Here is a 60948-nt window from a genome sequence, read left to right as displayed (position 1 = left end):
GAAAGAATGGATCATTGAAAGTGCAATAAATTGATAAATAATACATTTTTAAAAATTTAAAAAAGCAACTTGAAAACATCTAGAGTAAACATCTTTTGCTGTGTGTATATAAGTCAATTTTGCTGGTGCATCCTCCCTATCATAGGACTTTGAAACACACACTGACTCAGATTACTGGCACTGACACTGAATTCACAAGCAACAAAAATAGTACTTTAAAAAAAATAGGAATAGTGGTGAAGTTGTTACATGTTGTCCACACTATGACATCTTTTGGTATTTTTTTCTTCATTTCCCAAGATGGACATATTGTTCTTGATTTGTTGTGCAACCAACGGTATAAGGTTTTTACAGTTTTTGTTCAGTTATAAGCAAAAAGCAGAAGAGCATACCCTAAACTGACCAAACACTGGTCTTATATCCTCGAGAGTTTTCAGCCTGCAGGAAACACAATTCATTGTACCTAAATTTGAATACCTAAACTAATAATCCGGTCTGTCAAATTTAGGCCCCAAGCTCATGAAAATATGTTGCTATGCTTGTCATTATACAGGGATCTAACAAAAATATTCTGTAACTCATGCTGCCCCTCAGGGTGCCCCTGTCCCTGCCAATGTCTGACAGACATAGCATACTGCATACCAGAACCCGGTCATAGTGTTTCATTTGCCATACCAACATTTCCTCTATACACAAGTTCTCCCAGCATCAAAGTGAAAGTTGAGGATCGGCCATTACTTTGTTCTTGAGAGACAAAAAAAACTCTCAAATATTTCTGTGTTGTCAATATGGAGTACCAATGGAAAAAACTTTGATTTTGATGATGAGACAACAAGAAATAATTGTAAATTAAAAAGCTCAATGGTCGAATACAAAGCCAACACAAGCCAGAACCTGTAGTGAACAGTTTGTTGTGGTATGCAATAACAATAAATAATAGAGTTTCATTGGAGAAGAGTGAAAGGGTATCAAACCAATAAGTGGTCAAGAGAGTAACTCCACTGCCTCAAAGACCTCTGATGAGAAGTTGAGGCTCACAAAAACTTTGTTCTCCATTGCCTCAGCACTGTCCTCCAGGCAGTCACTATCATGTTTGATGAGGCTGCTTTCAGATGTCGGACTGATGACGATTATGCGTGGGACACCCTGAGGTGACATCATTTCAGTGGTTGGGATTCTTCCAAAGTTAATGGAATCCACAGAGTTGCTCTTGTGGCTGCGCAGCCTATCTCTGATGCTGCCTTTCTCCTGTCCAGCATCTGAGAGCTCATTGGTCAGACTCTGGCTCCGCTGCCTGGTAAGAACTAATAGGGGGACAGTGGCGATGGTGAGAGAGCTGGAAACCAGTTCATGGTCACAGTTGCTGGATGAATCTCTCATGGTAGATGGATGCTAGCATTTAAAAAAAAGACATACAAACACAAATACACGTGCATAAAACAAAAGATTTGGCAAAATGTGAATTCATGAATCATGATACATAAATGCATGCAAACACCTAAGCGCACATGGTACAAAAACAAAGCAATTATCCAAAACACATATGAGCTGTTTTCACACTTTTTTATGGTGTGTTTTCTCACCTTTTGTGCTGCATGGGTCTTTGTGGATTTCCTCTCTAAATGTTTCTTAGAGGACCTGCTTCTACGAGACTGATTGTATGACGACAGGCTTCTGAAGGAATCACCTGACTTCCTACCCAAATGTTCCATCTCTACATCCCTCAATACCTGCAGGAGAGAACAATTAATCTGAGGATCTGAATTATTAAAGATTAGGTCAGCCAAGATGAGGATGCAACTGTTTAACTTTCCCATAATTCCCCTCAGAGAGTAAGATTTAAATGCTCAGGAAACTAAAGCCAGAATGTTGATCTTTTTCACAGCTGTATAAGAGGGTGTTAGTCAAGTTTGGAAAGATTAACTTCTACTGCATGTTTCAAATGTTGTCTGTTATACCTGAAGAAAAATTTGATAAGGTCATGATAGCTGAAAAACAATAGATGATTGTGCGCTATGTCTGGTTTTTTGGATATCATTTGGATTGTCTTGGATTTAGCTTTAAATATTAATCGTAATAAGACACTGTGCCTTCTATAATTCAAAGTGTCCACTCTTTGTTTAGTAAATCATCTTTTTCTGAAAAACATATTTGGTTAATGTCTCTCTCTTTGCAATTTTAGAAAAAACTAAACAACTTTTCTGGACGAGCACTGGCTTTTACTTAAGGATTTTTAAGCATGGGTCAAATGCTAACTTGTATGTAATGAAATCACATCCGCTTAATCTATTTGACCCAATGAAAAATGTGTTTAAGAAGAAGTTTTTTCTTTTTAAAAAAAATCTAAGCAAAGTACTTAATTGATGGAAAGGACTAAGAGCAAGCGTGTGTATTGGAAGCCCTCTAAAAAGCACATAGACCAAGAGAGGTTTAAAACAACAAAGTTAATTCCTATAGATAGATGGTATAGCCAGCACTAGACATCTTAAACATGATGGGGGGGGGGGGTTAAGGTGAAAAAATCTCAATTACCATGTTAGTGGCGTTGCACGAAGTGGTAATAAAGTGAGTCCTTGATGCAATGGACTGTCGACTGTTGATGGAGTCTCTGAAAGAGGACTCACTGATGGAGGAGGAGATGCACTCCTTTCGAGGAGTGGGAGACAGAAACCACAAGCAGGGAACCTTATCTGCCAGAGTCTTCCTAATGAGTACAGTACAATAGAAAAAAGTTGGCAGGCTCAGAACCATGTATTTACAATAAAATGCTCACGATTCAAGAGAGAATTAAGAAAGACAATTGTAGAGACTCATCATTTACCTGTATTTGTTGTGTATGATAGCATAGATGAAAGGATTGTAGATGGTGGAGGCTTTTGCAATAATTGCAGGGACAGCCTTGGAGTATGGCGACAGGATGTTGGCATGCCTGGGTGTGACAGAACAGCAAAGTCAAATGGATAAACCTTTTTCCATCATAGTTTGAAAGAAGCATGTTCAGTCATGTAGTGCTGTTTGCTGCGTGCCAACCACAACTGAAAGTCCCTTTATCTCTTGATACTTTCTAACATGAAGGGCTATGTTGGGTCAGGGATTAACAAAAATGTGCCAGCTGCCACAGAGAGGTGGTTTGGATGTGCTTGTGTGTATGTTGAGGTGGATGGGGTGTGCATATGAGCAACTTCACTGTCTGCTTTATGTCATTCATCCAGGTATAATTGGCCTGTAGCTGACACAGAATAATACAGTGACACATTTCACACCGTTTTGGGGAATTTTTTTACCTAAAGCACACAATGTGTATTCTTAGTCAGAGTGGCAATAACATGGAAGTTTTACTACCTTGCCACACAGCTGCATGTGGGTATCCTTTGTGTTTCCAACTGAACTGGATTTGATTCTTGATACGCAATTAATGATTTGATGAATAGGTACATATGTTAAGTAAGGAGGGAGAGTAATATGATTTATGATCATTTAAACTGAGGATGAAGTCCCTTTAAACCTGCAAAAACTGTAAGCCTTCAATATAAAGTTTCAACATATTTGGTATGGAGCACACTACATTGTGCATAAGGAATATTCCTGGCAGTGCTGAAAACTCTTGCAGTGGGTGCACTAGCATCAAGTACAGCATGTGAGTCTGTGCTAATGTGTGACATTCAGACTTCCCATGTGGTGAAATCAAGTGAAGTCATAAAGTTTTTAGGATGATTGTTGAGGTTTTTCAGTCTGACAGAGATGGTTATTTCATCTGGTGGTTATTTTGTTTTTGTTTTTGTTTTCTATAATATTACTTCATCAATAACTATCAACAAGTCTAGAAATGTACACCCAGAAACTATTACAACATTAATATGTTCATTTATAAAGTACATTAAGACTTACCCAGCCCAGGAAATCAGTGTGACACAGGCGTATGGTGACCAGGAGAGGACATAAACCACAATGACGACAAAGGCGATCTTTGCCAACTTCCACTCACTCCTGATGGATTTCTGCTGGATCAGGGTGGATTTCCTCACCTGAGTTCCCAGCTTTTCTACCTCCCTAAACATGAAGTAGGATGGAGTGAGAATTTAGTTAAAAGAGGAACTAGACCCCAAAAAAAGATGAAGCTGGACAGTTTATTACAATATATATTTTAACTGCTGTTTAATTTAGACACACAGGCCAAAAATACCATGTACTTGTATTCTCGTATAAGTCTCACCTGGTAGTATTTCTTATAGCCAAAAACATGAAGACATAGCAATAAGAGATGATTCCCAGTGGGATAAAGAAAACAAAACAGCACAGCATCATCGTGTAGCTCCTGTTGGCCAGTGTGTATGTGACATAATCCCACGTACACGATGTCATCAAGCCCTCTGGGATATAAGAGCCTAGAAGTTACAGGAAGTATGAAATCGGGTGAATTATTAATATAACAGTATAGTTATTTGATTTAAAGTCTTCTTAATGTGATGTGTGAGTGGCTTAAGATAACCTGTGAACTGTATTACTGGAGGTGGATGAATGAAGATTAGTTGTGTTAAACATCGCATCAGTTTTTCTACGCTTATTCTCACACAACAGGTGAAGTGCACATGTCAATAAGCTTGAGTTCCCTGTCAAAATGTCTGACTGAAATGTAAATAACTTCCTGGTTGAAGGAAACTCACTCCAGCCAACAAGAGGAGCCAGACTCCATGCCAAAGAGTAAAGCCAGACCATGACGATGGCCAGCGTGGTTCTTCGTTTGGAGCTCCAGTGTATGGCCTGCAGCGGTTTAGTGATAACCACATAGCGATCGATAGAGATAGCCAGTAGATTTATCATGGAGGCGATGCCAAACAAGGCGCCACAGAATGCATACATCTTACAGCCTAGAGGAGAGGAAGACAAACAAATACCAAATATTGTATCAGTCACTTTTGACTGATGCTGTATATAAATGGCTCAAATAAATCAACACCAGATTTACACTTTTTCTCCTGTGTTTTATAATAATTTAATGTATTGAGTGGTGTGTTTTATAATGGAAAAGAAAGAAAAGAGTTACCCATCTCTCCAAATACCCAGTCCTTGTAGATGCAGTTGATGAAGAAGATGGGGGACTGCGTGAAGGCCATTAGGAAGTCACTGACTGCCAGGTTCATGATGAAGTAGTTAGGCAGGTTACGAAGCTTCTTGTTACTGCACACACAAACACACACACACACACACACACACACACACACACACACACACACACACACGCAATCACATATAGGGAAGTTTTATAATAGGTTTGATTTGTATTTTACATATAAAGTGTAGTTGTACAGATAAGGTGGCTGAGCATTATAGATAATATAGAATAGAGCTTGCATGTTCTCCCTGTGTCTATGTGGGTTCTCTCCAGGTACTCCAGCTTCTTCCCACAGACCAAAAACATGCAAATTAGCTTAATCGGTCACTCCAAATTTCCTTTTGGTGTGAATGTGAGTGTGAATGGTTGTCTGTCTCTTTATATGTTTGCTCTAAGATTGACTGGTGACCTGTCGCAGACGTAACTCGCCTCTCGTCTAATGTATGATGATATTGGCTCCAACAAATCTGTGACCCTGTCTAGAGAATAAGTGGTAAAGAAAATGGACGGACGGACAGACGGACGGATGGATGGATGTTGTGATTATAGTAATTTTCAATTTAAGCTTCTGTATTACGAAGTATGAGTAATGAAAAAATAAATACACTAGAGAGTATCACGTTTATGAGCATGTTTTATGTCATGTATCCTTTTAAACAAACAACTGTCACTTTTGATTTGGACTTATGCTTACATTAATTATACATTTTCAAAATGTGTGCTTATAAATGGGTCATGGCAGTTGTGTTATTTTGTTTTTTTTAAATACATCACCGTTAATAGGAGATGACATAATGTCATGTTGCAAATTGTAGCTTGCATGTTGCAAATTTGAGGAAATGGACCCCAGATGAAAATTATGATGTTAAAGAGCGATTTGGGCTAAAGGCCTTTTGTTTGCTCTTCTGTTGCTTATGTTCTGCCACTGTGCTTTTCATCATCTAAAATGCCAACTGTGTGTGCTTCAAGTGTTTTCCAAGTATCAAAAAAAAAAAAAAAAAAAGTGTTCTTACAGCACTTCCTCAGGACTGATGTTAGGTCATTGCTCATCACACATGGAATATACCATATGCTATCTTATTTTTAAGTTTTCTAATTCAGTCACTGCAAGGCATTTTTCATTATCCTTTTTAGAAGGAAGGGTAATAAGTCATGAGACACAAGTTTAGTCATACTAGTACACACATTATTTCGTTTCAGCATTAATCAGACATAAGCTGAACTGGTCAACTCTGTGTGAACCTGTACTCATACCAGCTTGATTAAGCATTATATTGACCTGCTGTCTGCCCCCATGGCTCTTTATTGATTAAACTCAATGTCTGTGTCTCCTGAATTAAAATGAATTTCTCCCTGAGCCTGACCGCACACAACAGAATAAAAATTATTATATCTGTGAGCAAGTGTGTACTGAACATTTGTGTGTGTGCATGTGTGTCAGCTATAGTATCACTGCTGGCTGGGCTGGCTTATCCACATATGGCATTGGGAGAGTGCCCAGGGGCCAATTTGTTGTGCTTGGGGGCACAAACATGAAAAAAAACAAAACATAAATAGACAGCATTTTTGTCATTTTAGTGGTCAGAAACTGCAGATACAACATTACGCTTTTGTTATTATTCTTACTGATATGAACATGAAAAACATGAATAAAAATGGTGCAAGGGTTTGCAGTGGGGCAAGTTGTTTGAGGTACCACTAAGACAATCAAATATGCCACAGATTAATGCATTTGAGAATTTATGAGAAGGGAATGGGGAGGGCTGCAGTTTTTCACGCATTGCCAAATTTGGCCTGAAAGTGGCCAAGCAGAGAGGGAGCAGAAGCTGTTTATTTCAGTATAATAACACTGGTACACTTTACTGCTGACAAAAAAATATGTTCAAATACAATTTTATTAATCCACCCTGTTGTATGTTTATGCACAGGAATCTACCTTTTGTCCTATATCGCTCTGTTACGAAATGTTTCCCAGTTTTTTTCCTCTGCTTTCCTTTTTCCTGTGTTGTTATGTTGTTATTGTTAATATAACTTTTACTGTTAATATTTTCCTTTTATATGTATGTGTATGTATTTGTTTCCCCTTGTGTAATGAAAAAATTGGGAATTATTTATTTTCACTATTTTGGTTGTGGGGCTGATACGTTTTACATCTAAAAGCAAACATTTTATCAAGGTGGGGGGGTCCGTACGCCAACGTTTTCAGGTACTTGCTATGAAAAAATGTAAAGATCCACACTGTGTAATTAGGGCACCACACTGTGTAAATCCAGGCCAGTATTTACATGTATGCAGGTGTCTGTGTTTACGTGTGCATATTATAGCAGTCCCTTAATTCCTAGAAAATCATCATATCAAGTGACATCCCACTTGAAGAACAATTATCTCAATCCCATTTCTCTGTGTGTGTCTCCCTCTCTGTCAGAGAGAGTGAATGGATTTTCCGGGAACCCATAACATCATGTGCATTTCTGATTCAGTAAACACAAAATATCAGCACAGTACAATGGAGAACCCATCTAATCCATCTACTGTGATGGGCAGATGGAGGGTAAAAGCTCCCGACAATCCCCAGAACACACACACACACACACATACACACACACACACACACTTTTCCATCACTGTCCCAATTTCTTCTCTGAGTCAGTTAACATCAGTAACACAATAAAATGTCAATAGTAGTCCAAATTATGCAGCACATAACACACATACTCCTTCCTTGACTTCTCGCAGAAAGTTTACGATTGAAAAAGACCCACATTTTTCAGTTTGACATGCATTATAAGAAAAAGTCCATCATATTTGATATTACCTGTTGCATATTATAGAAAACTGTGTGAATTTCTTGATTGATTTGAGTTGCATGCTATGTATAATGTCTTTATGTAGCTATTTTAACAGTTTCAGTTGTTTACACTGTTCATCATTTTTCATTATATTCTATTTATGATTAAAAAAACTGTACAATGCTGAGCAAGCTACAATATGAGAGTTTTATGGCTCCTTGCAAGACAGAGCTAAACGTTACCATTACTGTACATTATGTTCTCAAGGGCCTAAACCAATAACATGATAACAAAAACAGGCCAAAATCCATTTATGTTAAATCACTTTTAATGTGATATTATATCTTTCATGGTTTTGCACCTGCTGTATTTGCATCATGAAAAGAACGGAAAGCTGGAATTTAAAGTGAAACCTCTTAATTTTTTCATTTACTGTAGTTCACATAGAAATTTTACTCTTTTGAACACAACATTCCACTTTGTTGACCTGCAAATACAGCCAGGACACTAAGATGCAAAGATTATTTTAGTGGTAATCACCAGCTTTTTGGAAACCACTTGATCCTCTGGAGAGTAAAAGATGTGATAAACACTGACCCTCAGTTAGTAATAAATGTATGATTGTTTAAACCTCTTAACCTGCATGTAGATTGTATTTTGGCAGAGGCATTATGTCCCCACATCACCCACAGGCAACTTTAGTCTTGCTGTCTGATTTTTCCATCTGTCTAGCTCTCTCTGATAGATCATAACGTCTCTGCGTGAGTACAACACCTTCTCAGAGCTTTGATTAAAGTAGAGATGCACATAAAACATGGTGAGGGCTAATACAGTTGGATGAAACTTGGCTTTTAAATGAACATGAACACAGGAAGACACACACTCACCTATAGAAGGCAAACATAACCAGGGCATTGCCGGTGATGCCCAGTGTCCCGATGACAAAGACGAATATCGCCACAATATAGTGAGCATGGTCAGGCACATCCACCTTGTGAAAGAAGCTGCTCTGGGTGTGAGCTTTCTCTGGCTCCATACTCTCAGTGGACCACATGGTTCAAGCACCTCATCAAGACTGTCAACCTGGCAGGATGCAGTAGGCTCACCAGTGTGTAATCCACTTCTTTTTGCTTTTGTCGGGCCTCCATAGTAGTATCATTTGCAGAAAGTCAAAGCAGGGAAACTGTACAAAATCTTCCACGAATTGTACTACATTAAGGTCTAGACTAATCAAGGTTTACTCAACTGTTTTCAAGAGTCCTTCCCATCATAATCCATCCATCCAGTGCTTTGTTTTAATCAGAAATGACAAGGTGATCTCCAATTTGCAGTAGAGTTGAGATGTGAAATGTCAAATCCAATCAAACCCGTATGAAAAGGGTGATCCTTACAAAATGTTATCAAGTTGTTAATGTTACAATTTTCAGAAAAAATAAAAAATAAGATCTTTTATTTCTTTGTCCAGCAAAGACATCTGAAAAATGCCATTAGAAAACGCTAGATGAAGTCCACAGCTGTGCACATCTCCAAATGTAGTTTAGAAGCAACATCCATGCTGTTGTTCTCTTCTGGTCTGCAGTTCAGAACTTGTCTTCCACCCGCAATCTCAAAATGTTTCCTCTCTGATACATGAGTTATTCAATATGTAAATTGCCACCATAGAGGCACTTTGCTGTTTATTCATTGCACATTGTCACTGTCTGTCTACTCAGTGTTAGCCTGCAGCTTCTTCTCCCATCACACCAGCTGTGCACCAAGCTCTGAATCAGTGGCTTGCCTCTGATTATCTTGCCAACTAGCAAGTCCTAACCTCTCATATCTCTCTCTCTCCCTCTCTCGCTCTCTCTCTCTCTCTCTCTCTCTCTCTCTCTCTCTCTCTCTCTCTCTCTCTCGCTCTCTCTCTCTCTCTCTCGCTCTCTCGCTCTCGCTCTCTCGCTCTCTCTGTCTCTCTCTCTCGCTCTCTCTCTCGCTCTCTCTCACTGTCCCATGTTGCTATGGGTTGCACACTCCACTCTGCCCCCTTGTCATACTCTCTCTCTCTCTCTCTCTCTCTCTCTCTCTCTCTCTCTCTCTCTCTCTCTCTCTCTCTCTCTCTGTCTCTGTCTCTGTCTCTCTCTCTCTTCCTCACTCTTCCTCTTTTCTGTTCTAGTACACTGCCTCTCTCCTCACCCTCTCTCACCCCTACCCATCCTTCATGTAATATGGCCCAGCTCTGAGCTCTAACCCTTTAACTACCAGATTCTTATGTAACAGACATGATGTTCACTAGCACTACCAGTATCAACAGCCATTTTAGCTCAGAGGTGCATTAGACTTTGCATACAGGACATTCACACAGCGTACATGTCCTTTCATGTGTATTGATTCCTCCAAGTCAACAACTCTTTAAAGCAGTCATTAACAAGCTGGCCAGTCTTTGAAACCTCTTGCATGTATGCAAGCACTCATGCATGCTGCACAAAGACATGCATGTTTTTTTTTTGTTCTGCTATGACATCTTCATGGTCACAGCATGCACAAACTATTTAAGATCCCTCATAGAGCTAGGAAATGAATTGGTCTTCCCTCTCCCACCTCTAGCCACACCACAGCTCTGAGACTTAATGACTCAGGACAACATTTCATACCCTACCCTTCAGCTGTTGATACACGTTGACGTGCAGAAGGGACAGCTTTAAGAAAATGTTCATACTCTGTGCTATATATCTAAATGACACACCCCAGCCTCAGAATGATGTTGAAATCCCAAGAAAAAAAAAGAAATTTAAAGGAAAAAATGCTGTAATGGAATAATCACATAGGGGAGCTCAGTGAATTCAAATTTTATAGAAATGTTGAAATACTGTAAGATAAAAGCATCACTCTAAATCAGGTAATTATCTAATATTTGGACCAATTGTAAAGACTAAATAAAACAGATACATATGCAGTGGACCAAAAGATTGACCCTTGAACCATGATGGGACCCTGAAGCAGAAATGTGGAGGCAAGCTTTGCCAGCAGCAGCATGCGCAACAGTGTTGGTTTAGCAAGAACAGTACAGGTGGGAGTTATATTTAAATGGACTGCCTTGCTGTAAGAATGGCTGTGATTGGTGTGTGACTGATAAGGTATGCTGATTCAATCAATGGCTGTCAGCTGATTACAGCTGGGGCGTAGGACTTCCCTGTCCTGCATGAACTAACGTGTTGCTTCATTAAATATGTAAAATTGCTTGTTTTAAGGATGCACAATGTGTGTCTGAGATGTGTGCAAATAGTCTGCAATAAGGAGGCTTTACTTAAAAGTGCCGATAAGCGGTCTGAATGATATTCTTATGACTGCCAGCGGGATATACTGTAGGTTGGAGGAGTCCAGCATGCCGCATCTGCTGGTCATTGCTTTTTATGGTGCTGGACATGTTGATAAAAGGAGATGAAGGGAATAGAGGGAGGTGAAGAATGCAGAGCTTAGACAGAGATGTCAACTAAGCCCCCACAGCAAGGGATAGCCTTAATCTGCACACTGTGCATGCATGTGGATCAGTGTTTGATCTGCCCGGAATACGAACTTATATGATATTATGTGTGTGTGTGTGTGTGTGTGTGTGCCTTGTGAATATGTATATGCACACAATATCACACAGTGCATACATGGCAGATGTATCCAAGGATTATAGGGTTCTGTTGGCCTTGATGGCCTAATCATGGTTGTAGTGTTTATATTTACATGTCAGTGCAGCAGGGAAATATTTAACTGGACATGTATTACTACACAAAGAGCCAGTGTGATGTAATTTATGATTTTCCATGTCTGACCTTTGCAATTTGCATTTATAGGACACATTACTTATCACAAACATTTCTGATAAACAGAGAATAAATATGTTGATTATGACCATTGTTGATCCAAATAGTGATAGCATTACCTAAAATATAATGTAGATTGTGAACAGAAAATATCTTAAAATAAATCCACTTTAGTTAAAATGCTACACTAATAGCCATTTTTAATATGGAAACCAGGTCAAATTACATGTTGAATCACTTTACACTGACTGTGACTTTAAGGTTGCTTGTCGTGTTAATACAGCCTGTGCAACAAGCTCGAGTTAGAGGGGGATTACAGAAAGACGAAAGAAGCATTCATCTTATGCACTATGGCAGCTCTCTCAGATGTGAGCAGGCAATGGTAGAGAAATGTTGTAAATTCAAATTAAAAAAGAAAATACTAATAGAACAACTTCAATTAATTAATGTTAAATTAATGCATCTGTTATTGTAGGACCAAATAGCCATCAGTTTCAACTTCTTAATTTGAGCTCTTGCTGTACTATGCAATTAATTAAATCATAAGCAGACATATACTGTATGCAGTATGTTGAATGTATAGCACATTAAACACATAAAATATGGGTTACTTTACATACACAAATTATAACAATAAATTCTTTATCATAAAAATATACCACACTATATATAGAGAACATATTTAGAATCTATTTATAGACGATAAATATAAAATAAATTAGGCCTCCTATTATATATTTCAGAAAACTATTTAAAAGACAGAAAAAGAGCTATTGTTTTTTATTTTTTTATTGTTTTTTTAATACATAAAATGTAAAGAATCCTACAAAAAAATATCTTACCTGCTTGCAAATCAAAAGCTTCATCTTTATTTTATAGTGTGGTGTGTATTAATTCATGGAGATGATTATTTTCTGAAGTGTTTCCTTCAGCCAGATTATCCAAAGTAGTTTGTCAGGTTATAAGCATAAGCATGTCTCTGCTATCTATCTTTAGCTTCCCTCTGTTTCATGCACATCATCTGGTGAAATAACCTTGTCTTAATGGAAAAACATATCAGTGGTGTGGGATTCATGGAGTACAACCTGGACAATGGAGGTTAGTATTCCACAAGTCAATGGCTCAATTACAATTGAACCAGCTGGTATTGGTACTTAAGTCCTGGGTGTGATTCCCTGTTTAAACATACAGCACAGAGCTAGGCCCACAGTGGAAAGAGACTAATTAGTATTGAGTGGTGTTGCCCTGTGATCAGGACTGCGTCCTGGGGGCCATGAATCAGTTGGAGATCAATACTTTACCACACAGGGACATAGAGTGATGGGTGCTACACAGAACACAATAAGCATTCATTACTGGCTCTTTTTTATCCTGCTTAAAACATGCATTCCTAATTGTCTGTGAGCTTAAAATATTGGAATGTATGTGCCAGATTTTTCTAGGCGTGTGGTAATTCACACGAGAAAAGTGTGTTAAAAAAAAGTTTATCCTGCAATCTTAAGAAATACTGATTTAAAGATAACTGCACCAGGACAAAACAGAATGTACCAGACTGACTGAAAACTAATCCTTGGTAACAAGCAGATCAAAAGTAAGTTACTATACTTACTATAATGTAAATGCTTCAACTATTGAACATAAAAAAAACTTTTTTCTATTTACTACAGAGTTTGAAATGGTAAAATCTGTTGTGGATGTGTACTTGTGTTTTCAATAAATGTATTTTTTTATCATATCATAATTTGCATATTGTCATCCTGAGCTGGTTGCATATAAAAACACTAAATGTATATGAAGATCTAAACCTGCATTGTAATGACAGAAATCTGGTTTCAGGCTCCGATGTTGCAAGGTAAAGCAACATGTGGAGCAGAGAAATATGAGGCAAGCAGGAAATTATAGATGTGGCAAAGAGCTTTAAATCTCACATGTAATGCATGTCTTAAGCCTCTTTAACATTTTTCCTTGCAGGCCTTCTGTTAACCAACATACAGGGAATCTAGGTTGTAGATCAAACGATGTGGAAAAAGCAGGTCATAACGTGCACTTCGATAAGTGGAATGAGTTTCAATCAATAACCACCACAGTAGGTCTCTCTCTCTCTCTCTCTCTCCCTCTCTCTCTCTCTCTCTCTCTCTCTCTCTCTCTCTCTCTCTCTCTCTCTCTCTCTCTCTCAATCATCATTATCACTCTGCCTCATTCTTTTATCATTGCCTCCCTTTTTATCCACCCCACTCCACCCCCGCCTCTCTCTGTCTATCCCTCCCTTCCTCTTTCTCGCTCTCTCTCTCTCTCTCTCTCTCTCTCTCTCTCTCTCTCTCTCTCTCTCTCTCTCTCTCTCTCTCTCTCTCTCTCTCTCTCTCTCTCTCTCTCTCTCCTCTCTCTCTCTCTCTCTCTCTCTCTCTCTCTCTCTCTCTCTTTCTCTTTCTGAAATAAAAGGAAAACAGTTAATTTGATGTGTTTTTTATTCTGAGAAGTGATGGATTAACATGATCATCAGAGACAGAGATACAATAAAGAATCAGTGTTTGGTGAAAAACAATTCAGTGACAGAACAAGCGTCATAATTAATTGACAATCAAAAACTTCCATGGATTATGCGTGTAAACTATATAAAATGTGAGAATAAGACAATATCATTGTGCTGCCATAAAGTATTTAATATCACTACACCACTGTGACTCATGGAGATCACATTGTGTTCTATTTACCCAGGAGCTCAAACATTTCTGGGCTCTATGTTTAGACCAAATCATTAAAATTCATGATGAATACGACACAAGATCATTTGTTTACAAAATGTATAATTCAAAAAGACTTTTTTAATAGACAGTCACAGCCAAAAAGACTGCAGAAAACATTTTCTTTTCACATTGCGAGCACTTGTAACATCAGAAAACAAGTCACAAGAACAAGCAGAGGTTTTTCAACAGACAATCCAGTGCTTGCACCAGTAGCCAGACCGAGACCTTTTTTCCCTGCAGGAACAGAAGATTAGGACAAATAATCACAAACATTTCTCTCTCTAAACTTATTTTATATTCACCCTTTAGAAATGTTTACTTACCTCTGGTCAAAGTGCTGGATCTCACATGGACCCAGAAGACTGTGCGTTGCTGGGCTACTGTGGCCCTGGAAAACCACAGAGTTATAGTGCTATAGTGATGCTTTATGTTTAGATACCTGTGCTTCAATGAAATAGCATAATATTTAGTATCTAAGGGAATTCAACTTCTCCCCTCTTCAGGGTCAAATTAGATGAAAAACATTTTTTCTACAATACTGTATCCTATCTAAAGTTGCACTGAATAAACTAAGTAAAAGTAAAAAAAACAGGAAATGCACATGTTGAATCATGGGAATGTTGTCTTGAGCGTTCATAAAAAAACTTGATATTACAGTAATTGCCATGAAAATAGACTGAAGATAAGTTAATATTGGTTTTAAGTGGGTGTATGTTTTTGTGATGGTAAAAATGCTGATTTGTTTTACATACATGAAGTAGACAGAGCCTGGGCTAGAGTTGGGTGGTATCCAGCTGTATACAGTGCTGTTGTCCTTTAGGTTGGTGTTAGCATGAGTAATAGCCCCTTGTGGATTCCCTGCACACTGTGAACATGAAATATACACTTTTAGTATCAAAATGTTTATGATTTTACTTGTACTTAATGCTCACTATTGCTTGCTTTGATGACTTTAGCAGTCAAAAATATCTCAGTACATACTCAGTAATGACTACAGTTATTTGATCTGTTAAACATTCTGCCTATTTGCAGCTGTTTGAGAGTTTATGTCTTCAACATGCACATCACATCCTCTCCTGGCATGTTAACTGTTGATCATGGCTTTGAGACGTACCTCAAGGAACCGTGTGTCTGGAGGAGGGAGTTTCCAGCTTCCAAGAGCATTGGCACTGATGTCTGTCCTAGCTTCCAGCAGCACACCTCTGTATGCTGGTCCAATGATAGTCACTATACAGGAAAACACAAGGAAAAAGCAGTTGTATACTAAAGAGTTTTAATTTTGACTTGCTAAGAATTGGACCCAAGTGTAATTATCTAAAATATGATGCCTGCTTTACAAAAATAAGAACAATTTAAGCCTACATACAATACTTTTTTCCCATTTAATCTTCTCTTATCCTCTTCACTCACTACACAGGAATTATTTCATCATATTTCATTTGTTTCATATTGTTTCATCACTGATGAAAAAAATTGATACCAGTGTAAATAAACAGAAGTTATCAACCGAGCACACACACACACACACACACACACACACACACACACACACACACACACACACACACACACACACACACGCTTGTCAACTTCATCTTCAAGAATTGACTTGAAGATGACAGTCAAAGCTTTCAATTTTGAGTGAGTTTTGTGCTCGTACAAAAATGGAAATCTCGTATTACCAGCCCTCCAACCAGTATGAAGCTCAGTTCAGATGAAAGACAAAAAGGTTATTATCCACAAAGATGCATATAGGTGGAATTCAATTGTAAAAATAACTTCATAAATATTGTAAAACATATTTTTTGAACAAATAAGATGTCCTTGTTTATTAATCCATCCTTTTAGATTTACTACTATGTTAGGGACATGTTTCTGTATACTGGTTTATTAAGACATTTTTAAGCTTAGTGTTTTGTTTATGTTTTATTTAAATCTTACCTGTAATGGGCTCTCCTGGCTGAAATGTCCCCATGTTGGTGAGTAGAGTGTAGGGTGCTGGTGAAGGCTGTGGCAGCACCCCAGCATGTTGAGGCATCATATCCTCACAGGCACCGGTGGGAGCTCCAGAGGGATAGCCACTAACTAAACAGAGCATTTGAAGCATAATGAAAGCAAGAAACAACGGCTCCATCAGGAACGAATGAAAACAAAGCTAATGCACAGCAGAAATATAAAATAGTGTTATCTAACCTGAATACAATACACAGACCTGAGCCAAGAGAAGGACTTTTAAAAAGTGTTGCTGAGTCACAAAACCAGAACATTTAAATTTTACTCCAACAATCCCTTTGTCAACCATGAAAGGTGCTTTTTACATGACTTCTCTTGTGATTTCTTGGAAAGTATATGTAAGTGATATTCACGCATTTCAGCACAGAACAAATGTCAATTTTCTCCAGCAAAACAAAATGGAATAGTTCTTTTTCTTGCGTCAACGTAATTATGGCCAAAGGAAGTTAGAAAACACTCCATGAAAATCACATGATAACAACTTTAGTATTGTCCTTACACAAGCCATTAAACAGCACTACAGTACATGTAAAGCATACTTTTATGACATCAGAAATTCCCTTTGTATTTCTTTACATGCCAGTCCAAAAAATATTACTAATGGATATTTCTGTAAATGATTATTCATGACTTTAGTTTGGCCATATACTTTATCATGGTAAAACATATAAACTTGATTGTATAACACTTCTCTTCTTGATGCTGGATGCTGTGGAATCAGGAAATACATGTTAATCTATTTAGCCTTAATTAACCAGGTTTGTCTCACTAAATTCAAAGAACTGGCCAAGACATCTGGCCAAGAAGAGCAGCAACACAGTTTCAACAATAAATGAACATTAAAGCACATAGGTTTGAGTAATATTAAAATGATCAGGTAAAACATTTGCACACAGACACATTGACTGCATACTTCTCACCATAGTTTTAAAATCAATCAGGGATACTGTGTTTTGAAGTTTAAGATCAGTTTGTGAATTGATCCATGCAATAGGTGTAGAAAATATAAAAGCTTGCGTTCCTATTTCAGTTTGGACATTGGGAACAACAAATAAATTGCAAAATGTCCTGAGAACAAGAAAAAAAAATAAGATAAGTGGAAATATTGTCAAGATTGGCCTTTTAAATAAAAACATACCAATGACTGAGGCAATGTGCACATAAAGCAGGCCAGTTCACTTGTAAGTGTGCAGATGGGTGACAAATTAAAGGAAAAACTGACATAAAGTTTCAATGGATGTTGGTCTACCATGTGCTACCAGAACAGCTTCAGCCTACCCTGTTATTGATTTTACAATCTCTGAACTCTACTAAAGGGATGAACACCATTCTTCCAAAAGATATTCCCTCTGCTGGTGTTTTGATGTTTGGTGGAGGACAGCACTGTCTAACACTTTGGTCCAAAATCTCCCTTAGGTGTTCAGTTGGGTTGAGATCTGGTGACCGTGAAGGCCATAGCATATGATTCACATAATTTTCATACTCATCAAACCATTCAGTGACCCGTTGTGCCTTGTGAATGGGGGCATTGTCATCCTGAAAGAGACCACTCCCATCAGGATAGAAATGTTTCATCATAGGAAAAGTAAACCCCAAACCATGCCAGCAAAATGCCCACCACAGCATAACAGAGTCAGCAATTCCCCTCACTACATGGGTCAAGCATTCAGAAGATGTACTGACTTTTCCTTTAATTTGTCACCTATCTATAACACACAATGGTGAGTAAGAGATCCACTTTGTGTAATGAATCTCAGAACCCCATGATACACCCTATCTAGCATGTGAAGACAGTGAGCAGAGGCACTCTGCATGCTGCAGTTAATCCTTCAAAACCTGAGCACAGAACCAAACCTTACATCAACTTAGAATGTGTTCAACCTTCCTGAGCCACACAGAAGTGAAATTAATCCAGCAGCTACTTACAGTAAGAAGATATAGTATATGTAAGACTTTTTTTGGCACTACTCTATCTTTAGTAGGAATTAAGGAATTATTTTTCCTCCAGGAAACGATCATATGCATATGCTTCTGTGCTTGCCAAACACAGAAAGATATACCCCTGTCATGATAAAATGTGTATAGAGCATCCATCAATTGGTCTCCCAGACTCTCAAAACCTGTGAGCACTTTTGTAATCATCAAATATCTCCCTAAAATCCTCAAATCCTTTTTTTAGCTACATCGCTTGTATGAAAGGTGCTCTATAAATAAAATGTATTCATATTAATATAAAAATTAATATAATTTCTTCCCAAAAAAAGTTTTTTGTTTTGTTTTACAATAACGTGCCATAAAATAACTAACTTCAAGCAAATATTTTGAATAGTATGTGATTGGGTTATTATAGCAGATATTGTTATTAAAACATAATTCATGGTTGTGCCATGTCAAATGTTTTCAAGTACCCATAGCAGTTTCAGTCAGACTCAACCTGAAAATCTATAGCAAAAGCATCTGAGTGAATAAAAAAGAAGACCCAGTGTAGCAGCAACAGCAAGTGGCACATAGAAGTTGCTCCAGGAGTAAAACACTTCACAGTATGCAGTAAATGTGAGCATAAGGCCTATAAATAAACCTCCACATCAATGCCTTCAAGCCTCAATTACATTTTATTTATATGACACATTTCTGTGGGCTTTGCTTTGTTGATTCACAAAACTGGATGACGATGTTGTGTATTCACACAGACATGGTATTAGTGATATGAGGAGAAACTTTTGTGTCTAGCATTTCTGAGGAGAAGAAGATTATTGACCTTTTTAACAGGTGCTTCATGTTGTTTTCACCATGATCTTTTGGGAGAAATACAAGTGACATGAACAGGCCCTAAGCAATTTCTGTCATCAGTAAGTTGAACTTGTTTGACCCACAGGACCCAGATTTGAAAATAGGTTTCTTTTTAATTCACATCTGCTTTATCTTTGTTTATTGATTAGAAATCACGAGAGCATGATGGGCTAGTTACAACAACATGAGTCATTGTGCGGTGCCAGACCTTGTTAATTAATTCATGTTCCCAGTATGAATAATGGCAGTTAAAATATAATATCACTGTCTTAAACATGTCCTGAGTCTCTGATGAAGTACTTATTAGAAAGGGTATTCAGGCCACTGTGCTGTAATCTTTGTGTGCTTTGTGGATTAGTCTCTTATTTGGGAGTCACAGTTGATTGTGTCTTCATGTGTCCTTAAAACAGGTTTAATCTCTTGTTTAAAAAAAAAAGAGAAGAAAAAAAAAGGATTTGTCAGCTAATAAAATGAGGAAAAATAAATGACAGAAAATTGGGGTGGATCTTTCTTTTATTCTTCTATTTTAAATGCCAGTGATGAAGCATTTCACCTTTTGATTAATATCACATAAAAAAATGCTCACAGACAAAAGAGAAAATCCAACATTTCACACAGCCTCTCTGGTGTCTGTTAGATTTAATGTATTATTCATTATTTAAAAGTACGACTGGCTTGAACTTGATGCTAAGAGGCAGAGGCAGACTGTGCTTTTAACCTAAACACAGCCAGGCACCTCGCTCCTGCAGGTAATCCACTTACCTGAGAATACCTTATCCTATGACATGTTCTCTGTAGCACTCGCCTTTTCAATTTACATTCCTCTGTGATGATGGACTGTACTCTTTCATCATTTAACAAGAGATTTTAAAAAAGTCTTTGAAGAGGCATTGCATCCTTTACGTCAGACTGTGGCAGTATAGAGTCTAATATTCTTCTTACCATATTGAACAATAATGTACGGTTCCATTTGATTACTGAATCATTGATGGGGCACATACTAACTAATTCATCTCTCATGCACTATTATAGTACATTGGTTTTGAAGCACAGAGTTGTCTTCCCCATATCTTGCAGTTGAAATCTCTACTGAAAAGAAGAGGATAAATTAAAGGCAATATTATATTTAAAAAATATAAACTTATACACATATCCTTCACCTGTTCCATTTGTATCTTTGATTATACGAATAGTTAGGCAAAATCAGTGGATGCTATCAAACTAACATAAGTCCCTATTTGGCAGAACTAAATAGTGTCATCTTCTAAAAAGAGTATATTTTTTTCCCAACAGAACATCACCTTGTTTGGTAGCACAGCTCCTAAAAGCTGATGTGAGCATAGACTGAAAAAAAAAATAAGTTAAGCTCTTCCCAAAACGAGCACAAATGTTACATGACCTTTCCCTCATTCTCCTTGATTTAAAACTTGAGGAAAGTCAGAAAGGCAACTTGGGACACATGAGAAAGTCTTTGATTGCAAAATGTTGGGAAAAATGTTGGTTTGTTTTCTGTCTCTGTACAGATCTTCCTGTGTTTATCCTTGTATCACACATTTATGTTTCATAACTGTATTGAATAAACTGAATTGAAATGCATTAAAAAGGGTACTTAAAATATTGACACTAATAAGAAGCTTTAGCCACCCAAATGAGTCAAATCAAGTAGGTATCTTTCAACGTTTCAGTGTTTTCAGTGCAAAAGTCCCTCTTTTTGTCACTGTACTTGTCTGAGGAAACACAAAGAGGGAATTTGATGCTAAAAAGACTGAAAATGTAGCAGATATCCACTTCATATTACTAACTCAGATTGCTGAAGCTCACATCACTCCCACTGAAGGTACATTTGAAGGGGATCTTTTAATGGCCAGTATGATCAGGAGAAATTATTACAGCAAGGAAAAACTCTTTTAAATTATGAACCTACACTTTGATGGTATATTATAGAAACACAGAAAGGTCAGTGGATTTCATTCATTGTCACATATGGCCATGCTTTTGTTTTAAAGCTGCCTGCAGCACAGTAATTTAGGTTAATAGACCCTTTTCAGTAGAAACAGGAGCTGCCTCAGGGTGAGGTTATTGTGTTCCCAGTGTACAGTATGTAATATGATTTGTTACCGTATTCAAGTCAATATTAATGTTCTGAATGAGACAATGGATTAGAGTTAGATAACTGTTCTGATGACTCCATTAATAATAAAAAAGAACATACAATATGAGTCAATCAAATCAAATTATGGGTAATTATGAGTAAATTTGAAGTAGCAGATTAAAGGCAGATTTTTCAGGTTACCTTTAACCTCAACGTGTGATAAGATGTGGATGACCTCAATATGACTAAGAAGATGAATGAAATAGCAAGAGTTGATCAGTTGACACTGCTCTCAGTTCATTTGAAGCTCCAGAGTTTGATGTTTCAGGAGTAATTCTGTGCATGAATGTGATGCTGGTAGTATTGAGCACACAGCAGGAGGGAAATGAGAACAAAACTGTGTGTATATGTTCACATGCTCTTGCGTGCGTTTAGGTGATACGTGACAGCAGGAACAGAACAATCGAAGGAAATTCAATACAATATTCCACTGAGTGACACTGAGTCACCAATTTAAGGTGACATCTGAGCTCCAGTAACATCAAATGAGATACCAAGACATGGTCAGGTTGCTCAAGCTGCATGAAAGGGAAACCATATATAGTTATACATTAGCTAGCTATTATGAGCTTGTGTTTCAAGAATTTTAATCAGTGACATGATTACATTAATATGATTGAGCTGTGTGCTGTATATAACCAAGAAAATGCCCTTTTTAAGAAATGAAAAATACAATTGAACAGTCATCAAAAAATACACATTACAAAATCTGAATTCAACAGAGTCAAGTTAGATTGCCAATATGCATTTAGACAGGCAAAAAGTATTGCAGTAATCATTTTTAGATGTACAGTAACTGAAAATAGAAGAAGTTGTACTGAATGCTGATAGTAATCAAGAGGAGTTGAAAAAAAGAACATAAATCAACAGATTTTCCCAAGTGCAACACATTTTTCTGCTTTTACTAATACATAAGGTGTGTGAAATACAGATGAAATACATTTTGTGTCTGCCAACTCTTATTGTTCTGAAATACTTGGTGGCTGGTTGTATTGAATTGTATTGCAGCTGACAAAAATACATCAAACTGCCCTATTTTCAAAGCACAATAGAAAAATACCGTAGCCACAAGGATGTCACAAAAAGGGAGTGTTCTGAAATGCAATGTCAACTTGTAGCCATGGCCATGATTGAAAAGCCCATCAGAAAGGGCAATAATGACAGGATTTACAAAGAAACACGACAGAAGTAAAATTACAGGAATCCAATGTGACTCCAGAACATTGTGTTCCAGTGTGCTCATGTATTACCAAAATAACAAAATGGGTACTGCTGTCAATGCCTTTCAAACCCAATGGCCTTTCTAGCCCTAAGGACAAAGTTTAAGCAGCTAGAACTACTTAATGAGTTTATGGGAAGATCGTCTTCACGGTTGAAAGAAACACATAATAATAATAATCATTGCTTAATTGCATTCCTCTCTCATTTTTTATGATGGCTTGACCTTACTTCTATCATAAAACTTTTTTTGTTGTTTTTCCTTCCAGACCTTGCAAAAAATGTTAGTGTTAGGACAGCTGTATAAGATAAAATATGACTTGCTGTTTGGTAACCTTTATCTCACTTTCTATGTATAAAACAATCCTTAGTCAGCACAGTACGTTGAGAACGTCCTGCCTCTCGTGTGTGACTATACAGTGTGAGACATGAACAGCTTGTTTTATAGCTAATCTGGTAAAAGTTCAATGTTTCTTTGGGGGACGGACAGACGCTGATCATCTAACAAATAATGACACATGGATACACTTACTTAGGACCATACATTTCTCACTTTCATTTTCACGGGTTTATTACAGAGTATATTAAGAAGTATGTTTTAAGGTGCCCTCACTCAGCCATACTGGTTCCTGCTTGCTCGGCACATCCAAGTCAGCCTTTTGCAAACATGTTGTGTTATTTGCCCATATATTAACTGAAGGGAGAGAGAGAAGCAAACGTGGAACTACACTTCAGACTCTGAAGCAATATGCTGACATCACAGATGCTACATCAACTTTTCTTCTAGTCTATGGTCACCAGCTATTACATAAACGTGTTTCATCAAATGTATACAGTCAATATTTGCTACATTTTGTACCGTTGATGATTAACCCATCTCATTCACTCGTGGCCATTCACATCCCACAATCACATGGTTCACAGATCATTTGCAATTACTTTCGGATTTGACATACTTACTGGAAACGCCACAGGAGATCACTGACAGTCTTTCATTCTCTTGAAGTAAATTAAAGACGTAAACTCATGTAATAAGAGATGATTTATTTCTGGATTTGTTCTGAATTCAAACTTTGAATCCCCTCATGGACTTATCATCTAATTGTGACATTGCTGTAAGAGTAACAACAACAAAGATAACCAAAGATAATTCATTTAATATTATCTTTGGATGGAACATTGACACATGACACAATTTGTATTAATGCTCAAATATGATGTTATTTAGAAGTTACAAAGCAACTTAAAGGCTGAAGTTCACTGTATTTTGGTCTGTGTCAAATGATGCTGACAGACTGCCATGCAAAATTTCTTCAGGACTTTTGACTGCTTCACCATGTCAACATCTGACTTTCATGTGACTAGTGACTCAAAAACTAGCATTTAGTCTACAGACTGATAACCACTTCACAAACAAGAATACAAATGCCACAACAACAAAAACAGAATAGAAATCCTCTAGTGCCCAAAACCAAAATCCTCTACAAAGACGTTTATCTCTGCTAGCTGCTCTAGGTCAGGTTCATAAAAAACTTGTGGTGACGCTTGATCCCTTGGATCACTTGGTTCTTTCAGCAATCAAATAAGGATTTACAGTAGAAAAAATAAAGATAAGATTGGAATCATCCCATGAGAAAATGTCCTTCAAAAGGTTTTTCAAAGACCCTCATTACCCATAACGCTAAGCTTTTTTTCTCTCCTTTCACACAGCACTTGTGCTTTGTACAATCCTCTGGTGAACTCTGGTCATTTTTGCTGTTGCCATGGGCCAAAACTGTTTTCCAGAGCAATTCATCAAGTTGCTACTGTTGAAATAAATATGACAACTTGGCAGGGGAACGTTGGTTTGAAAACTTTGCACACAGGAGCCACTTAAACAAAAACGTTCTTGTTACTCAAAGTAACAATGATGTTAGTCTTTTCCAGTTTGAGCTCAGTACATATCAGCTCTGAATTGGTAAACTTTTAACAAAAATGCAATTGTTCAACTGTCAGTTTCAAGATGACAAATTAGCCGGTTGAGGTGTTCACTCCAGTTGAAAACTGTGCTGAAATCGGACCCCCATCTCTCGAAACCACTAGTCTAGTTGGTGCAGGTGTTGATGTTCTTGCCGTCCACAGCGTCCTCCACCAGTCCCAAGTGATAGTCAGTAGAGAGCGTGAAGTGGGATACGCAGCCCAACAAGCCTCCCATGTACTGCCTGTTTGTGTGCAGAGCGATCTCTTTCATGCCACCTTCAGAGGGGGAATACACAGAAAGCAGGCGTGAGAGAGAGAGAGAGAGAGAGAACACAGATACAGTATGTAGACATCAAAATGTTTTTTCAGTAGTATATATGTAATTCTTCATATATGGTCCATTTTGTTCTGATTTTTTGTTTTTTATCTAACAAAGTTGTTATAGAAATATATTGATATGCTTTATTACTCCATTTTGTGACAACAACTCCTGATAGTGACTGTGGTGAAATTCTTTAAATAATATATAATTGTTGGCTTTTATTCCAACATTGAAGGGATCATTGCCATCACACAACAAAACAGGTGGTGGGGGGGGGGGGGTTTAAACAAAATTAGTGGCATACCTTGTTTTCCAAAATATTTCAGAAACTGAACTGCCAAAATATATTAATTCATGCATTTTCAGGATTTTAATATATAGATAGATATTTTCCCCCATTGTTTACATGAGAAATAGCGTACACAGTGTCAGCGAAGTCTTATAGTATCATAGACAATCCACTTTGACCATAATTGCACAATTTTCAAAACTACAAAATATTATTAATGTGACTCTTTTTTTACATTTTAGATAAGAATATGTTTTTTGATGGAGATAACATGGTGTGGCGAAAAAGACACAATGTTGTTTTTCTCCTAATTGGGACATGACCAGAGGTGCATCATGAGGTTTCAACACAGAACAGCGTAACATGAGATTTCTGCCATATCTGATTTAGGGTCAATATAGAAAACAAAGAGCAAAACAGAGAATTTGACAGAATAACCTCAAAATACCACTAGTCTTACACATTTTGAAACTACATAATCTGTTTGAAATGTAACAAACTGAAAAATATACTATGTTGAAAATTAGTGAGTTGAATTTTACAATGCAATCATATTGAAACTTTTACAAAGTTCGAAATTCTCCAATGCTCGTACATCCTACCATACAATATATGATTTAGCTCATCAACTGTTTTGTTTAATTTCATACATCTTCAACATAAGCCAATCTGATCTTTGTTAGTTCACAGATGTTAATTTTTTAGGTTAGCATTAACTTGCATAAAATACATCATATAGAATGTTATCTTTCCCATTATTTTCACATTAAAAGGAAATATGAGCTGTTTGGAAATGATGCACATAAATAAACTCTTGATTTAACATTTAACACACATTTACCTTGATCTTTTCTCTTTTCAGTTCCCTCCATGTAACTCACTCTGTTGTTCAGCCATGTGTTCCCCTTCCACATGACTGTTGTTGTGGTCACCAAGTATACAAATCTTTTAAAAAACCTCACTCAATTTACGTGACACCAAAGGACAGGTGCATGCAGTTATGTTTAATTTGTATTTGTATTCAATTATTAATCAGTTATATCAGTATTTAATTCAAAGTTAAGTTGAATATCTTAGGGACAAATAAATATGGAAAAAAATTCATATTTAAATGTTCGTTTTGGGGTCAGGTAAGTGTAACAATAATTAAAAAAAATTTAAATAAGAATTTTTTTCATTCAGCTCTTCCAGGACACAACAGTTACCATCCACATATGCAGTAATCTACTTTATGGGGTGATAAGTTGTGAGTTCCACTTACCTACATATAACGGTCCATTGATATTGAGTTGTCTCATCTTCCCGGGTGACCTGCCTGTCTTTGCTCCATAATCATCAACTGTCAGCTTCCCTGACTGACCATCCCTGAAGACATGAGCGATAAACATATTGTTAAATTTGAGAAATAGTACAAAGATTGTATTATGATTGTAAGAATACTTCAAAGACTGTACTTTGGCTTTCCAATTTTTTCTCATACCAATGAAACCACAGGCAGTTATCACCCAACTGCAGTTTCCCATGTCTTTTAGCTCACAGTTTCAGCAGTTTTATCAATAATGTTTCCAGCAATATCAGTCTTTAACATCAAACCACAGATAGACAAAGTCAGCGACTAGCTGGTGAACAAAGTAGAGTGTTTAGCAGCAAAAGAGCGAGATATTTGGTGTGTTGATTGACAAACAGAGTGAATGTAAGACTTACATTTGTCCAGTCTTTAGAAATGCAACTCCAAATGAATGTTAATGAGGCACTGTGCAAATAGACAACTCTTTGATAACATATTCACCATATTAACCTCATGTTAAGGTGATAATATGTCAATGTTGTGTTTACAGCTTTTTCTGCTGCCCCCAAGTGGACAACAGATCCGTTGATACGGCTTTAATTTCACAGTATGAGTTTTAAAATCATGTGCAAGCAAAGTAGATGAGTTGTAATCACTGAAGTGGACATTTGGCAGGAAGTAAATCAGTGCTTACCTGACAGCTTTGACTCTGTGCCACTTTCCATCACTAAAAGACCCGTTGACAACAATGGTCACTGCACCACTGCCCAGGTTATAACTACAACAAGATGGAAACACATTATAATGAGTTTAGCTGGTGGGTACAGCTAGTTTGTGCTTACATAGTTCTGCTTCGATAAATCCTGCTTCTTTTCCAGGTCATGGTCCTGCCTCAGACTCTGGGTCTTTTTTTAGCTCTGCCTGGCTGCTTAACTTTTTCCTACTCTTTGGGGCAAATCAGTATACCTCTTCATCATTTTCATCCTCTTCTTGAACTAAACTATCTTCTCTTGCTTAAATCTGCCCTTTTCTCGCTAGTTGCTGTTGTGGGAAAAGGACAGTGAACAGCAAACCTGTGCCAGTCAGAACTTGATATTTTAATAAAAAGGAGTAAATGGGCTTTGATAACTGCTTTTAGCTTTTTCTTCTAGAAAATACTTTTTTTTTTAAATGTCTATGTTATACAATAGAATATAATATATGTGCACATATACAGGCAATCAAATGAAATGAGTAACCCAGAAAAGGGCTTAGAGCTGCATCTACATTTTTTCTTTATCATACCGCCCTTCACATTTGTCACAAACATGAAAATCAGTACCCAAAGATTAGAGCACCATCCTGCAGCCCCATAGACAGAAAGTCACTGTTGGGTCTCAATGGACTGTCTCCTCGCCATAGCAACAAGCCGTCCTTGGCTGTGCTCTTAAAGCGCATGAAAAGGTTGTTCCTGGACCCAGACACCCTGAAATAAAAGCACATATTTACCTGTTGGCCAAGGACTGAAAGCAAGGAAAACTATTAAGGTTCACTTCATTTTGAGGTGACAACATGTAGACCCATATTTGCTGCCCTTTACAGTAAAAATATACTGTGTGTGTGTGTGTGTGTGTGTGTGTGTGTGTGTGTGTGTGTGTGTGTGTTAATGTAATACAAAGAATTAGTATTTACAGACAAGATTCAAGTTAAAATAAGATAAAGTTAAGAGGTCTTTAAATATCCTATATATCAAAGAGGAGATACTGTCTGACTCAGTCCTATTTCAAACACCTTCCAATACCAACCTTTTTAGGATGTCTCTGTTGTCGTATGTCAGGTAACTTCGCCCGATGAACTGTGGGATCTCAATAGCTTCAGTCACAGCTGGGAAGATTAAAACATGCACTTACTTCATGTCATCACAAGGTGGCACTATCAACATGTGTCTACTGGCTCATAAGCTAAAAGACTAAATATGACACAGTGAAGGGAAGTGTATGTAGGAAAGAAGTGTGTGTTTTCAAAACTAATGACAGGTTCCTTGTTTCTTATGCAAGTACAATTTGCTTTATGATATATAAATATATACAAGAAAACTTACTGTTCAAACAGTAATTTCCACACTCTGCCCAGTGAAGGCATTAAAAACAGAGAAGGCATAGATAGGCTTAAAGGATTAAGTTGTCCAATACATTATTTTATATCACATTACATTGTAACAGACAGAAAATACACATTTAATCCCTGAGAGGAGGAAATATCCCATCTACTGCATATATATGCCAAAGATCAAGCCGTTTAAGCCATCTATTAGACAACAATATAGTTCATGCATTAAGCATTGCTATCATTAATTTATTTGCGTAAAATTACATTCTGCTCTTGTTCTTTACAAAACTCACAGACCAATGAGTGCATTGTTTCAATCTACAAGAAATAAGACAAGCCAAAAACAAAATTGTATTTCTTCCTAGCTGATAAATAGCATCACCCTATTAAACATAGCCTTTGATAAGCTTCATGTAAACCACACAGTATCTGATGCTCTCTAATCATAATGCAACAGCATCAACCTATGAACCACCAAATCAACCAAGGAAAATGTCCCTATTCTATAAAATAATTGGTTACACACAGTTTACAACAAAAAATTACTCCAGTTCATGTATAAATTATAGTTCATAGTGCAACAGACCTTTCTGGCAATGCCTGCCATCATACCCTAGAGGGCAGTCACACTCATATCCATCCCACTTTGGCCTGCAGGTCCCTCCATTGGCACAGGGGCTTTCCACACATGGATGTGCAGAGTTGGCTACATTAACGCCTCCAGCTGAGCCAGATGTTATTGGGATAGTGCGATCATTGAGTATGAACTGGGGAAGAAAGGGCAAAGAGACACAGAGAAAAGAGGGAAGACGAAGAGGAGAGGATGTAAAAAGTCAACCAAACATTTTTCATAGTTGTCAGTTTTGTGCCTGTAGAGATGATATATAACCCTGTGTTTACTGACACATTGATATGAATCAATAAAGTATTGACACTTAAATATGAATGTTTTTTCTGTGTATTTATTGCCATGCAGTGTGAGCTATTTGTTAATCAGAACATGCATTAATGTTAACATACAGGTGTTAGTGTGTGTATATACCTTCTGAATAGTTCCAGTGAAGGGCTTTATCACACCTGCTGTCCTCTTGGTTTTGTCATACTCTGGTACTCCACCAATATAGAGAGGTGAGCTGCAGTTAATCTGAGTGAAAGCTCCCTGAAGAGTGAATAGGACAGAGATACTGATTAATTACATCAGCCATTCACTACATGAATCTAGTCATCTCATATCAATGCCATGTGATCATACTTGTTCTGTTTCTTATCAAAATCCATGCTAAAATCTGTGAGCTTCATCTTGTCATAAGAATTCAGATGTTTAACCAGATAGCCATTAAACTTAGTATCCCCTTGGCTGAATGGAAAAGCAAAAGTTGACATTTTTTCAGTATTTTGATTTCAACCCACTGTAAAAACTTCAGTGTTCAATTTGTTACAATATTTTTAATAAGCAAGAGAATGTTAAAAACATGTCAATAAGAACACTATAACACAAGAGTTTGGGGACCAAACAAAGTTTACAACACACTTAAATGTTAAATGGACATTGATCTGGTGACTCCAATGAGACACCAGTGCTGCTTTGCTTCTGCTGAATGTGTAATTAGACAAATGTTTATTAACAGATTAGCTGTTAACTATAAGAATTTAATAAGACGTGTATGAGGGATCAGCTGCCACAAGTTTGTTGTGAAATCTTTCTGCCCCCTTGTGGCCAAAAATCACACAGTGCAGCAACACAGAGATGCAGAATACCTCAGCGATTCCCTCCATTGGCCTCTGGCTGTCCACCTGCAGGATACCACTCTTTGCTGTGCGAGACACTCTCAGCTCATGCCATGCATCCAGACTGATCTGCTCCTCACTCCTATAGCAAAAATTGCCCCATACAACATATATTAATAGTGCTAGTTAAAAAATATAACAGCTATGGGAAAGTGACAGAGCCTAGAGTGAGAGCACATAAGTCCAGTACCTTATTACAGCACCTCCAGAGCCACAGTCAAATCTGAACTCTACATATCTATCAACCAGGTTGATCGCCAGGAAGTCTCCGCTGCCTGCATCATCACTGTACAGCAGCACACCATCAGGCATTGAAGGCCGAAATGTCAGCTCGAACTCCATGAAGGACAGATAGCTCTGGGATGTCTGAGGCCACGGAAGGATAGCATATGAAAACACTGTCTCGTTGAAGAGTGGTGAGGACAGTAAGAAACCTGAGGAATTATAGAGAAGACATGAGGAAGAAGAGATGTTAGAACTGCAATGATTAAGAGTGAAAAAAAAAATTCATTAGAACAGACTAAAAATGAGAGAAAGTACATGGGGAGGAGAAAAAGAGATTGGAGTGTGTGAAAGCTTGTCCGACATGCAATCAATCCTGTTTGCTCTATATAAGAAATAATAATCCTCATCTCAACCATTTTTCCCTCATGTTGCACTCAACTGGTCTGTAATTGCCTTAAAAGGTCCATGTGACAATCTATGACAGCCATCAAATAAGAAGAAACCACAAAATGATTTTACTTTCTACCGTCACAGAGGTGCCGCAAACCCCATCTTGTAAACAATACAAGTGTGTGTGATTTTGCGAGTCCGTATGTGTGTGTGTGTGTGTGTGTGTGAAAAAGGAAAATAGTGTTGACTCACTCTCCTCGCAGAATGCTCCTCTGAAACCGAGTGGACACAGGCAGATGTAGCCATCAGCACGATTTGCAAAGCAGACACCGCCATTTGCACAGGTGACCAGATAGCACACACCATTGCTGCACTCACCTGGCACAGCAGAGCATAGGGCACTGATTAGGACAAACTCAGATATCCATACAGGTAAATGGAAAAAAAACATGCATTTGCTAACAAATTACTTTACACGATCCAATACTAGTTATACATTCAAAACAAAATATCAAGTTGCATCACATCTTGAACACCTTTTTTTTTTTTTTAATTTACATCCACATGACATGATAAAGGACACAGTATGGTAACACTAATACAAAAATAATACACATGGACCACAGACACATACACATAACTTGTAATGACATACATTTAGTAAAAGGAGAAAGTGTGCAGCTAATATACTGACTAAACAAAGAAATAGACAAATTCATAGACATACAATCTCTAAACGTTTGATTTTGGCACCCAAACTGCAGGATTGGCATCAAAATAACAGTACTTACTGAAAGAGTTAGTTCATTTATATTCCTCTAAACCTTTTTTTTTTCTTTTCCCACAACTTAGAAACTCATGTTTTGAGAATCATTTGTGAAGCCATAATTTGACATACGGTTTCCTTTTTTTTTTTTTTTTAAGTACATTTTCCTGTTATTGTGGCATCTTGTATCATATGTTATTAAACTATCTCAGTCTGATATTAGATTTGAGAGGTATGTTAAAATAGTTAGCTATATACTTTTCCCCGCACAAATAAACATGAGATATGTTTGCAGCTCTCATTTGTATTTTAAATAAAGTAAATGTCAATAGCACCAGGTTGTGCAATAAATAAACACAATATCATCTGAATACGAACAACAGACTCAATCACAAATAATTATGTCAGAGGTCCAAAATGACTTTTCAGCATCACACAGAGTCCCGTGGATCATCTTACAAAACAGTAACACTTAATCTGCTAAACTATATGAATGAGCCCCAAAACCTGAGAGAGGTACCAGAGCATTATACCAGCAGCAAGAGCAACACTGATTGCAAAAAACTCAGGTGTACACACACATGTGTTCTCACCTATATCAGCTCCACTTAGAGCTCTGCCCAGAGGCCAGGGTCTGATGTCTGTAGCCTTGCTGTTGATGGTCAGACTCTGAATGCAGCCTACAAAGCCACGATTTGTCCCTGTGGCCCTGACCAGCCAATAAGCACTCGGGGATCCACCCACATAGAGCGGGGAACGGAAAGTGATTTTAGTATATTGGCCCTGAAAAAGCAAGAGTGAAGAGAACAAAATGTGATGCATCCTCAGTAACTCTTCAATATTGTCAAAGCCAGTCTGCTCCCTGAGTTGACAGAGGCCTTTTAAATTAAACATATTCTCATAAAAACAGTGTAACATGTATCAGGTGAGGAGAAATCTTCAGTATTCTTCCTTAGCAAAGAGAATATCATTTCTAAAACAATATTTAAATTTTGATCATCAAAATATTGGGAAATAATGATAATAAAACCTTAAAATTGATCTTTTGCTTGTGTTATTGTTACCTGTGAGCGACCAGATATAGGGGTGTCATTGTCCATTCGCAGCCAGCCACTCATGCCATCTCTGAAGACAGTTACTGTGTGCCACTGACCAACAACAATACGACTCTCACTGATGATTTGAGCTGCTCCAGTCCCACAGTTAAACCTGAAGGAAAACAGAACAATGTATGGAAATAATACTCTAAAAAGCAGAAGTTGTATAAACAGTCTTACATTTTTTTCATTCAAATTGTCTCCTTGAAACTCTGTTTAAATTTAGCAGGAAACTTTTAACTTCCTGCAACACATTTATACTCACCGGCCACATCATCAGGTACACCTGTGTAAGCTAATGCAATCCAATCCAATAGCTCTACCATAAATTCTACATTTACAAAGCTTATACATTTTCAGTTTTTGTTGACATTATCAAAAATGTGATAATTCTACTTTATGTTCATAATTAAGGTTGTCATGGGTGGTGGTAGTGTACTGGAGTGCATTATAGTCAACGGTATTCCTGTATGTTATTGGAGTGGACAAAATATTCTTTTATGCTTTGAAAAAGTAGAATTTATGACAGAGCTGTTGTATTGGATTGCATTAGATTGCACAGGTGTTTCTAATACAGTAGGCGGTGAGTGTTTTTTTTTTATTATTGAAACACTACTTCTTCAGTTAATAAAATATTCACAGTGCCATTTTTTATTCATGGCTGTTTTAAATCAAATGGAAATATCCTTGATGTCAGTTAAAACTCCCTAGATAGATAGATGGATGGATGGATAAATCAATAGATAGATAGATAGATAGATAGATAGATAGATAGATAGACACTTTATTGTCCCCGAAGGGAAACTTGTCTTGGACTGTGTTGAGACAAGCTGCTGCCATAGGGATACTGAATTTGGCATTTGGTGACATGCTGCCTTTATTTCCTGTCTAAAAAACCTTATAGGATCTAAACCCATGTAAAACACACTGGACATCCAACGTTTCCGTCATTGTTTTCCTCACCTGTAGTGCAGCTTGCCTCGCACCAAGGCCAAAGAGGTAAAGTCTCCACGGCCGTGTTCATTCTCACCGCAGTACAGCAGCAAGCCGTCCTCAGAGTCTGCCTACACCACAGACAAACTGTTTGAAAGACACGCTGTTGCAAAAGACAATACTCAGTTGAGTAAAAACTACACAGTGCCTCACCTTGAATTCCAAAGTGATCTGAAAGCTCTGGTAGGAGTTCTTCAAGGGTTCAAAGGTCATGTGGGAGTATCCGTAGAACCTGGGAAAGTTCAGCGATACCACTGAAGAAGAACAGAAGAAGGATAAAAACATTATAAAAGTACCAGTGGTTGCTGAGTTCTTTTATTCAAGCTGTAAAACTTAAAATAAGAAGTACATTTTATCCAAAGCCAAAGAGAACATTTTCAAATGTCTTCTTTTTTCCAGAAAAAAACAGTTAACGACTCAAGAATGTTCAGTTTATTATCACAGTAGACAAACTCAACCAGAAAATAATCACATTTGAGAAACAGGAATCAGAGAATTTGAACATTTTTTCTTAAAAAATGACTCCAAACATGGATTATCAAATCAGTTGGCAATTAATTTAATAGTTGGCACCTTATTAAGTATCTAATCATTGCAGCTCTATACTGAAATAATCTGAATCTGAAATTAAAGATAAAATTAATTAAAACAGAAATCCTACAACTGGAAACTTCTCTCACCCTCAGAGCAGATGTCCCCTCTTCGTCCGAGGTTGCAGTGGCAACGGGAGCCTCCACTGTCATAGTCACTGAGGCAGAAACTGTCGGGGGGGCACACTGTGTCATCGCAGGTCAGCTCGTACACACGAGGAACTTCACCCTTCCAGGGGGACATAGTTGGGATGGGAGTGGTGGTGGGCAAAGTGGTGCTGAGATGAATCAGAAGAAAAAAAAGCGTTGTAGGTTGCCATACTGCCATATATCTGTCACATTTATTAGTTCTGCCTATAATGTTTAAGGGGAAGAATTAAACACAAAACGCAAAATGTTCACCGCAAATGTAATGGTAGCAGTAGTAAGGCGATATTTGATCCAGTTAATGATACTGTTCATCACAACCAGAAAGACACTTAATCGATATGACAGCTCAAAACACCATCTTTATCAAATCATTAAGTGAAAGAGCATGAAAAAAGGCTAATTGCATGTGGCTTTTAGGGGAAAGTAGAAAGCCTGAAAAGACAGCAATCTGTCAAGGTGCAAGAGGAAGAGTGATTTCGCTGAAATATTAAAAAAAAAAAAAAAAAGTGGAGCTCCTGTTAAATTTTTTGTCCCATAAGTTTTCAACTTTGCCTATAAGAGAGAGGCCATTACAGCCTACAGTTGCTTACAAACAGCACTAACATCGTATTATTCCAGAACAAATGAATGAAATGTATCACTATCATGAGAAATCAAGGTTTTTATGGCACTTCTTACCTTGTAGTGGTAATCGAGGCAGTAGTTGTGGTGTCACCTGTATTACCCGGCTCTGAGAAGACCAGATCTGTGAAGACTTGGAAGATGGACGAGGTGGTGGAGGAGACTGGAGGTGCAGTAATGTTGGGAGGAGCAATGGTGTTCATGCGGTAAACAATATTCTGACCAGACGGTGGACCAGAGCGTGAACGAAGCTGGGATTTCCTGTTGTCTTGATTGATACCTGGGAATGGCTTCAACTAAGAATAAAAAATAATAATTAAAAAAATACAATAAATAATAACAAATAATAAAAATAGAATAAAATAGAGAACAAGATGAAATTAATACAGGTGTCTTAATGTGTTAAGACAGAAGATAATATGAAATATTGTCTGTTTGATTTGATTTACAAAGTTATATGCATAATAACTTACTTCTTCTATAAAGATATCATAATCAGAGTCATCAACATCAAAGCCATCTTCATCTTTGCCCCTGAAATCTGTGATGTAACGTCCGTAATCACCACTGCCAACTTCTGAGGCACCTGTTGGGATTATTAATGGAGAGTGTTTGATGATGGTTATTAAAAGTGATATTCATTAATGACTGGAGAGAAAAAAAGATGGGAAATGATTTTAGTTTGATTGAATGATGAAATACAGTTACAAGAGTTAAAGATACCTAATGCTGGTCAGAGATTGACAATATAAGAAGACTAGAAACTCTGAGAGTGGCACTGCTTAGATGCTGTACATAAATGTAGTTGACAAATTCTTTGCATAATGAAATCGACATTGCTTTGAAGAATTGTAATGGTGACAATTTTGATTGCTATTCACCATGTGTCATTCATATCATACATTATATGGACTGAAAACTATCTGAATCCAGAGTAAAGTTTCAGAAGACTTCACTATAAAACTGGCTGCTCATGTTCAATAGTAAGGCAGAATGACATCTAACACAAGTAACCACCTGCTTGCTGTGACAAAATACACAAAAAAATAAAAAACACAACTTCAAAGAATTATTTTGGATTTCAGGCCAACTGGCTACTAGATTAATTTCCACATTTTTCTTTAAATTAGTTACTATAACTGTTGGAATAAAGAAGGACCACAGGTTGTAACTTTCCCTCCATATTGTATTTGCAGTATCAGCAACAACAATGATTTCCCCCTTTCACTGGAGAGATGCTGCAGGTGTTGTACTGTGGTTATCATGCCTTCCATTGATGAGGAATGTCATGGAGTGGTTAATGTTATCACGTTGGATGGATGATGCATTAATGACACAGACACAGTGGGTCTACCTGTTAGCCTGTACCCGGGCTGCTGCACCACGTACTGAAAAGTGTCTCCTCGATACAGAGTGGCAGCTCACAACAAACAAATACAAAGCCAGAGAGTGAATACTGTGATTCCAGTATAGAACAAACTTCTTGGTTAGCTACCATTGCCATTATCATGCAAAAATTAAAAAAAACATTACATTTGATATTTTTCTTCTCTTAAAATTCTGTCTAAATTGTGCTTTTGTATCCAAATTACATAATTAAAGATATATAAATACATTATATATATTTGTGTGTATAAATAAACAAAATACTGCTAGACTGAGGAAAACTATTATGAGTCTGAGATATTCAAGATGCCCTTTCTATTAGTTGGAACAACATACATATGCATGTTCAAAGTAAAACCTTAAACATACCATCCACCCTACCTTGAGAAAGCTTAATCTTAGCTTACATAACAACCTCCCCTCCCTCTTGTCTGCTTGCTCTTCCTCCTCCCCATCAGTTATAATTATACAGTAACAAATGCTGGTGAGTTCACCATGCTGTTAAGCTAGAAATTGAAATATATTTGATAATTGTGAAGTGATAATAGACAACTTATATTGATAGTATTCTGTCAACGTAATTAAATTACACACAGAAACTTGACTTTTAAGCCTGAATGGATGCCAAGATTTAAAGTGCTAATTGGCACAGCCTAATAACATTAAATCCTGCATACTGAGCGCTAGCATAAAGGAAGGGGGGAAGCCCAAAAAAGCCGTCAGCAAACTAATCTGCTGTTGTGTAACAATCCCCCTCAATCCATACCACCCTGTTTCCAACCACTATGAATACACACACACACACACACTCATACACGCGAGAACTGTCTCCGAAAGAGCAACAAGAAAAGTATGTCAGTCAGTCAAGCCCACCCCTGCTGTTTGCTCAAGCAGCACTGCATTGTGTGTGTGCATGTGTGTGTGCATCCATTAGGGGTGTGGATGGGTAGAGAAGGGGTCTGGCATCCCGTCCTTAATCCTGTCTGATGAGACTCGGACATAACCCGCTTTTATCCCCCACTGAGAAACCACGCTTCTCTAACTCTACGTTTTTTCTGTCCGTCTGTCTCTCAGTCTCTTTCTAACCAGCTCATTTTATATTGTGTCTTGTAACTTTCATTGACATTATTCTGAACCACTTCTCTTTTATATTATCTTTTTCACTGCTCACACTTTCCGCAGGACTTAATTTAGTCAGTTTTACAACAGTTTGACAGCTAACATAGCGTGTGAAGCAGCAGAGTGATCTGTGGGTCACAGAATGAACTCAGAATAATGTGATTGTGTCTACACAGCTGTGTCATTTTAATAGTCATATATAGTCCACGGTCATACCCTTGCATACACACACACACACACACACACACACACACACACACACACACACACACACACACACACAATATTATGTCCACAAATCTGTAGGTAAACTGCTTGTATGTCATAGTCTTTGATCCATTAAGACATTGCTATTGCTGCATCTATGTGTACTGTATCTGGCACACACCTGTGAGTGTGTGTGTGTGTGTGTGTGTGTGTGTGTGTTTTAATATCAATCAGTCCCAACCATTCACCCCCCTCCCCCACACACCAACAGCAGCTGACTACATAAAAAATAATAAAGTAAATTACTCTGTTGCTCTATCTGCATCATCCAAAGGCTGCGGTCAGTTAAAGCCACTGACATGCTGTTGGGGCTGTCCTACATTCAATCAAATGTTAAGAAACAGAGACTGTCAAACGGTACACTGTATTCGTGTGTCACAACCTTCTGATTCGGGTTTTTCTATTCATCTTTAATTTGGAGGTGTTCTTTTCAAGATGAGTTGAGGAGGATGTGTGATTCTACCAAAGAACACTAAAAATGTTGCTAAATTGAAACAAATTTGGAAAAAGTAGACAAAACATTGAAAGATTTTTTATGAATATATTGTAGAGTTACTTGGGACAATACTTTAATAATGGCAAATGTATGCTCCAGTGCCTCCAGACCAAATTACCAGCCTCATATTTTCATTGTGACTGACAGATGTATGAATTTATTCAAATACTTTGGTGTGTAGAAAAAATGGTTATAGATAAGTGTATAGCTGGAGTAAAGTTAACATATTGTGTAGCACAGAATAAAGTGCTGATGGTCGTCTCCACACATTATCACCCTTTATACATACTGAAATTGAACAACATTAGACAGAATTTTGAAATACAGCTGCTAAATCTCATCATGCCCTCATGCTGTTGGGAGAAAAACATGACTCATTCCACAGTAACGTTAAGGTTTATGCAGTGTGGTTAAACATAGTAAAAGTTTTATTATGAGAATAACTTTGGTGTAGAGTTTAAACTAAACTGAAACTCTCTTTGTTTTGAAATGTGGTAGAAATTAGACTAACAATAGAGCTGGGAGTAAACTTTCTTGATTGTCATATGAGCACATGGGCTATAAGATCAACACTCGGCCTTACCAAGAGTGCGCACAGGGTTGTTTATGTGGCTGGGTGGGCTGACTCCGTGCACACTGACTGCCCTTACAACAAACTGGTACTCTGTCTCTGGTATTAATCCCTTCAGCACCATGGAGTTAGTCTCAATGGGCTCACGAATGTACGTCCACTCCGTGTCCATTTCTGGCCTGTGAATGACAAAACATAGAAAGACAATAATATGAATAATAATAATAAAGGTTAAAACCAAGAGCAATTGCTTTGAGGATGACGAAATGTTCTTTTTTTGAGAGATTTTTTTTAAAATTCGGATGTGATCTTTCTTTCCTGCTGTATATGCGAGTGTGATATATCTGAAAATGCCTATTAGGGATTGCAAAGAGTACAATAACTAGACACTGCTGAATATCTTAAAATTACAAAAATGCCACATGCTTTTCAGACAAAAAAACAAGCAACTGATTGAGAGGATTTTTGAGGCTATTTCAGTCATAAAACATTATTTTCCACTTTAATCAGAAATTAAAGTGAAGCAAAACAGAAATAAAAAGTTGAACTCCTGAACTTTAGTTTTTCTATCATGTCTAACTTCCATCTGGAGCTGCCATCTAGTCATGTGCTGATTGTGAGCGCTTCGAGCCACAACTATGTGTTGAATAGAGTCATCTTCACACTGCTCAATGTCTCTCTTCAGTAGGGCCTCTTTTGATGTGAGGGGAGAAAGATTTGCCTTTGAGATGGCTCTTTTGTGTCGAAAAATCCCCCGCATGCAAAAACAGACACCGATTCATGCCTACTATCTCACAGTAAGTGACAGTTTGTCTGCCTCCGCCTCTCTTTGCTCAGTTGTTAACTCTGTACCATCAAGAGCAACAACAGTACTCTGCTTTTTATGTTTGTTTCCTTTTATATCTTTACAAACTTTCAAACCTTCTCTTTCAATATGTCTATTTTTTGGAAGTGGAGCCTTTTTCAACTCACTCCTTCTTTTTTATTTCTTGTCTGGCAAATCATCAGACGACTCTCTAAAAATTATTTCTGACCTCGACTTCCTTGACATTGCAGCCTGAAGACTTGTCTAGACATGGGAGGTCCTTTCTATGTGTGTGCAAGTCTTTGTATGTGAGCCTTTCCCACTACTGTAAAATCTAGACAGAGCTATTCTGGGAATAAAATTCCTTCTTTTGTCATGTCCCAAAGGACCGTCACGTCAGAACTTTAACCGGTACACTGAACAGACCAGCAAAGGGCTCAGGAATTAACTGTAGAAGAGAATTTTGTTTTCTGTGTTAAGTTTTCTGGTAATGAAAGTTTTTGAAAAACACGCTTTAGAGCTCATAATTTCTTAGATGGTTTCATTAGTATTTTGTTTATTTGCCATGCCAGAACCACAATCTGGCAACATCTTTGAGGTGACAGTATGTTGCTGCATCCAGCCAGTGGTCACCAAGAAATAGGCACAGCATGTATTAATCTATTAATATAAAGTATTGAAGAAATTAATGTAATCGCTAATTTAATCTACAATCCACTGAAGCTGACAAGAAGCTGCAAGAAAACAGCTGGGAATTAATTATGAAAACATACAGGAAGCACAATGACATTAACAACAAGGTGAGCTTAAGTAATGCTCTGTGGACTTGGATCTAATGCTAACGATATTTTCAGTCAGCTATCTTTACTGTTGTTATCACAGGGAATGAGCCAGTTTTAAGATTAATATCAGCAGTCAATCATCTAAAACTTCCTCCAGATGTTCACTAACAAAATATTGCTAGGTTATCCAACCTTTCACCTTCTCCTCTCAAGCTGAACCCAGACAATAAATAGTATTTCAGCGAGAGCAGGTAACAGGGAGTGGTGAGTAGCTCTGCTCAAACAGCCATAGTTAGGAAATTACTTCTGGGGAGAGTCAGTTTGTTGTATTACTGCAGAACAGAGTGATAAGGATTCACTAACCTCACCATAGATGAGAGCAACACTTGTAATCACGATTGCTGTATACAAATATACCTCAAAATACTAAGAGGACGTAAAAATGACAAAAATGTAACTAGAATTAAGAAGAAACTATGAAAAAAAAAAGAAAAGTTAGAGCGCCTTGGTAGTCGAGTGGTAATAATGCATGCCACATAATGGCAGCGTCCCATTCTGGCGAGAGACCTATGCTGTAGGTCATCCCCAGATTCCTGTCAGACTCTCTGCCACGTACTATCAAAATAAAGGAAAAAAGCCAATAAATCTTTAGTTAATATAAGATTAGGTCCTAAAATGAACACAGCTTGTAGGTGATTGTTTCCAATCTTTGTTAATCTAAGCTAATTACCTGAAAGCTGTTGCTTAATTATTTCCCTTACATTTAAGAGTGTGATATTAAACATCTCATCACGCTGTTAGCAATAAAGCTAATATAACACGCTAAAATTTCTTTTGAATACCATTATTTCAGAGGCTGCCTCATTGCATCCAATAAAAAAATCTACATCTTGTGTAATTTATAATGCGTATATGTATAATTGCATCCTTGGTGTCTTTAGAAATATTGAAACTAGAATTTGGGTGTGATCAATCCTTGCTCATACAACATGACATACATACATGTGAATACCTCTGACACTAGATGTGCTGGTGAAGTCTCAAATGGTTTAATAAAAACAAATCTTCATTAATGTCTTATTTCCAGCTGATTAATCAATTACAACTGACCTGATGTAAGCCACCAGGAAGTGAAGGACAGGTGCACTTCCCTCGCTCTCCCCTTGCTGCCATGACAACGCCAGCTCTGTGTCAGATACAGCCATGACAACAGGCTGAGTAGGGGGCGATGGAGGCATGCACATTTCTAATGGCAAAGAGAGAAATTAAGTTCAGTGACTGATAAAAGCAATACTGCTGTAGGAATAATAGCGTCAGCAGTTAAATGGATTCCTACTACTCACATATTCTTACCATGTGATGCGGTGCTGATGTCTCTGGGCATACTGGGTCTACCCTCCCCAGCCCAACCATACGCACCAACGCTGACCCTGTACACTGTGTTCACCTTTAGGTTACCAACCTCCACATCCTATACAGTGTATAAAGTGAAGAAGAGGTAGATATTAAGACAGATGTGGTGAAAAGAGCAAGAGCACATTAGAGGGTATGATTACAGTGAAAGAAAAGGGAGGAAAAAAAGAGGGAAATTAAATGGAGGAAGAGAAGAAGAGGACAAGATTACTGATTTGGGATTCTTTCAGAATCTTTTTCTGGAGATAAGTGGAAAAGTGTGCCAAACCATAACTGTCAACTGTACTAAGAGCAGCAGCAGAGTCTAATTCACAAAAAAGGTACCAAATGATACTCACAAAACTTGCTTGTCCGTCAAATTGCCCCTTTGAAAGGTAAGAGCAGAAATGTTATTAAATAATAAGTTCAAAACATCACCTGCACCTTTTTGTAGACAGGCAGAAAGGATTTTCTAAAATCTTGCAAGATTTGATGATGGTGGAGCATTAGTCTCTCCATACTGTTTGACATTCAATATTTAACATTTATTAGTTTTATTCTTGTATGGGGTAATGCTGCTTTGAAAACGTCTCATGCAGATTTAGTTTGCTATCACACCTGAAATTTCCCATATTGTCTAAATAAGAAGCTAAAAGCAGCTCACAGATTGGTGATGGTTATACTGGTGACTGTCCAAGAATAACAACACAATAGGCCACAATGTCAGTTGCTCAAAAGTGACATATATATTTATGTCTGAGTGGCAGGTGCCATTTAACAACCATAATGATTATGACCCAGAGCAGTGGTGCAGTAGTTGTAATGACATATGTCAAGGATTGGTATATGGAGGCTAAAACCCAGTCCTCGACTTTGCAACAGGAGGCTGTTGTTTGTTTTCCCATTTCCAACCACCAGTTAAAAAAAAACACAAAAAAACATAACAACCCTCATCTCCTAACCTCACCCCCATGGTTATCACTGTAGCCGTTATGAGAAATGTTGCCTGACTTAAATGACGTAGTAACTTAAACACACACACCATGTTTCTCTAACCTTAACTGGTTAGCTGTTATAACTGATCATTTTAACCCATACCAGTGTCTTTCCTTAAACCTACTGATTTGTAACAGTTTTGGAAAAAATGAAAAATGATGCTGTGCTGCTGATTCCTGTTGATAGGGCCCAGAGGCTTTGACGTGTCGTTCTGGAGTGCATGGTAAAAGTCTTTGGTTGTTTATTTTAGAGGACTTTGAAATAGACACATCTTTGCCACTGATTTGAAAGTGAGAGACAGAAAAGCAACACAGTTTCTACTCACAGTGGTCAACATGTCCAAGCTGAGAGGTACTTCCATCAGAGAGGACGTACCCAATGGACGGTCATTTTTCATCTCAGTGTAAAAGACCTGAAACATTCACATACTATATGTCAAAAAAAGACAAACCTACAAACACGTAACATATTTATATGATAAAGGGTCAGAGTCGCACTGTAAATGTAGTTTCCAAAAATATCACACAAGTTGAAAGTGACAGTGTAGTTCGACAGTCAAATAACAGGTAAATGACATTTGCTGTCTTTTCATTTCATTTCATTACAGCTCTGAGTGCAAATAAGAGGAGGAAATACTACGAGGAAACCGGGTTATTTATGAACTTCTAAAGTGATTGGCTAAATGAACATACACATTTAGCTGCGAGTCGTGGGGAAGCTACAGTAGGTAGCTAACTAATCCTCTTAGTGTAGACATATGGCCAAACGCAGAGCACACACTGTCATACTGATCCGCACTTTGTTAATGTTTGACTCAAAACAAACACTAGAAAGGAAAGAAGGAGGGAAGGAAGGGGGGGGGGGAGGAAGGAAGGGAACAGGGTTTTTGTATGGTATTAGCTTATTAGAAAAGTATATTTTAAAAATTAAACATAGGAGAGGCTTAAAAGTTGAAAATGAAAGGAAAGACTCTTAAAATTACTTTTTCAATTCAGCAAGCCATCAGCTTCAACAACCATTGGATATTGCTAAATGTATATCAATTATGTCTACCAAGAAAAGCAAGTCCCACTTTAGTGTTCGAAGCACAGATTGCCTCGAGTGGAGCAAAAAATCTATTGACAAGGCACTAAATAAAGATTTGTGACCACATCTTTCCGAGCGAGATTGCCTCAGAAGAAGCATAAATTTGTCAGTGAAAAAGCTTCCATCAAGACACCAGAAATGTCAAAATATCAATCTAGCCCTCAAGGCCATGCCGCTGGACACTGAGTTTGAGAGGCACTTTAAAAACAGAAACAAAGAGGTGGGGGCCATACATGTCAATGACTTGCAGAGGAAAATGGGCATCCATACAGTGTCAAAAAATGTGATTTATAACACATCAAAGAAGTGTTTTCTATGTTTTCCAGGTTGAAAACTTTTTAATCCATTTTGAGAGAGAACACATGAATATAGGGGTGTGTCTTTTTTTTTGTCCACTGATTGCAAAGCTAAATATTTTCTTGTCATGTTTCTTGATTTTTAGCTGTGTGATTCTGTCAAAGGCAGAAGAGTCTATAAATGTGTTTCTTAAGTCATTTCTTTGCCATAAATCTTCTTCACTGACAAGAATGTGATGTTGATGGCTGATAGTAATAGTGACGTCATATTGACATGTTATACATTTTTTATATTATTTACTATAAAGACACAGTTTGGGATTACCTTATATCCAGTGATGGTGCTAACATGTCGACGGGGCATCTTCCATCGTACGCTGAAGGCTGTGCAGTTTAATGTGTCCAACTGGATGTCTAATGGAGGACTCAGACGATCTAGAGATGATATACAAAAGGAAATAAAGATATGTTAAACAGTTTAAACCAAACAAGACCTAAAAGAAGATGCCAAGTGATCAGAATCACTTGTTTCAGCTTGCTTCAGGACACACCACACAATTTAAATCCTTCAAATTCATCCTCACAGAGAATTTTGATCTGACCAACTGATTTATTTTTCCCATTTCTCAGCATATGCAAAGAAGTTGTACTCATTTGCCATCCTATTAATGATCTCTGCTCTGTCAATTGTTTCAGAACTGTCTGTTGAAAAACCTCACCAAATAACTTGAACCTGCGCTATATTTCACCTTGGTCTTTTTGAAGGATGACAAAAGCACCACTCGAAATGGCATAATCTGTAGCTTGATGAACTGGCTAATATCAACCGACTCTGGCTTCAGGTGTCATTATTTTCATGATATGAGTTATTAAACCCTGAGCGCGTCTGTGGCACTTCAAGAGATTGTGATTGCACCTCCAGTGTCCAGCTGTGGCCTGAAAATACTTCAGAGAGCTCTTATGACAGCAAGAAAGAGAAAGAGCTATGGGGCTGTTGATCAGTGGTTCTGATGACCTATTGTATATGCATTACCTGGTTTTAATAGAGAAACATAAGTGGACAAGGACCCTCATTGCCTCCAAGCCATACATTTTATGGCATAACATTTACACATTTCAGAAGACCAAGAAGGTCCTTAAAATACAACTATATAGTGTACAGACGCTGAACATGATGGATTTCTGACACTTAGCATTGAATTATACAGAAATGTAATCAAGGAGTAAAAAGAATGTAACATCTCTCATTGTGTCGTTTTTAAGATCTGCAATTTAATTTAAAAGCCAAATATTAGCCGTAACCGATCTGTCCATGTCTGGGCAACAAAGGGAATGAATTGACTGGTAAAGACAAAGATAGGGTTCAAGTATAAAAACAGCAAAAAATAGCAAATCATTGCTCTGTAAATTGAAATCTCATGTATCTCCAGCACTGCTCTTTTGCACTTTGCTTTCTGTGTCTCCCTTCTTCTTCCTCCTTTTGTTGACCTCTCTCCTGTCCTCCTAAATCTTCACCTGGTGGCATCCCTCCTCCTTTCTCATACCCTTCTCCCTGCCCTTCCATTGGAGCGGGTAATGCAATATGTCAGCTGAATTCCCTGATCATTCATATCTCCCAAGGGGTGTGGCCTGTGAATGCACGGGTGAAGTGCACATACAGAATTAGAGCAGATAAAGATGTAACGTCTTAAATCATCATCTTTATGTCCATCGACACAGCAGTACATCATGTGTGAGGGTGTAATTGTTCAATACTTGGATTCATTGAAAAATCAAAAAAAAACATGGAACATCTGGATATTTTTTGGCCAGTAAGATTATGTATTGATTGTGGCCCTTTGTTCCTGTAAGTGTCTCCACTTTGCAGAAGGTACAGACAGTTTCTGAGCAAACTGCATCTTTTAAGCAACATTGCCCTCACGTCTTGGTGGATGTTTCGACACTTTGACACTTAACTATTGGGATGAAGACAGAAAAACTGTACACAATCTGGGTTCAAATATTGTGATAACCCAACAGAACTTTCAAACCAGTTGGTAATATGCCACTCGGAAGTAGTCCTGAGGCTGGGGCCAGTGTGGTTGCATCCAGAGCAACTTGAAGTGCCCCGCTCATTGCAGAGGAACAGTGTATTTACTGTATATAGACTTAACTTGAGTTTGACAACAAAAGAGTGGAAGAGAACAAAGTGTGACCAATAAAACAACAGCACATTCTTTCCGCCCATTACTCCTCACCTACGCTCAAACCCTCGTGATCGCCTGTAACTCCACTAAATTTGGGGTATTTCCCGCTCAATGCATAAATGCAACAGGTGTGGCAAGACCGTCCTTGTCTTAGCTTTGGAGGTACTGACTCATCTTCTAAAACATACAGTAGATAAACTGCTCTGACATACATACTGCAGATCAATGTGTGCTGCAAGACAAATACAAAGACAACAGGATGCCATATTCTAATGTCACCAAACTGAATTTTCTCACACTATTTTGATATATGGATGTATAAGAATGATAAAGCTTGAAGTAGCAACTCATATAGGACACAGAGCACAGCAAACATAGTTGTAGGCCTTCTCCAAATCCACAAAACAGATACACAAGACACAAATTGCCATCAAAACACAGGTATCTTTTTCTTTTGTTCTACCACCTAATAATGTTCTTATAATGCTTGCCCTAACTTTACTAATATCCAAGTCAATTGAATTCAGATTTCCTCTTACAGAACACACCACCTGTTCTATCATCCTGGTCATATGTGCTGTGGTCATACGTTGAGAGACAGTCATGGAGAACTGCCACTTTCTCCAGGTCTGACTCATCCTAAAGTGAGTGAGGGCTAGACCCATGCTGTCATGAAGCACTTAAACATGCCTCAGGGGATGCTATATGAACATGGAGTCGGAGAGTATATACTGTACTGCAAAATGTCATTTCCCAGAAAAACAAACACTGTCTCACATTGATTACATTTTTCATCATCTTTCACCAAATCATGTTTTATGTATCGAGTGACACCACAGAAGAGATCATTTAAAATGCATGTTTTCATAAAAAGTTAATAAGTTCAGATACACATTATGTTGTGTATTGCTGTAGGAAACACATTTGTTGAAAAAGTATGACCACCTTTGGGGAGAGATGTCATTCAGTTTTAACCCCTTTCCAGTTCCACCAGCTTCGTTATTTAAGGGCTGATGTGATTCATCTAGACATCCAGTCCTGTTGACATTCTCCCCTCCTTCACAACAAGGCCTGAAAGACCTCAAAACAAAAAACAAGTACAAATGTCACTGGCAGTCATGAAGACAGAACTACAGTCCTGACTGCGGTGAGCTGTCTACGCTGACAGACAGATGTAATAGTCAGCCTGCTATGGCCTGTGGGTCTGAGAGAGAGTGAGTGAGGGAGAAATACGATGGACAGTCAGCGAGACTGACACTGAGAGAAAGGAGAAGTGATGGAAAGAGAGAAAGAGGAGGAAAAGGCAGGAAACAGGAATGGCAAAATTGTTCAGGGTGACAGGATAACAAAGAAAGATAGAGACAGGGGGAGAAAGCAGAAAACTGTGGCGATGATGAAATCAAAATCCAGAGATTTTCTGCCCAGAGAAGCCCTTTGGCATGTTTGATAGCAGGTGTGCTGTTGGTCTAAAGCTGAATATTTGTTTCCTTTGTTTGTTTGTTTGTTTTGTTTGTCTTTCTTTCTTTCTTCAACACACATTTACACATTTCAAGATTATTAAATACAGTCACAATTCTTAAAACACAAACAATGTTATGAGAAATAAAGCTCCATCAACTCAGTCTTATGTAAAATGCATTAAGCTTTGTGTGCAAAGTCTAAAATTGCAGTTTATGTGAACAGGCTTAGTGGTTGTCATGCAGTGCTCCTGCACCAATTTGTAGCACACTGAATATGTGTAAAACACAGTTTTGATGAGATGTTTTGTGCTTAAAGCAGAGTGTTGTGAAGTGGCTTTTGTTATAGAAGCACTTTTATAAGGTATGTAGGCTATATGGATGTAGTGGCCATTAAGACACGATGATGATGTGTTTGACGGAAGATGAGCATCCAATTAAGTTAATAATGTTTAGACTTTGCCTCAACAAAGTAAGTTTTGCATTGTTGTAGTAAGCATTGTTGTACTTTTTTAAAAATGTGAATGAATGCTATTACTGATTAAATGTGACGTTTCAAAGTTTTAACGCAGGCTTGCTGTAATAATATTGTTGTAATCAAATTAATGAAAAGACGAATACACATAGTCAAGTTGGAAGCAAAAAGTGCAATATCAGTATTATTATTAAAATAAATCAAATCTAGTTTTAGCTTGTGAACTTACCAGATCTCCGAACATTTGATTTTCTTGCACAAAAGCAAACGCTGGCCGTGCATATTGCAAAGAGAAGTAAGTATAAGAGACTCCTTTCTTTACATGTAGATTCCATGTCTTCTTCTGGTCGCAAGTTTAAAATGTTCAAATGTTCATTTTATTACGAATGCAAACGCGTCGGTAACTGTAAAAAGGCGATGAAAGTTAGCTCTAAAAAAACAGGATTTTATCCAAATGTTGGCTCAAACGCCATCCAAAGACAGGCAAGGACTGCCCGAGAGGAAAGGGCAGCTTCGGGTTGACACTGATAAGATTACAGTCTGCAAAAGATCAGTGGGTTGGACACATTAGCTGACGGACAGACAGCCGCTGTGCCCCAATAGGCACGCTGACAGACGACGGAGAGTGTTGTCCCGGCAATTCACGCGTAATGCGCAAATACTATCACCACTGACTGGTGGGCACGAACATTTTTACGCATGAAGCTCGTTTTCGTGTCAAGCTCCGGTCCGCTTCTTAGACAGCAGATGAGATGGACAGCGATGTGCAGGAACGTGGGGCCATTTAGAGCTAAGAGGATAATAAGCGTCTAATCCGCGCACTGGACACAGATGGAGAGCATGTCTTGACGCAGAGCAGGGTAGTCGCTCAAGCTTCAGACAATCCATACATCCATACAAGTATAGTGTGTGTGTGTGTGTGTGTGTGTGTGTGTGTGTGTGTGTGTGTGTGTGTGTGTGTGTGTGTGTGTGTAATATTGAATCCATTAATTACAGTTATTATGATTGGTAATCTGCGTGGTTCAATACTGTATCTTCAAAACTCTTCTAGCAGTCAACACGAAAGTAACAATATTACGGACCAAACTGACAGCATTAATGCTTTCAAATTTCTTCCCGCTCATGTTTCCCACCAGAAAAGAAGAACAAACTGTCCAAAAAATACTATTGAAACCTTTCCCGCTGCATGGTTCCAATAGAAAAACACGCTGTAGTTCATTAATGAGATACAAGTCTCATACACACACATACACACAATATAGGCCTACACACTTCTTACTGTATAATACTTCTTACTAACCCTACAATTAAAAACTAGAGATAATATAGTGATTTACTTCTTCAAAGACAGGTCATCATGTGTTGCTTGTTGTTCGTGTTATTTTTTATTTCAGTGTGCTCTGATTGACACATACTTTTTTGTGTGTCTGCTGGAAGAATTTGCTTTTGTGTATAAAGTGCACTGCTGTGCCCAGCAGTGTGTTAGTAAAATTGACTGTGTATAGACTTTTGAAGATGTGGAGTCAGTATTGAGCAATGCATGGGATTATAAAAAAAATACAAAAAAACACTGTAATGGTGCCTAAAGCAACTGCTGCACTGATTAATGAGTGACCAAAAAGTCGGTCAACCAAAAAGAAGTAACATTTGAACAAGAGGAGTGGTAATATCCATTGTGTGAGAGCTAGTGTAAACTCATATGTTCAGTGTGTGTGTGTGTGTGTGTGTGTGTGTGTGTGTGTGTGTGTGTGTGTGTGTGTGTGTGTGTGTGTGTGTGTGTTTCAAGAAAATTCAGTTTAATCACTCAATAGTATCAGAGGCATTTTTCTTATCAAGGAGTACTAAAGAAATGGAGGACAGAGAACAATATTCTAAGCACAAATATTACTAGTACCAGGCACGCACTAGCAGTGCTACTAACACTGTTTCATATTAGGTGAAGATTAAATCTAGTTTTGTTAAGTGGAAACATGTATGTCCAAAACAAATCAGTGAATGAATATTTAAAATCCTGTCAAGTTCCCAAGCCATCAATTTGTATTGAATAATAAGCCATTAAAAGTTCATAAATAAAATCTTACCTTATTCTGATGCAACATTTGCCTGACCTTCACTGTCAGTTACATCTTTCTGAGTAGAAATTAAAAATATATTTTTTGAGCCTTCAATACACACAGCTGCCAATTGTTAAGTCTCCTCCTGTGTTTCTACAAGTTCTTTGTAGTTTTCATAATGACTAGAGTGATGCTATTAAATTTGAGAAGGGGGAATATTGTAAAGATATCATGTGTGCTCACATGATTTAATCTGTATGAGTGAGGTTATAATGTAACAGCTCTCTCTTTTCAATACAACATCAACATTATTACTGGTGCTTCCCTGAACATTGTTATTACAAAATTGGAGCCACCGGATTTTATTATTGCAAATTTAAAAAGAGGAACAGCCAAATCAAGGCAGATGAGGAGACACAGCTATCTAAATTTCAAAATGCCATCAATTTATTAAACACTGTTCCAAGTCTTTAAAAAAAAGAAAACTACGGGATGCTTGGTTTATGTTGAGTTCATAGTTTAAGACTATTGCATGACAGAGGCACTTCAAAGAGCAAAACAAAAGAGGGATTGTAAAGGGATAACTAGAGGAAAATCAACCAAATATACCTGTTCCCAGAGTCTACATAGTTGTCTTACTGACGTGTCCCCTGAGGATGATTGTTGATTGAAGTGTGGACTGCTTATATCAGGTGTAGTAATAGTAGCTCACCAACAGTGTTGGGAAGAACAACTTTGGAAATGTAGTTGGTTACAATTACAAGTTACCCTGTTGAAAATGTAATAGTAGTGTAACTATTTCAATTAATTTCTCAAAGTAATGTAACTAATTATATTTGATTACATTTTGATTACTTTTCTTAATTTTGAATGAATGCTCTCGACTGTTAACCATTGTCACATTTTAAGACCTGATAGTGTTAACCTTTCAGCAGTACTGTTGACCACCTTCACCGCTGGCACTCTTTGCATTGTACTACAATGTTAGGGCCCTTGTCTGCTTTCTGTACAAAGTGGTGTTTGTATTTCCAACACAGGAACATATTCTTCTGTGCCTCTGACATGTTGCTGAGTCTGACTGAATGGCACGTGACCAGAGACAGCCAATCAGAAGTGTCAGTATCCAACTTGCGGCTAAATCCGAGCGATTTTTCAAATGTAACTAAAATTGTAATCATGGAAATTTCCAAAAGTAACTTTAATTTAATTACACATTTTCTCCCAGTAATGTAACGGACTACAATTATGTAAATAATTAAATTTTGTAATTAAATCACGTAATGTCGTTACATGTAATTTGTTACTCCCCAACACTGCTCACCAAATGACTGTGCTAGGATTTGAAATGTAATTTTGTCTTTGAAACAGAGGGACAAAAATAGTTAGACATAGCTGTTATTTTTGCACCAGAAGCTCCAGCACTAGATGACTATTATATTACATCAGTTTTCTAAGTTCATCTGTTTTTTTCAGTGTTGCCCTCCTTTCAGAAGAGCAGCTGTCAGGTAACCATTGATTGGCAAGAGATTTGCAAAAAGTAGAGTGCCAATCATCATCAAAGATCTTCAGAACAAATACATTTTATTAGTCTTACTACGGTATTCAAAGTTCATTTCTATTCTACTCGCTTCCATTAGTCTCCACATCACATCGACTGGATCATTTGCTGAGTCATAGAGGCTAAATGTGATCTGATTTTTCCAGTTTCTTCACCCGCTATTATCAACCTCAATATAAAAAGTAATGCATTTAATCTGTACCACACTTTTCATTCATAGTGAAACTTAAGAGTGCTACAGTATTAACATCATGATGAATTTATTAATGATTTAAGATGAAACCATTTTCCTGAATAGAAAGGCGTTCAGACCTTTTTAAGAGAGTCTAGGGTCTGTGCTGTCCTCAGATAGTTAGGAAGGCTGGTCCACAAGTGTGGTGCAGCAGAGCAGAAGACTCAACCTCCCCATGGTGTTGAGTTTTGTACTGGGGGCCTCGAGGAGCAGATCAGAGGGTTCAGGTATCTTTGGTTATTAAATGTTTCTAACAGTATGTAGACATTAACTTTAGAATAATATAGTTAAAATGTTTTTAGAACAATTTGTTCTCACCTTTTCTCAATCAGTCTTGAAAATTAAATGTTCTTCTTTGACCGCAGGTTTGAACCCTATAAGATATGATGTAATTTGTCTTCTCTGTGATATATACATGATGTAGTATTCAGCATTACTCTATTCAGTAGACTTACCCAGCTTAACAGTCAAAAGGACTGTGCTCTTCTCTTATTTTACACTACACCAAGATTCAATGCCTGAATTTAAGATGTATGACTGAGACCTATGTTGTATGAGCCTCCACATTTTAATCAGGGTTAGCAGCTTGATTTGATAAACCGCATGGGAGAATTTTGACAGTTTTGGATTCAACTTGTTCAACACTGTTATGTTCAAATTATTATGTCACCTAAAATCAGACAAAAGACAGAACCTGTGTTGTGTATATATTTCTTAGAGAAAATCAAAGCATTAACTGACAAGTGCAAATCTTTTTGATTTCAGTTTAAGAATGTCTAACTGACTGACACCCAAACTGAGATGTGGACATGTTTTTACTCATGCAGTAAAACATACAAGGGCAGTGAAATGATGGGCAGTGGTCACAATGATGGACAGCCGATTGCATGTGAAGAGCTCACTGGTTCCATCTCCTGGACAAACAAGAAATGGAGAGACTGATGTGAAAACAGAAACAAAGACAGACACAGACACCCTGGCAGGTGCTACACAGACTAAACAAAACCATATTTTTTCCCTTAACATTAACATAAAAACAATCAGTTTGCTGAAACCAATAACAATTTTCTGCAGATCACTCAATGGTAGGAAAGGTATTAGCTTTCTCTAAAGTTTAAAAAAAATATTACTTTTTAATCCTAATCAAAAACAAGCAAATAAACCAGACTGGTGGTTTAGAAAATTGTTTCACTCAATGAGAAAAACAGCAGCTTGTAGTAAATGGGATTTGATATCATTTGTGTTGAACTAATTGGTTCTTTCTCACCACATCACAGTGATCATAACAAATGTCAAGATAAATTGATTTTAGTTTTCATCTGCATCAGTGGTTTTGTCCTTTCCCAAAAATGTATGCCATGCAGTATTCCCCAAACTTTAAAATATGCATTATTTTATTAGTTACATAGATGTATATTATACAGTTTACATGTTATTACTACTTTGCATGTGGAAAATAATTGTAAATGAAAACTTGTTGTTTTTCACCTAAAAGAGACGGTGAGGGTACAAAGTGATGCTTTGCAGAAAATTAGGTTATTGATTTAAGAAAAGAAACAAAAGGTCATTATATGAATGCCATCAATGTTCTGCTTAATGTTGTAAATGTCTAACAGTGTCCACTAGGGGCAGCACGTGTATGAGAGGAGTCAGGACATCTGGAGGTTCAGTGTTTTCAATTCAGTTTTTAATTTGCATAGTTTTATCCCATTTGTCTCGCTGCTGAATTTTGTCTTTTCTACCTCTAATTCCTCAAAGGAAATCAGACATTTAGCTTTCACACAGCCACATAGTGGAAAATAAATCACACGTACCCACGATTACAAAACTGGAGACAAACATTGAATAAATGGTGCTTGCTTAAACATCACAAATGTTATTGACCCCATTTTAACATTTTTTAGCCAATTCCCGGCGGTTTACCTCAGCAGACGGTGCAGCTCCTGTGGTCTGATCACCCCCACCCCGAGGCTCCAACAGCACCGGGCTACATATGGTGTGGATTACTTTATAAGCACCAATGTGATTCACCAAGGGGCAGCTATAAAATCATCCCCAACAGAACCTCTTACTTTTGCACTTAAAACAGGCTTAACCACAACTCTTAATTGATGTTCTTAACTTTAAAAAAGTTTATGTTGCCTACTAGACCAGACAAAGAAAAGAAAAGAAAACCAGGGCTAGGACCAGTTGATTTGCTGATTCATGCTGATTTTTTATTATTTTCTAATTTTTGGTAACTCCTCATGGGCTACTAAATATTACATTTGATGCAAATCCACATCCTCGGTTGAGTGAATCAAAAGCAAACTGAGTCCATCAAGGTTAAAGTTGACCATGAGGGCTTAAAGGTGAGCAGCTCCCCTTCTCTCTGAGCCTTTATCCTAGTGATTGCTGGCCTAATTTTACATCTACAAGAGATAACAAAAAAAAGACTAGAAGAGCCTAATGCCATGTTAGTGGCTATGTGAGGCTAAACTTTTAGCTTTTTTTTTTCTTTTTAATGTGAAGAGCACCTTGAGGTAACTTTTGTTGTGATTTGGTGCTTTAAATGAAATTGAATTTAATTATTTTTTTTAGCTAAGTGTTAATGTCAGCACACTAACATTCTCACAATGGCAATACTGGCATGCTGCCATTTAGAAAATATAATGTACACTTAAATCTTAGTTTGCTATGTTAGTATGCTAACATTTGCTAATTACCCCTAAGGGAATGTCATTTAATCAAAGTACTGGGAACATCTTTTTCAATCAAAAGTTGCAATAAAGTTACTACAATTAATCCTGGTGGAAACATGGCAGTCTATATTTATTATATATTACATAGTATATATTTTTTTAATTATTATATTTAAGTCTGGACAAAAGTAGGGGACTAACCAACTAACACTACCATTTCTAAGCAATACTCTGCCCCTCTTTGTATGAAATTAAAGGACAGGATACATTTTTCTTGTTTTCATGTCTTAAAACAACAGTCAGGTGTCCATATGAACACAAAACAAACTTTTCCTCACTATAATAATTCCTCCTGTTCATACTAGCTGTTAAGAGATCCCTTTCAAATGCACTTTTGATGTAAGCTATGGGGTCCAAAATCCCCCATCACTTACATCAGTACAATCACATTCAGTACAATCAATCATCAGTCATTTTGTGCAAAAATGTATATAAAAGTTCATGTCTGACTTAGTCATGTTGAATGGATATCTGCCATATTTACTGCCAAATTCTCTCATTCTGTTTCCTTGGACAGTATAGTGGAGCTGCGGTAGAAGCATAGTAACAAAAACTGTAATGTTGAAAGATATCTACTTCATTTGACTCATTTGGACAGCCGAAGCTTCATATTAGCTTCAGAAAAACATTTACATATATTATTGCACATTGTAAGTGCATAATGAAGGGATCTTCTAATGGCCAGTTTGAACATGAGGAATGATTACGGCAAGAAAAGACAATCATAATGTTCATTGCACCCCTGACTGTTGTGTGAAGACTGACTTGAAAAATGGTGAACTTGTCCTTTAAACCACATCAAAATGTAAAAAACATGAGTACACAACATATTATCACAGATTTCCCCTGTCTCAATGTCAATGGGAGAGTCAGGGTCTTTTTCTTTGCTAATTACTACACCGGCAGCCATGTCCCAAATCAGACGTCCCTTCCAGCTGTCAACTCCTCCCTACAAGCCATTCTGGGGCCACAGTTTCATGTTGGCCGGTAATGACTGTTGAAATGACCCATGCAATTAGCCTGTTACATGTGAGTCAAACTTAGCCCCAACATGGCTGAGAGATCCAGTTGCAGATCAGCTCCAGATTAGCCCTCATGCCTTGCAAGAAGGGAAATGGACATCTGTTTGGTGTATTTGCTGCTTGGCAGTGGTGCAGTTGCTTGAGGATGAAGTATTTCCATACAGTTAAGTGAGCAGCTCAGTGCAAAGGGAAGTTTCTTCTGAGTGATTAAACTTCTGAAAACACAACAGGAAGACAACGGTTGCTCTTTATGACTTTACAGTTACAGTTTGGGATGCTCAGATGGGTTTTGCATGTTTACTGTAGTCAGGTGATAGCAATACAATGTGGCTAACATGTGTGCCGTAGTGACACGAACATGATTCATCTTGAAACAGTATACTTCATGGGTGAATGGATATACATGTATGTACATACTGTAATTCACATCATGCTTGTCTGTATGGATTGCTGTTAATTGAACTTGAAGATTCTCCTGGAGATATTGTAATGGAAAAAGGTTTTGTGTTTCTCATTTGTTCAGTGAAAAGGAACAGTGAAAATGAAGGATTTTGCTTCTTTATAAAACAAAAACAACATGTGATACTTTCCTTAACATAATAAATGAACAGTCTGTTGACCTACAGTACCAGTCAAAAGTTTGAACAGACTTCTAATTGAAATGAATGGGAAGGTGTATCCAAACATTGACTGGTACTGTAGAGCACTTACTGATAAACAATGAGAATGTATACACTGAAGCAGTGAGGGTGATGTCTCTTGCTTGTCTCCTTAACGTAACTGGACTTCAAATCAAATATGTTAATGTGTTTTATACTATGATACATATAATATTTGTTGAGATATAACCTTGAACAAAAAGTCTTAAAGAGTTACAGCTGTGTGTGTGGAGTTGGTCTACAGAGTAGACCAAAGTGAAATAAACAACTTGGAACTACTCTTGGAACTCTTGACACGCAGGCACATTAACTGCTCAGATCACTAAAGCTTGTCTTTGCTCTGGTTTCAGTCATTAAACTTAACTCCACTCAAGTCTTGTAACTTTTATATTACAGAAGAAAAAGGCGGATTGCAATATTGTTTGACATTTTTGGAATTTGTCTCTTTTGCTTTCTTTCATTGACGTGTGGAGCAGAGGGAGTATTGGGGTGAGGCTACAATGTGACAACAGAAGGATTTCATCTGCAGCTTCATTCACAGTTGTGAGGGTTTTTTTTTTAATCGACATTCACTAAGGCTGGTTTCCAGCCCAGGGAACCAAAGGAAGTTAACAATTGTTTAATTTATTTAATAGCTTCACTCATAAAATGAGTGGTAAGCTGATCTACAGTAAATACTGTTTGTTGAGTGAATTCATCTTGATTTAATGAACTGTCCTCAACAATGTATTATCTAATTTATTACAGAAACACATTTTTTCCAAGTATGTTTAGTCTTTGAATGAAGCAATACCACTGATTTCAACAAGAGTCAAGATGTCTCTTACAGTATGTGTTCATTTGGACCTTTAAAGTACTTCACATGAGGCCTTGACAAATTGAGATAAGAATTGCACTTAACTTTTGCACCAAAAGAATAATACAATTACATGTGCAATACTCAGTCACAATCTCAACCAAGTAAAATATTATGTTGCCAAGTATTGGTGTTTAAAGATGCAGAACTGTAACAAATATCAAAGCCCTTGATGTTAAATGTCATCTGCTCATCAATTGTAAAGAGGAAAGAAAACAGCGTGAACTCGAGCACAATGTGATTCTAAGTAGCAACTCAACCCAGACTCTTGTTTTGACGGGCTGATTAGAAACAGGTTTCCCATCCAATATCAACCAAACATAAAAAGTGTGAAACTTCCCTCTCATTCTCAGTCATCTGAGTACACATAGCGTCTTTCACAACATATCTCCTCTAATCTTGCCAAGAGTAGACCTGAAGTGCAATCATGAATTTGGACTCGGTCCCTGCGGTTAGTTTTCTCAATGGGTGGAGACAAGAAGAGGCCAGAGGATGGACCATCGGACGTCACCACCGCTCCCCATCTCTCCGGTCAGACCTCTCGCTTCTCCTCACGGCTTAGTCAGGATTGATGGTGAGTGGGGATGGACGGGAATCAGCGCCAGTACATTTCGCAATAGAAACCTTGAAACTGAATGAGGAACTGCAAACTGGGCACGTGTCGTTGGACCATTCGGTTTGCGAACAACTTGGGAGGAAAGACTCTTCTTTGCTTTCGTGCGCTTTGGATGTTGCGCTGCGCTGCTTAACATATGTAGCGTGTTGGTCACAGTGTGCTGGTATTAATAAGCTACACAGATCTTCAACATCATCAAGTGCCAGGAACCTGAGCTGATGAGTGCGACCCATCTTTTTTCCCCCAACAACTAAGCGTCCTCACAATGCTGCTGACCGCTGTTGCCAGATGATACCTGTTGATTTTGCATCGCGCCATGTCCTTTTGTCGGACTGAAGTGGACAATGAAGTTATGGGATAGTCTGACCACTTGTTTAATACTGCTGAGCGCCGTGCACGCCAGCCCGCTCCTCCGAAGCAGACAGCAGTCCACGTCCACCAGGAGGAGAGGGCGCATAGAGGAGAGTCCCTTGGAGCTGCCGCCGATTCAGATCCGCTTATCTCTCACTTCCCCGGGCATCAGTGGTGAGACGGATACGGAGGATTGGGAGGAGACGATGGCTGGAGGAGAAAAATGTAAGCCTTTTGGTTTGACTATGGAGTGCTGAAAGTGCCAACAACTACCACAAGAAGTCATTTACTGGCAGCAGACTTGTGGAGTCTTGAATACTTCCCAATACAAATAATTAGATTATTACACATTAGTTCAATGGAATAAAAAAACTGTTCAAGATGTTTACTGAACCAACTGAAAAAAATGAAAACCACGTGAAAGTGATCACAATGTTGGCATAATGTTTCACATAAGAAAAATATAACGTTCAGAATGAATTTGCAACAGCTTAATTGGACATTTTCTACAGTGGATGCTCCAGTTTTTTAAACATTTTGAAGACATGTTTCATTCTGGCCTCTAATTTTTCTCCTGATTGGGCCTTTGATGCTTTTACTTGGTTCATACCACATAGAATCATGCTTTTAGTTTTCGACATTACTAAAAAGATTTGTGTGGGGCTTCAACTAAACATGCAGATGAATGTCCTTTAACCCAAGGTGGCATGTTCAAATTGCTTTTTTTGTAGCAGCCTAAATCCTAATTATTCCAACAATTCTTACAATTAAGAAGTTGGAATCAATTAATGTTTTGCCTTTTTGCTTAAAAAAATACAATTAATCAATTAACTCAAACACTTTTAATTTTCCACTTATCAATTATTTGTTGTAGCCTTACAACATATTTGGCTGCGGTATCTTGGAGGCAACTAGTCCACTAAATTATAAGACTGTCTGATGCACAAATACGAATGGGATCTGTTTTTAACTTGAATGAATAGTTCACATGGGATTACTCTGTAAATCATGTCATTTCTGCATTTGCATGCATATTTTCTCACACAGTACACCATCAGCTGTGATGCTGAAAAGTGAAACAATATGCATCGTTCAAAATTATACATCCTTGTAAGAGTCCCATCTCTCTTATTGTGTTTCAGACACCATGGAGGAGCCTCTCCCCAATGAGTTTGAAGATGTGGTTGACTTCATCAAAGTGACTATAAGCAGGATACGTCGCTCCTCCTCATCCACCATATTCTCATCTACCTCCTCCTCCCCCACTACCTCCCCCTCCACATATAACTTGAGCAGTAGGACTCGTCTCAGAAGGGAAAGGAAGAAGGGGGTGAGCCAGCAAAGGCGTGAAAGAAGAAGAGGAGGAGCTAAAGGAGGAGAGACAGGAAGGGAAGTTAGAGGAGGAGGCAGTGGACGGGGAAAAGGCTGTGTGCTCAAACAGATTCACCTCAATGTGTCAGACCTCGGCTTGGGCTACCGCTCTGGTGAGGAAATGTTATTCAGGTACTGCTCTGGACCCTGCAGGAAGTCCGAGACCAACTATGACAAAATCCTTTACAACCTTGCCCACAACAGGAGGTTTCCTTCCAAAGACACACCCCCTCAGGCTTGCTGTCGGCCAATAGCATTTGACGATGATCTCTCGTTTTTGGATGACAACCTCGTCTACCACACCGTAAGGAAGCACTCCGCCAGGAAATGTGGTTGTGTTTAGGGAGTGAAAGCCAGTGTCAGGCTTTGTGTAGCTTTACATTCACTCCCACTTTGAAGTATGATATTGAGTGTTTTTTCTTCTGCAAACTTCCCGGCATACTTGAGTCCATCAGTAAAGGGTCCTCTTCCTCCCCTCCTTGGGTTCATCACAATATAAGTGATTTCCTTTACAGTCTACACCTTATATCTCTCATATATTCAGTGTGATTTAAATAATGGATACTCATCCTATAGGACTAACCTCAGTTAGACTCAAACACAGTGGATGATTCAGCAGACTCACTGTGTCCTATGTATAGCACATTACATGAAAAAGTTATATACATTAATTGTATTTATGAAATCTTGAATTTATTAACTTATTGATATTTATTTTGTTTTATAAAAAGAATAAATGTTATTTATTACTGTAATGTCATATCTCACATCATGCCAAAGGTTCAAATCAAAAGGTTTATGTGTGGTTTCCAGACAAAAGCTGTCAAGGACAGAGTTTACATTGCAATTTATCTTAATCCTAAAGATTGCAGTCCTGGTTGATTTGGCCATTAACCATCAACCTGTGGTTAGTGATGGTAACAGCAAGTATGGTTTAATACAGCAGGTTATCTGAATTCTGAGGGCATCAAACACACCTTTAGCAATTTATGTATGTGTTT

At 37.8% G+C, this 60948-nt stretch overlaps 4 protein-coding genes across 5 annotated transcripts; 1 reads left to right on the top strand and 3 right to left on the bottom strand.

Moving 5' to 3' along the window:
• Positions 1 to 984: 984 nt before the first annotated feature.
• Positions 985 to 8956, bottom strand: opn4xb (opsin 4xb). The gene is made up of 9 exons (XM_053324935.1): positions 8790 to 8956; positions 5045 to 5178; positions 4665 to 4868; positions 4214 to 4385; positions 3889 to 4050; positions 2822 to 2929; positions 2533 to 2704; positions 1584 to 1730; positions 985 to 1392 (listed from the first exon to the last, which is right to left on the bottom strand). The coding sequence occupies exons 1-9, from the start codon at positions 8954 to 8956 to the stop codon at positions 985 to 987; spliced, it is 1674 nt and encodes a 557-aa protein (XP_053180910.1).
• Positions 8957 to 14558: 5602 nt separating this feature from the next.
• On the bottom strand, positions 14559 to 16568 carry LOC128364914 (putative defense protein 3). Its single transcript, XM_053325534.1, has 5 exons — positions 16376 to 16568; positions 15549 to 15661; positions 15187 to 15299; positions 14758 to 14822; positions 14559 to 14668 (listed from the first exon to the last, which is right to left on the bottom strand). Exons 1-5 carry the CDS (start codon positions 16566 to 16568, stop codon positions 14559 to 14561), a joined length of 594 nt encoding a protein of 197 aa, XP_053181509.1.
• Positions 16569 to 24690: 8122 nt separating this feature from the next.
• On the bottom strand, positions 24691 to 48822 carry LOC128364398 (pikachurin). 2 transcript variants are annotated; one of them, XM_053324930.1, is made up of 27 exons: positions 48717 to 48822; positions 44695 to 44804; positions 43313 to 43399; positions 42351 to 42377; positions 41953 to 42070; positions 41710 to 41845; positions 39025 to 39191; positions 36817 to 36825; positions 36528 to 36593; positions 35647 to 35759; positions 35231 to 35469; positions 34493 to 34680; positions 33966 to 34066; positions 33783 to 33883; positions 32787 to 32931; positions 32316 to 32505; positions 31209 to 31334; positions 30532 to 30775; positions 30312 to 30423; positions 29596 to 29712; positions 29140 to 29320; positions 28546 to 28569; positions 28250 to 28328; positions 27787 to 27930; positions 27160 to 27243; positions 26439 to 26542; positions 24691 to 24842 (listed from the first exon to the last, which is right to left on the bottom strand). In XM_053324930.1, exons 1-27 carry the CDS (start codon positions 48820 to 48822, stop codon positions 24691 to 24693), a joined length of 3270 nt encoding a protein of 1089 aa, XP_053180905.1. The 2 variants fall into 2 exon arrangements, with proteins under 2 accessions (XP_053180905.1, XP_053180906.1); XM_053324931.1 differs by lacking the exons at positions 36528 to 36593; positions 36817 to 36825.
• A 10901-nt stretch (positions 48823 to 59723) lies between these two features.
• On the top strand, positions 59724 to 60290 carry LOC128364411 (glial cell line-derived neurotrophic factor-like). The gene is made up of 2 exons (XM_053324942.1): positions 59724 to 59803; positions 59891 to 60290. Exons 1-2 carry the CDS (start codon positions 59724 to 59726, stop codon positions 60288 to 60290), a joined length of 480 nt encoding a protein of 159 aa, XP_053180917.1.
• The last annotated feature ends 658 nt before the right edge of the window (positions 60291 to 60948 follow it).

The sequence above is a fragment of the Scomber japonicus genome, chromosome 9 (genome assembly GCF_027409825.1).
Source record: "Scomber japonicus isolate fScoJap1 chromosome 9, fScoJap1.pri, whole genome shotgun sequence".
NCBI lineage: Eukaryota > Metazoa > Chordata > Actinopteri > Scombriformes > Scombridae > Scomber > Scomber japonicus.
Note: the sequence above shows the minus strand (reverse complement) of the source record. Positions and strands in the feature narration are given on the sequence as shown.

Bases quoted from the DNA above. Each gene is read 5' to 3' on its own strand.
- opn4xb (XM_053324935.1), bottom strand. From the start codon at position 8,956: ATGTGGTCCACTGAGAGTATGGAGCCAGAGAAAGCTCACACCCAGAGC. The intron at 4,869-5,044 runs GTAACTCTTTTC...CCTCTCCTCTAG, and splicing joins CTGGGTATTTGGAGAGATGG to GCTGTAAGATGTATGCATTC. The intron at 2,930-3,888 runs GTAAGTCTTAAT...TGTCACACCCAG, and splicing joins ACACTGATTTCCTGGGCTGG to GCATGCCAACATCCTGTCGC.
- LOC128364914 (XM_053325534.1), bottom strand. From the start codon at position 16,568: ATGGAGCCGTTGTTTCTTGCTTTCATTATGCTTCAAATGCTCTGTTTA. The intron at 15,300-15,548 runs GTACGTCTCAAA...TCATGTTCACAG, and splicing joins CAGACACACGGTTCCTTGAG to TGTGCAGGGAATCCACAAGG. The intron at 14,669-14,757 runs GTAAGTAAACAT...CTGTTCCTGCAG, and splicing joins ATCCAGCACTTTGACCAGAG to GGAAAAAAGGTCTCGGTCTG.
- LOC128364398 (XM_053324930.1), bottom strand. From the start codon at position 48,822: ATGGAATCTACATGTAAAGAAAGGAGTCTCTTATACTTACTTCTCTTT. The intron at 35,760-36,527 runs GTAGACCCACTG...TAATCCCAACAG, and splicing joins GCCCGGGTACAGGCTAACAG to GTGCCTCAGAAGTTGGCAGT. The intron at 35,470-35,646 runs GTAAGTTATTAT...TTTTATTCTTAG, and splicing joins ATGATATCTTTATAGAAGAA to TTGAAGCCATTCCCAGGTAT.
- LOC128364411 (XM_053324942.1), top strand. From the start codon at position 59,724: ATGGAGGAGCCTCTCCCCAATGAGTTTGAAGATGTGGTTGACTTCATC. The intron at 59,804-59,890 runs CTCATCCACCAT...TCGTCTCAGAAG, and splicing joins AGCAGGATACGTCGCTCCTC to GGAAAGGAAGAAGGGGGTGA.